Source organism: Sesamum indicum, linkage group LG5, assembly GCF_026168435.1.
Source record: "Sesamum indicum cultivar Baizhima isolate 11 linkage group LG5, ASM2616843v1, whole genome shotgun sequence".
NCBI classification, from domain to species: domain Eukaryota; kingdom Viridiplantae; phylum Streptophyta; class Magnoliopsida; order Lamiales; family Pedaliaceae; genus Sesamum; species Sesamum indicum.
In genome coordinates this window covers 96878-168966 of record NC_142661.1, presented here as the reverse complement: position 1 = coordinate 168966, position 72089 = coordinate 96878, and the positions used below count along the sequence as shown (strand labels likewise).

General features: G+C 36.2%; 3 protein-coding genes and 2 pseudogenes across 4 annotated transcripts; 3 read left to right on the top strand and 2 right to left on the bottom strand.

Annotated features, from left to right (window-relative positions):
* The first annotated feature begins 3967 nt into the window (after positions 1-3967).
* Positions 3968-9876, top strand: LOC105162941 (uncharacterized). Its single transcript, XM_011081122.3, has 9 exons — positions 3968-5310; positions 5407-5460; positions 5556-5658; positions 5768-5842; positions 6405-6555; positions 6729-6798; positions 7418-7483; positions 8295-8417; positions 9614-9876. Exons 1-9 carry the CDS (start codon positions 4359-4361, stop codon positions 9751-9753), a joined length of 1734 nt encoding a protein of 577 aa, XP_011079424.2. The 5' UTR covers positions 3968-4358; the 3' UTR covers positions 9754-9876.
* A 2642-nt stretch (positions 9877-12518) lies between these two features.
* CPL4 (C-terminal domain phosphatase-like 4) lies at positions 12519-22750 on the top strand. Of its 2 annotated transcripts, none has more exons than XM_011081123.3 (9): positions 12519-12853; positions 13683-13858; positions 14335-14420; positions 15162-15277; positions 15800-15977; positions 19517-19806; positions 21134-21322; positions 21412-21450; positions 22122-22750. In XM_011081123.3, exons 2-9 carry the CDS (start codon positions 13683-13685, stop codon positions 22431-22433), a joined length of 1386 nt encoding a protein of 461 aa, XP_011079425.1. In that variant the 5' UTR covers positions 12519-12853; the 3' UTR covers positions 22434-22750. The 2 variants fall into 2 exon arrangements, with proteins under 2 accessions (XP_011079425.1, XP_011079426.1); XM_011081124.3 differs by having other exon boundaries at positions 13658-13858.
* A 9486-nt stretch (positions 22751-32236) lies between these two features.
* On the top strand, positions 32237-32966 carry LOC148787977 (uncharacterized). Its single transcript, XM_088880693.1, has 2 exons — positions 32237-32432; positions 32524-32966. The coding sequence occupies exons 1-2, from the start codon at positions 32237-32239 to the stop codon at positions 32964-32966; spliced, it is 639 nt and encodes a 212-aa protein (XP_088736819.1).
* An 8930-nt stretch (positions 32967-41896) lies between these two features.
* On the bottom strand, positions 41897-43170 carry LOC105162971 (protein MIZU-KUSSEI 1 pseudogene; annotated as a pseudogene).
* Positions 43171-52570: 9400 nt separating this feature from the next.
* LOC105162943 (CENP-B homolog protein 2-like) lies at positions 52571-54134 on the bottom strand (annotated as a pseudogene).
* Between the last annotated feature and the right edge of the window lie 17955 nt (positions 54135-72089).

The following is a 72089-nucleotide window of genomic DNA, read 5'->3' as shown; positions in this document are numbered from 1 at the left end:
GTTTCTATCTAACAAATAGATCTATTCAATGACGAAATATTAGCAAAATACTGAATGAAAATTTATAGTTATCTCGATTGACATATCACTCACTTATTGCATGTCAAACAAATCATTTCTGACCAAAATACACTAATAAGGATGAAGGTATACATTATCACATGCATTATCGCGGGAAGAGGTATAAGGGTATTCTGGATCGAAAAGATTTATTTGACCTACAATAAATCAGTCGTAAGTCAATAGAAGGCAAATATGACTTTTCATTTAACTTTTTTACTAATATCATCAAATTGAATAAATATTGACTCACGGGGAATCTACTTATTATATTAAAAAAAAGGGTTAATTAAATTTTTCCATCCGAATTATGACAATTTTTGCACTTTGGCATCTATTTTTTTTGTTTTTTTTTTTATTGTCAAGTTACCATCTCAATTTTATGAAATTTTGCACTTTGCATTTATAACTATTTTTTAACCAATTTTTTTTTGTAAAAGAAAATCACATGTAATGTACATGTAATATTAAGGGTTATGTGATGTTATATTTTTCACATATGCACAACATGCGGTATTTTTTCAGCAGAAAAATCAATTAAAGAAATGCTCATATATGACAAAATGCAAATTTCGTAAAATTGAAATGGTAAGTTAACACAAAATAAAAAATAAAAAATTGATGGCAAAATGCAAAAACAGTCATACTTCGAATAACAAAATGTAATTTACCCTAAAAAAGACATCATGGGTACTGGATGTTATTTTTCAAACTACAGATGTCTACGTGTAATTACACCATACCTCATGTGAGGGCAATATAATTATTCTTTTATTAAATAGACTAATACATCAATTCAAAAAATATATCAATACAACTAGTAACGATAAAATTCATTATAATTAACTCACATAAAATGAAACAAATACCTATACATATAATAGGGAAAAGTATCATTTTAGTCCGCTAAGTATGCCTAATTTTAATTTGAGTCCGATAACTACGCCCATATTTGTTTAGGTCCAGTAACTTATGAAATTGCTTACTTTTAGTCCTTTGGCAGATTTTCGGACAATTTTACCCCTATGCAACTTTTGAAAGGCAGCTTTAGTTCATATGTACTCATAGGGGTAAAATTGTCCGAAAATCTGCCAGAGGACTAAAAGTAAGCAATTTCATAAATTACTGGACCTAAACAAAAATAGACATAATTATTAGACTAAAATTAAAATTAAGCATACTTAATGGACTAAAATAATACTTTTTCCCATATAATAAGACTCAAACTTGTTTATATAATCTCAATTTTAACCCTAAGTTTTATGATATCATTGATCCCACTTTTTCCTTGCTTCCCATATTTCCAATTATTTTTTGAACGGCTGATATTAGTTAGATTTTGACTTAATAGCACATTTTTCTTTTCGTGTTGAGGTAAAATTACATAATGATACAATTTATTTATATCTTAAGATAAAGAAATGAACAACTTTTTCTTTTTATAATCACAAATTATTATTAAATAACTATAAAGTTTGTAATTATTTGAAATTGCCAATTTACAAACATATTATTATGTGCTGAATCATTGTCCAAACAATATAAACAAGAATGAAGTTGTCAAATCATATAGTGGTGTTGTATAAATTAAATACAACAATTATATAGATGAAAAATTTTAGGTCGGATCAGATTATTTAAATTTGAATATATTGTGTATATAATAAATGTATCATATTTTTGACGTGCTTTTTACATAATTTATGAAAAGTAATTAATTGTGGGATAAATATAGGGTGAATAGCAATTTACCGCCCTGTGATATTGAAAATGAGCACATCACCCCCTATGAAAATAATATAATAATTTATTCTCCTATACTTTTTAAAATGAAGATTTACCTCCTTATATAGGGAGGTAAATTGCGCCATTTTAAAAAACATAGGAAGGTAAACTGTTGTAGTTTAAAAAATACAAGGAGGTAAAATCGCTATTTATTTTTTCATAAGGAGTAATTTGCTGATTTGCAATATCACAATGGGGTTACCTACATTTTTCTCCATAAATATATTTACGTTTATCATATAATTAATTCGATTTAATCAAATTTAATCTGAATAAGAAGTTTCATCACACTCTGATTTTTTTAATTAAGTTTCGGTGTTGTAATTGAGCATGCATTTCACGTGCAAATGCAATTTTTTTATGCTTCTTAACCTTTTTTTTAGGGTTTGACGATGCCATCTAGGTGAATTTGTACCTATATAAATTATCAATTATTAAATCAAATTATCTGTTATATCTATTGAATAATTTGTTAAATTCTTTATTTACATTAAAACTAACGTTAGTTTTGAAATTTAACTATAATTCGCATTTTGGTAATTATTTATAAAATTATAAATCTAAATATCATTATTATTTTATTAACTCAATTATTTTAGAATTAATTCATCTTATAATAATTTACATTTATAAAATTATAAATGTGAATATCTTAATTACTTTTATAAATTCAATTATTTTAAAATTATTCTTTTATAATCAATTATATATCTTATAATTAAGGGATAATTACACCCTTTTTCGAAGTTTGATGTAATTACACATAAATTTCTTGTGATTTGAAAAATTATATCTAGCACCCCTGAAATTTACCTCAGCCTAACATAAACTTCACTCATTAGTCAAAATTCATTGAATTTACTGACATTAACAAAAAAAATTTGAAAGAAAATTGATATTTGCCCTTGATTGACTTAAAACTAACTAATTTCAGGTCAAATTTTTTTTTTTTGGAACTATACTATCTTTATAACGATGATAATATACCTCATCACATACATTAACACATGAATAATTTGATCATGCAAGGATTAATATGACTAGGTATATGGCAGTAATATATCAATGAGGGACAAATATAGATTTTTTTTAATATTAGCAAATTTGGTGAATTTTTATTAATAGAGGAACTTATTTGTTAGATAGAAGCAAACCTCATGAGTGGTAGATATAATTTTTCAAATTATAAATTTTTTTGTATGATTACATAAAATCTTTGGAGATGAGAGTGTAATTACCCCTACAGTTAACTATCAATCTATCTATAATCAACAAATTTTAAAACCACCCAAAATCGCCCGAATCAAATCGAAATCGAATCATTTTTCATGATTTATTTTTCAAACCACAATTCTAAATTTAGAGTAAAATTGCACTGCATTATTGATTTGATTATAATTTAGAACTTAAAAAAATCGCAAAAAATCGAACCACACCACTAAATATATAATTAATTTTTTAAATTATATGAATAATGATTCGAGAAAATAATTAATTCTTTTACAAGAATTTCATATTCGAATTATATAATCTTAAAATTCATATATTATCAAAGAGTAGATTACAAAGCTCATCTTTGTAAAATTTATATTTGGACTCAACGTTAAATTTTTTAAGTGCATTCAAGTTTTAAACCCATCTAATGATTGTCACAGTTTTTCATCATTTTTTATCCCCTTTTCCGCTTCTCTCATTTCTTTTTTACCACTTTTGTTCTGTCGTTCTGTCTTTTTTATCTCTGTTCTTTTTAAAATCGACTATTGATTTTTGTTGGATTAAGTGTTTCCTTGTTGGATTAATATATATGATCTTATATTTTAATCTATTTAAAGTTGTGAAAAGTGTTGATGGTTTGTGGTGCATAATGTTAGTTTTTCTTTCTTGCTATATACAAACATTTGTTTCATTTATTAATTATTATTAATCTTAATATTTTATTTTTGTTATAAGTATTAAAATCACCAACAATCCCGCAGTCGCACAAAACCGCGCACCTTTAATTTTAATATTAATAGTGAGTATTTAAAAATTTTGTAAAATCTTCAATTACAATTGGATTTAAAAAAATGGAGACCACCGTCAACCCACCAGCTATAGAGTTATTCAATACCAACACAATCCTCTTTCAATTTTCAAGACAAAAACAATAAATAAAAGAGGAATGCAAAAGAGGGAAAGAGCACAAGAAATCCATCCCACCCCTTCTCTCTCTCTCTCTCTCACACACACTCTCTCTCACACAGTGTATGTATCTGTGTCTCTCTCTCTTCCAGTCTCTCTCACATGGTGTATGTATCTGTGTCTCTCTCTCACACAGAGTGTATGTGTGTGTGAAGGGATCCCAATGTTACATGATTTTCATAATACCAGACCTGCTATCTATACCTTGAGCTCAAAGCCACAATCCCCATACATAACCATTAATAGCCCATTGTGAAATTTGGGTCCCCAGTTGTACTCATTGCAGTTTAAAGGATAAAACACACAGACTGTGAGAAGATATCATCGTCATCATGAGTACTAAAGAAGCAGTGGATTTGGGTGGCAGTAGGAGAAGAGGCAGTGCCCCAAAAGCAGGCTCTGTTTGGGAAAGCAGAATGAAGCTTGATGAGGTCAAGGGTGGCATCAAAGTCTTCATTGCCACTCATGAAAATCCACAAGAAGAAGATGCAGTGGAGAACATGGCAGAGGTTGAGAAGAAGGAGAGTAATAGTCTGAGACCCAAACAGAGCCCTATTGGAATTGGGGTGAGTGGGAAGAGGAAAACCTGGAAATCCGAGGGTTCTGAGGGGAGCCCAGTTCAGATTGCACGGCAGAGATCGGAAGTGAGCAAGAGTTTGGATGAACAGAGTAAGGAATTGAGTGTTTCTGGTGATGGGATCAAGAGAAGCCCTCTTTCAATCAAGAAAACAAGATCTGTATCATCGGCCCAGATCAATGATGGGGTGAGGAAAGTGAAATCTGATTCTACTGAGGTTAAAAATGAAGGTAATTCTGAGTTGAGGAAGGTGAAATCTGAGGCACTGCATTTGGCGAAACCAAAAACAGTGGTGGATTATGTGGATGAAAAAGTTGTTGATGATGAGCCAAACAGGGAAGAGAGCTCCGCTGGGAAAGTTGACAAGAGCTCTGTTGATGTTCCCAAATCAAGATCTGATGTGGAGTGTGTGTGTGAAGAGAAGAAGGCCATCACAAGCACCTGTTTGGATGATAATTTTGTTGATGTTGATGGCGATGAAGAAGAACAAGAAGATAAGGAAATTGAGGTTGAGAACAAGAGTCTTGACATTAAAGCAATCACAGAGCAAATTCAGAAACCAAAGAGAATTTTGGTTGAGGAGAAGAAACTGCTCAAGAACAGTGAAAAAAAGTCGGTGCCATTTTCACCTGTTGTCAGGAAAAAAACTCCTCCTGCTGTAAATCATGTCAGATTTCACCCAACCCCAACAAAAACCAATAATCCAAGTAAATGCTGCTACAATGATATATAGTTCTTGAAATGATTCAATCCCTTCTTTGTTCTAATTTTTACTGTGTTTTTTTTTATTACCCATTTTCCAGCTTCAGATCATTCCCATGGAATCCCAAGAACCAGAAGCAAACTGCAAAGCTTTGGTGAGTAAAAATCATCCACTTTCTTGAACTTTCTCTCTATTTTTTGGGTCATATTCAGCTCTGATTCCCTGTTTTGGTTGGTTGATTGCTATCAGTTGACTTAGTAATGTGGAGAGATGTATCAAAATCAGCCTTTGTTTTTGGGATTGGTACATTTGCTATTATCTCATCTTCATACACAAAGGACCTCAACGTCAGGTACATTTGGATAGATGGATTTGAAAATCAAGAAATGATTACAGACACAAAATTTGAAATCCATCCATTCAAATTTATAATTCTGGAAGATTTTCTCCCATTTTTGCAGCTTTATTTCTGTGGTTTCCTACTTAGGCCTTGTCTACCTTGCTGCAATATTTCTTTTCAGATCCCTCATCAGCAGGTAATTTTTTTACAGTAAATTCAGGTTTTTAACAACAGTAAATAGTTTTTAGAAAAAGTGATTTTGTACACTTAGACCCCCTTACATTTTCACCCAAAAAAGTTTCAAAATTAAATTTATACCCTTTCGAAAATTCTTGGTTTGTATACCTGATGCCCTACTATTAGAGTTTGGAAGGATAATGTTGACATCAACAAAAAAAATTACATAAAATATTTAATTTTACCCTTATTTAACGTTTATATGTATATTTTTGTACTTATAAATATGTGAAGGGAGGTTAATATTACTAACTTTTTTTCCTTACAAAATTATTACTCGAGAGTGTTAAATGAGGTGTAAAATAAAAAAATTATGTAATATTTTCGTTGTCGTCAGTGTATTTCGTCCAAACTAATAAAGAAAGGGGGTTAGGTATAAACGGTGAATTTTTTGAGGGATTAAGTATAATTTTAGAATTTTTTAAAAAAAGTGTAATTTTATATTTTTAAAGAGGGTCTACCAGTAATTACCACAAATAAATAAATAAATATTTCACCTTTGTTGATTTGGGATTTGACAGAGGGGCAATGGAGATGGATAGTGGAAATGAAGAATATGTTGTTGGAGAGGAAGAAGCAATTTGGGTGATGAAATTACTTGTGCCTTATGTGAATGAGTTCCTGCTGAAACTGAGAGCTCTTTTTTCAGGGGACCCTGCCACCACTATGAAGGTCAATTTTTCTCTACTCAATTTTTTACTATATTTTGTGTTGTATTTATAAATATATATATATTATATGTGTACAAAAAAAAGTTAATCAGTAAGTTTTCAGTTTGAGGTTAATTTTTGAGAATTATTATGATGTGAAATTGAGTGGAAAATGACAAATTCTGCCTCTGGCAGTTGGCAGTGCTGCTGTTTATTTTGGCAAGGTGTGGAAGCTCCATAACTATCTGGAAGATGGCCAAATTAGGTCGGTTTGATCTCCCCCCCACCCCACCCTACCCATTTTTTCTTATGAATAAATAAATAAAGGGTAAATGATAGTGGACTTTTTCACATAATTACAAGTATTCTTACATTGTTTAAAAAATTACAATGATCCTTTTGAAATTGAAGGTTATCTAACAAATATCCCCTACAGTGGGCCATCACAAGAAGTATTTGTTAGACGATTAAGTTCAGAAGGGGAGAGTATTTCTAATTTTTGAAAAAAACGAAGGGTATATGTTATTATGATAAATCTCAAATAAAACCCGTTGTAAGTTACTCATAAATAATCCATTGGGAAAATGTGGGTTCACACCCCCTCCCCCTCTTTCTTTTGGGGTGGGGGTGGGGTTATTAGGAAAAAATAAAGGGTAAATTACAAAAGGAATACTTTTGGAATTAACGACTTTCTAATATATACTCCTGACAATAATCTGTCACAAAAAAGTATTTATTAGATAGTCATTAATTTTAAAAATTATTTATAATTTTTTAAATGATAAAAAATATTTATAATTATAATTAATTACAAAAAAAGCTCGTGGTAAAAATAAATCCATATGTTCTCTTTCACTAAATATGTGTGCTGACATTTGGGACAGGCTTTATTGGAGTATTTACGGTGCCAAAATTCTGCTCATCCTACTCCTCACAGTTAACTGCATACGGTAAGAATAATCATCATACACATCTGAATTCTATGCAATTATTTGTGCTACACACTCCAATACTGGAGCCTTTTTTTTTTTTTTTATTTATCTCAATTGACTTATTATAAATTATATAAAAATATTTTAATTAAATTATTCGTATACATCTTCTATATACTAATGTATGTAAGAAGTCATATTTTCACCCTTATAATGGTATGTAGTTTGGTTAGAAATAAATTATTTAATCTATAATAAGTCAATAATATTTAATCAGGGCTAATTTTTTAACTTTTTATTAATATTAAAAAATTCAGTAAATTTTAATTAACGGAAGAGATTTATTTGTTAGACGAAAATAGATATTGTGTATTTAGATATAATTTTTAAAAAAATAAGGAGTTTACGTGTAATTATATCAAATTCCAGATATAGGCAGTATAATTGTCTTTATAATGTATTTCATATTCATAGGCCTTTTTTAATAGGAAAAAATATTTCCCTATCTCAAATAATGAATTTAATTTTACTTGATAAAGATTTATACAATAGTAAGAATATATATATATATATATATATTTAAATATATAAGCTTTTTGTAGAATTATTGTTTGCAATTGTAGGGCGTGACTATATGATTCAGCTACTATGATAAATATGAAAAATACAAGCTGAAATATAATTTTACAATTAAAATATTTTAGTAGTTGTTTAATAAGTTATTTAGTTTTCTTTTTCTTTTTACATTTAATTAAATAAGTACATTTAAAATTTGATTGTTCGCACATATTGAGTATGCTTTGAAAACTCGCTGGCACAACAAATGAAGGTACATTTTGGATACGACGATTTCGCGATGCTTGGGGGTCATGTTCTCACAAGAAAGCCGTAGGGTTCGCCGTCTTCGCTCTCGTTTGGAATTTGTCCTCAGTCGTTGCCCGAATTTGGGCAGGTACGTAAATCTCGCTTTGTTCTTTCTAAATATTTTATAACACATTATATACATAGAAAATGGGAAAAATATAAGCAATTCTCTTGTGATATTGCAAATGAGCAAATTACCCTCTTATGAAACAATAAATAGCGATTTACCTCCCTGTATTTTTTTAAATACAACAATTTACCCCCTATGATTTTTAAAAATGAAGCAATTTACCTCCTTGATATTAAAAATAAGCACATTACCCCCTTATGAAAAAAATATAGCAATTTATCCGCCTGTACTTTTTTAAAATGAAGCAATTAAGGAGGTAAATTGCTTCATTTTAAAAAGTACAAGAGGGTAAATTGCTATATTTTTTGTATAAGGGGGTAATGTGCTTATTTTCAATATCACAGGAGGATAAATTGCTATTCACCCCATAAAAAAAGTAATATCGTCAAAAAATATTAAGAAAATTGTCAACAATGTCTGAATTCATTAGTAAGGTTGATCCCCCGAGATTCTCTATTTTTCAAATTGTATTAGTTGAATTCTACTTATATGTGGACAAGCGTTTATTTTTAAGGTAAATTAAAATATCATTTCTGAGATTAAATTTAATTACACAATCATTCTATATCATTTAAAAATTACAAGTACATCCCCTGAGATTGTAATTATTTAAATCGGTACCCTCTCAGAGGTAGATAAATTAAGTTGAAACCATCTTAGGGGTATATTTAATTTTGAAAAAGGCACGAGTATTTATGTTATTAGACTTAATCTTAAAGGGTGTCAATGCACTGTACCTAGATTCCTATTATAGTTTTTGGTTGTTGTCTATTTGTGGTCTTTCAGTACACGCTTTTGAAGTTATTAATTTACTTAATTAATTTTTAGGATAAATTGCAAAGAGCTCCTCTAAAGTTTGTCATATTCACTATTACACCCTTGTTGTTTGAAAAAAATATAAATACCCCTTTAGAATTAATGGATACTTAACAAAATACCCCATCGTGACAGTCCATTGTAGGGAAATATTTATTAGACGATCGTTAATTTCAGATGAGTATTTGTAATTTTTTAAACAACTAAAAAATATTTATAATTATGATAAATTTCAGTGGAACCAAGTGTAATTTACCCAGTATAAATAACATTGAAAGATCTATTGTTTTTGTACATATAATTGAATTAGTAATTTACATGAAACATTTATGATGCAGTGTTCATGTTGTTTGTGGGGTTCAAGTACTATCAGCAGTCATTGGTGAGAGATGCAGATGAAGGAGCCACAAATAGTACTGGAAATCATTCTTGGCAAGGAAGAAATAATGTTGGCAGCAAGCAAAAGAAAGTGTGTTGACACATTGCTGTATTTGTGTGTGTGTGGATGGGTTATCTATAGGTAGAAATAATTAATGAGAATTAGATTTGTTTTTTTTATTGAATAAACAAAAAGAAAAAATAAATAGAAAATTATATATTAGTATTGTGTTTTTAATTATTGAGCTTGTACAATGTTTCTATTTACTGTAAATTACGTTGATACTTTGTGAGGTTAGATTTAAATACATAAAAATCTGTTGCTCTTTGCAAATATTACAAGTACGACACTTGATGATACAATTGTAATTATAAGTATATTTTTATTCAATTAAAAATTCTACACAAAATTTTCATGAGGTATTTTACACTAATTGATGAGGGTGCATTTTATGTCATTTTCGATTGATATTTTGTCAACTTTTTGCTACTAAAATGCATCTAATCAAATGTTATATTGCAACATTAATTTATTAAGGAAGGATTGGATGAAAAACTATGAAAGGGGTCAAAAACAAAAAAATGGACAGATTAGAAGAAAAAATTATGCGTGCCCACGCCTAACAATTGTGGCTGGAAAAGGAAGGCTCAATGACTCGAATTTGGCAAGAAATTGAAGCTGTTTGGGATATCTTTTTGATGAAAGGAAATCACTTTTGTTGAAGGAATGTCTTTAAGTGAAGGAAAAATTACATAATATCCCCCTGTGTGATGCTAAAATTGCACAAAACTTATTTGTGTTAAATAAATAGCCAGAAAAGACCCTGTGAATTCTGAAACCCTGTTAAAAGGACACCATCCGTCCAAAACTGATGGAAGGTGTTGTACACACGGTGGAAATGAGAGTAGGGGCTTTTTTTACTCTATTTCAGCTTTTTTGGTAGTTTAATGGCCAAAATACCATTCTCCTCCACTAAATAGTAAATATACAACTTAACATCCTCCCACAAATATACTACACAAAAATAAGGTTTTAAGTGGGCAAATGTCCAATTTGCCCCTTTTGTTTGAATATAAATAAAAATCACTTATAATATTATATATTATTAATTAAATTAAATTAAATTATTATTTAATTTAAATATATTTAAATATTTATTTATAAAATATACTAAATCAATATAACAATACCTAAAAATTATATCAATTTTTTTAAATTTTATAAAATGTTATATTAAAATTATTAATATATATTTAAATTAAACATTAATATTTTTTTATTATTTTTAAATTTTATTAAATTGAATAATTTTGTTAGAATATAAATCAAAATCACTTACAATATTAGATATTAGTAATTAAATTAAATTAGTATTTAATTTAAATATATTTTAATATTTATTTATAAAATTTACTAAATAAATATAAAAATACTTAAAATTTATATCAATTCTTTGACTTATATAAAATATTATATTTAAATTAAACATTTAATATTTTAGTCTTTGGTAGGAAACTATCATTTTAGTACTAGTAAAATTAGGTAATTTGTAGTATATATATATATATATATATATGTATGTGTGTGTGTGATGTAATTCAATATGAAGATTTTTTTTTACTCTTGGGATTTTGACTCTTGGATTTTCAGCTTCCTCTTCAATTATTTTCTATGTTTTTATGATAATTCTAACTTCCCTATTCATGCGTTCTTTGATGAGCATGTCTAGCTAAATTCTCTCATTCTGGTTAAGGATTTGGCGAATGTTTAATTTCTATGCCTCGTGAGATCTAATTATGCTTTCTACTCTCGTTCATATTGATATTGTGTTGTTTTTTGTGCTTTTATACAAATAGTTTGATTTATGAATGATAAAGCTCATTCATTGTGAAAAATATTTGCCTAACCAATTGAATTGCAAATCCGTAATTGCTTGTTTAATTCAATGATTAGTGGTAACACAACATAATTGATTATAAATAAGTTTTCGATTATGTTGTGGAGAATGCACAATCTAACTTAAGTAAATTCTCATAGGAATTTATTGGTTAGAATTGGGCTTTTCTAGTTCTTAATGTTGTCGGTAAATTAAATCTTTAAGGACGTTCCCAAGGTTCTTTTTTTTTTTCCCCAAAAATCACCTAGAGGTGGGAGAGTTTTTCGGAATCCCCAGTCCTTCTATATTAAAATGCACAAAGAAGTTACAGTGGGGAGAGCTACCTCCATAGAATTTCTAGCAAAGCCATAAACAGGAGTACTACTACTCCCTAACAAATAGAGCAACATTAAACATGGAGTACTGCTCCCTTACAACAAAAGACACAAACAGGTGTACTAAAAATAAAATTATGGTGAGTCAAAAAGTACAACCACATCAATAAGCCTTTCGACATTTTCGAGATAAATCTTACTTTCTTCATCTATGTCTAATGACTTATACTCCTATATAGCACCCTGTTGACCCGGCTCGTTAATCTAAAACCAGGACTATCGACCACCTTGTACTTGGGGCATTAAGATTGGTCCATTTGGACTCATACAAGTACAAACATTTGACTCTATAAATACCTCACAAGCCAAACTATTTCGAATCATAGTATGCCATTATTAATTTCATCAAACAATTTTTCATGTCTATTCCCCTCATATAACTGGAATAGACCTTTTCTTTCTTTATACTTTTTATTTTTCTTCATTAATGTTAGTGCTCCAAAACTATTTGATCTTAAACTAGTCTTAGGTTCATTGTTTAAAATTAGATAATCCAAAAATTAGTTTAGGGGTGAATACTAATTAAATAATAGTTGAGGGGGTGAAATGTATTTATATAAAAAATGCTAAGATCTCCTTTTATTAGTTAATTATTATCTTCTTTCCCCGTTTTCGCCCCCATTCTGCCTCCTCACTGTGTTATCTTCCTTCCCAATTTCCGATCACTGCCGCCCCTCTCTCGTATCAACGCCACCTTCGCCCGTTACGCCGCCGCCGAAACGTAGGCCGTCCAAAGCACCAGAATCACCCGCCGTCTTCATCCCTCTCTAGCCCCACTCCATCCGGCAGCGCGACGCCTTTGTAGCCTATGGTGGGCTTAAATTAGCTATACGACGAGCCGAGGGAAGAGATAAAGAGCTTACAGATTTATCTAAAAACACGACGCCGAGTCGACGCCGGCGCGCCTCCTCCGGCTATCGTGACTGCGGTAATTCTCCTTTACTCTCCGCCGCCGAATCTCCCTCCGCTTGTTGCATTTCATGGAAACTGACATTGCACCTGGCTGATTTGTCTAGTTCCTTTCAGTTGCCTTGCGGTCACTCATACGAGGACACTCCAAATATTGTTTTTTAGATAATCCGGCGACACACGAAATCCTGACTTTAGGATTTTCCACTGAGAAATTGTTGTTCTGTGGTTTCTCAGGCCCTAGGTTTCTGATTTAAAGGTGAAATTATTATGTGATTACTGTTAAGGTAGAGAAAAAGATGATAAAGTTGACAACTTCACTTGAAATCACGGAAGATAAGCACTTTGGTTGCTTTTCCTATTCTGTTTTTTCAGGTTGCATTATTGTGAATTTCCATTTGCTTTCTGCTTTGCAGTATCGCAATTTACATTCAAGGGAAACTCACAGGATTAGATAGATCATTGTTGGGAGGCTGTTTACCTGGCTGTCCTCTAGGAGGGGTTGCGAGACAACCATCATAGTATATTCATCTGCATGCAGAGGATTATGGACTAAACAAATACTCACAGTAAATTATTGAGAACAAAAGATGAATATCATGGGATGGGGTTGTTAAAATGAATTTCGACTTTTCTTGGGTTAAATCTAACAATGGCCCTTGGGCCTTGATAGAGCTGGACATAAGAGAGGCTCCATCAAGACTGACCTTGATAATTGAAATGGCTACATTCATGTGGATTGTGTTAAGCATTGAATTTGTATCTCTATTGATGTTGCATGTAAGTAATGTTGCTTCAAATCTTCATTTAGTCTATGCTGTAGTTGTTTTTTATGTATGGCATGACAGATGAGTTTAGCAGCGGACTCTCCAGTACACTCGTCAAGCAGTGAAGACTTAGCAGCATTTCTTGATGTAGAGTTGGATACTGTTTCTGATGCATCAGCAGATCCTGAAGAAGTTGCGGAAGAAGAAGAGGAGAGTGATGATGGTGACGGGGGCAACTATGACATGGATCTTAAGAGGTATACTTAAGCTGATGAAGCCACTTACCGTTATGCAGCATGTTTCAGTCATAAGCTGAGTCTAGCTTTTCAGGTCTAGGGTATGTGATAATACAATATTATTACTCTAGAACAAACCCCTCTTTCTTCACCATGGTGCTTGGAAGATTTATATAATGGAGCAACGCAGTAACAACTTGGTATCCTGTCTATCTAATATATTCATACTCTATTACGCAGTTGATTGCATATTCGCTTAAAAGATTCAGACTTCCCTTGTGAATTGCTTGGTGAAAGTGGATGTTTTCGTTTGTGCTTTCATTGTTGGTTGAATCTTGTCTAGGAAGTAAAATTCAGCAAATGATTAATTCGAGTTGCAACAACTTGAACACACCAGCACCATTTCCTTTGCTCTTGAAATCTTTAGATGAATCACATTTTGGGCAATTGTTCGTATTTCCTTTTATGATGCATCTCAAACTTATTCGTTATTGTAGAGTTAAAAGGCGCAAGGTGGAATTGTCCGAAGGCATAAATCCACAGAGTTCCTCTTCCCAAGGAGAACCAGCAAAAGTTGTTGGTGGTACGCCCAATTAGTTGAATTTCTTATTTTTTCTTTCAGTGACTTAGTGTGTGACTGTGTGTGTAAATAACTAAATATTCTGTTCAGGCCTGATAGCTTCAAGGATTGATGGACACAAGTTGGCCTTTCTCTAAACAAAGAAACCAGAAAGAGAAAAAAAGTAGAAAACTACTGTAGATAGGTGCTTAATCCTGTGTACCTTTGTTCTTGAATCTTGATTCACGACCCAAGTACTGGATGGATAACTTCCTTTCACCAACTCACCTTTCAACAATGCTCGGCGACTACTGAGTGCTTTTTATTTCTCTTACTGGTTAATTCTTTTTCATTTTCTGTTTGAACTCATATCACATAGTTGTAAATGCTATTTTATCTTGTGCACCGTGGGCGGCATATAATAATTGATAAACATTTGTACAAGATGTTTGTGACTTGTTCCCTTTTGCCTTTAGTACAACACTAGTGTAATTGTGCTTTAAAGCTTACATGATTGACATTCGAGAGCATGGTGGGGCAACTCTGTTTCAAATGCTTCAAGAGTCACTTCTATTGTATGGTCGAATCTGTTACAGGTCTCTTGTGTATTGCACCTTGCCGTCCTCCCTTTTGCTTCTCATATTGCATTTAACTTGTATTTTTCAAACTGCTTTTTTGTTGCTTCTTTCTGCTTGTAGCATATCATCGTCTTGAAAATTTTAGGCATTGACTCATTTTGCCCTCTACTCATGTGTTCTTGTGCAGGCTTGTTGCCCAAGAAGAATATGTGTCCACATCCTGGTGTTTATGCAGGAATGTGCATGCGGTGTGGGCAAAAGATGGATGATGAGTCTGGTGTTGCATTTGGGTACATACATAAGGTTACTTTCTGAGAATATGAATTTGAGTTCCGTAATATTTTCTTTCCATTGTTTTCCTCTAAATCATGCAAATATTATCCAAATCTGATAGATGATGTCAGAGTTATCATATGCTTAATAACTCTACTTAAGTTGAAGAGATAAACTAAAAGTACGGAGTAAAAATACGGATTAGTGGCCAATTAATTCATTAAAGCGCATGCCTAATATTTGGTTGTGCTAATAGCTCCGAGTGTTCACTTGTTGGAAGGAAGCAAAACAATATACCTAGTAAGGATGGAGAATAAAAGACACATTAGGATCAAGATTAAAGAAATGGGATGTGTTTTTTTATTCTCATGTACTCGTTATGCTAGAGTTTTGCTAGTTTTTTTTTCTTCCTATTCGTGTAGCATCAAATGAATTTAGGAACAACGCGAATGTAGGGCAAGATACTTCATATTGAGCTTTCCCTGCTGTCTTGCAGTTGTAAACATGAGAAAGTATTTCATTTATTTATGAAGTAAAGTTTCCTGCATGCAGAATTTGAGGCTTGCTAATGATGAGATAGCCCGATTACGTGACAAAGACTTGAAGAACTTGCTACGTCATAAGAAACTGTGTTTGGTTCTTGATTTAGATCATACGCTGCTCAATTCAGCTCGGCTTCCTGATATTACAGTGGAAGAAGGATACTTAAGCCAAAGAGATGCTTTGCCAGGTATCTTTTGTGGTCCTTAGTTTGACAATCCTTTTGTTGCATTTGAAAATTTGCATTTTCTGATGTTTATCTGCATGTTTTACTGTAGATCTTTTGATCTTGCCCTTTAATTAACGCATATTGGTGTGAAGTGTCTGTGCCTGTCAAAAATGGAAGTCTATCAAGCACAATTTGACTTCCTATAACTTAATACCAGGGGCAGACTTAACCGTCCTTCCTACTGGACAATTGGGGAAAATAAATATTAAAAAGGTTCGTATAAGTTTCATGAGAAAGCAAAGAAAAGCATGAGATACATATATCTTTTCTTTGCAAAATATTTCTCCAATGAGAAATTAGTTCCACCTTCATCGATCATCATATTATATACATTAAGGCAGTTGCTGACTAATGTAATGGAAGTGCGAGCAAAAATTTTCGAAGGTCTTGGTTATACAAGATTGTTTTGCTTTGTGCATTGAGTTTACTTTGTAATCTTGTATTAATGAGTATTGAATCATGCTTGGATCATTGTTTTGATGTAGCTTTGTTCTGTTTTTGGTTTTGAACAGATATAGGTTAGGGTACATAATGCTAGAATTTATTTATAATCTGAGTAATTCATCTTATTTAACTTTTTTGTATTTGTGTTATCCGGTTCAGACTCCTTGGTCTTATAAACTTGTTTGGATTGGTTTTAGTTTCGCATGATCCAATATTTTTATACTTCGACTTTTCTTTGTGTGTGTGTACGTGTATCTGTATTATTAACAATACCATAAGGCATCCTTTAATTTTTTGGATGGGATTAAAAGGGGTTAGATAATTTCATGATTAATGTTGGGATATTTGGTAAGATGATAATTTAATAGCTTATTTACTTTGCATGAATCATTAGATGACTATTGTGTGATTAATTTATATTGTATTAATTTTTGTAGTTGTTATAAGGTAAAATTTTGTTATTGCCCCGTAATAGGACAAAAACATCAATGTCACATATTCACATCACAAAATGTAAAACATTTAAAAATACTTTAAATATATATATATATATCTAATATCTATATCATTTTTCCCATCACCACTATATTCATCTTCATAAAAATCATATTTTATTAATATATATTATTACAATAATATCAAAATTATATCTAACTTATACGAATTATTATAAATTCTTAACATCAGAAGAAATTTTTATTTTTAAAATTTCTATTTATTATTTGTTATCCTATAATTTAATTTTATAAAAATACTTATTAAAATTACTAAAGTGAAATTTAAAATAATTTTAATTTATAAGTATTACAAAATTATAATTAATTAGTTATTAAATTACTATAAGTAGTTACATAAAGAAAACCCCACTAAATGTCGTCGTCTTCACTAAGGCCTAAATCTCCTGCGCCTCGCTGCCAACTTCCTTGCCCACTGCCCTCGCCCCTCTCTGCCTGCCGATGACGGCTAAAGCCCGACTCTTTCCACTGCACCAGCGCCAGCACCCTCATCTCCCTTGTCTCCCTCCACGATCCCGCCCTCATTTACCGACAATGAGATGCCAGTCCCTACCTCATCCCCCTTCCCTGCCAGCCCAACACCACCCCTTCTGCCCCCAACATTGCCCTCCACAACTCCCCTCAGAAAATGACCAACAAGCATATGGATCTCAAATTAAAGAGTTGTATCTGTTAATTTTACCAATGGTAATGGAGGGAATGCTGAGAAGTAAAGGATGCCTGAAGCTCTTCAACTAAACAAGGAAGAAAGAAGAAGGAACTTGTGAATGAGCGTCGTTTTGTCAAAAAAGCATCTGACATGTCTGAAAAGTTTCTGTGATATGTTATGAAGTTTTACACGAAATAAGGGGCCAATATGAGAGGAAACACAATTTCACGAGGACAATTTTGGGAAAAAAAAATTAATCATACTCAGTTGGGCTTGTCAACATAGATAATAATCATGGGCTGGATGGTTATCAAGCCACCATCACAATCGATATCGGGCCACCTCCACTTATCATTGGCTTGGCCTAACCTAAGTAAACAAGATACTGGTTGATTGTTTGTTGGGATATCAGACCCAGTACTGCCAAGTGAAGGTGCCCTAAAGGTTTATTCTGCCCGTGGATGTCTGAAGAGGATATGATTATTTATTACCATAAACGGATTTGTGTTCTAAATTTCGTAATAACCTTTTATGAAATTTCGATGAATCAACTTAACGTGCTTCCACCTGCTCCTTGCTTGGGGTGTTCATAGATTGGTAAGCTTACTGAACTACACCGAAACTGAAATTTTGGTACATACTGAATACCGAACCCAATCATTTCTTTTATATAATGTGTATTATATTAGATTATCTTCTGTTATACTATATATATATATATTATATTGTATATAATATGTACTACTTCTGTTATACTATATATATATATTATATTGTATATAATATGTACTATAGATATTGGAATATGAATTTTCATTTTTTTTCTTTTTTTAAAAGCAAATTTGGTATATTACCGAAAACTCGCTTCAGCATTCGCTACTCAAGCTTGGCATACTGAATTTTCGGTGTGTTTTGATTTGGTTGGATTTATTGGATGCACACCCCTACTCCCTGCCCCACCTTCCACCCCTCTCACAAAAACAAAAGGGTTCTGCCAAGTAGATCCTTGATCTCCCCTGCTTTATAAAGTCCAGCTCTTTTAGATTTTAGATTTTGTAGGTAACTTGCTAATCATGCAGTTTATATTATATGCGTACATATATGCAGATTTCAAGAGTATGTTGGTGCTCTGTGTGTTATGCCACTGAATACTGAGTGATGAAAGATCAAGTATGTTAAGGAAGCTTTCAACAGCTGTGTCAATGAAGGATTTTGCAAATTTGGGGTGCTCATACTTGAGAAAAGAAAAGGGTTTAATCATCTCCCCAGACTTAGCACTAGCCAAAAAAGATTTAAGAACAAGCTGATTGAAAATATTATTAGGGGCGTGTATATCATGGTTTGGCGGCCTTGGTAGGATGAAATTTGATATGCCTTCACGCAAAAGGGTTTTGTTATAGTAGATATTAGTTACCTCTGCCTGGCAGGTGAAGCATCTAGATTTGACATGCATCTCATGGAATTAATTATATTGTGATGTCAAACTTGCATCCTTGCATGATGCTTTTATCGTTCATAACACAATTTCTTTTGTCATATGCTAAGTTCTCCATGAGTGAGCATCCACAGTTACTATCGCAGTTATGAACATCTTTGTTTATTCTCTACCATGACTATCCACTCTTTAAATCTGATAAGTGCTCCATGTAATAGTATGATTGTTTATGCTTTGATTAAGACCCTTTAACATTCCAATTTGCTAGTTAACTTTAGATTATTATTGTTCTTTGCCTTCAACCAGGAAATAAGTCTTTTACCTTTCAGTTCTTTTCTAGAGAGTTCATTGCTGCTTCAATTTCTTCATTCTTGTGGCAAAACCAACTTAGTTTCCAGTCGTTCTGAGTTTTATCCCACGTGTAATTTTTGTGACATGCATTTTGCATTATGACCAGATGCCTTAAAGAGCAGCTTATTCAGACTGGACCGGATGCAGATGATGACCAAGTTGAGGCCATTTGTGCACGCATTCCTTAAAGAAGCTAGTAATTTGTTTGAGATGTACATATACACCATGGGTGAACGTCCATACGCTTTAGAAATGGCAAAGCTGCTTGATCCTGGAGATGTTTACTTTAATTCCAGAATAATTGCGCAAGGAGATTGTACGCAGAGGTATCAGAAGGGTCTTGATGTTGTTTTGGGACAAGAAAGCGCAGTCCTCATACTTGATGATACAGAAGCGGTAATGACTGACCTCAATTATAGAACTGATTGAAGTGGATTCCTTTCTTTTAGGCTAGTTATTGTGATCCTTGGCTAATTTTTTTTTAATGTATTATCTGATGAATGATGTTGGATTAGATGAGCTTTGCCCCTAAGCGCACTTTTTTTTATTTCTCGAATCACATTCACGAGTATTAGCTGTCCTTAAGCTTTCTTATATTACAATTATTAGTGCACAATTATTTGTGGTTTGGAAAATATAAACCAAAGAAAGCTTTGGAGACTTAAATTTAGCATTCTATCTTTTGTTTGGTGATGTTGATGGTTTACTTGTGGTGTTAAGCATGCTTAGATCAATTATGTGAGTGCGGAGAATTGCTCGTTTCGCTTGACTGTGTGATATGTGCTGGGCTAGGAGGTGCTGCATTTATTCCGTTGTTAGATGCTAGGACAGCTCGTTCTTCACCATATTTGTTTATTTTTAGTTTTGGTCTACTCTAGAGAATCCTTTTGTGGCAGGCCTAGTGATTTGAGGGCTGCTGTTTGGTGTGAATCCGTTTGTGGAAATCCTAGTGATTTGTGGTTCTTTTGTAAAACTACTTAAAAATAATAGGAATTTACTTGGCAGTTGAAAATTTCTGAACTGCATAAAGTGAATATCTTACAAGTACAAGGATGTATGTTGAACTGTCAAAACTTTGGGAAAGATTACTGTGAAAAGAGTTTGCTAATCTGTCAAAATATCAACATAAGTTGCTATTGCTCCTAATGACTGAAATATTTTAGTAATCCAAGTCATTTGCTGAATTAATTCGTCGTGCGTGCTTGCATGAGACCATTTGTGCTTGTCGGCTTGACTCCTATGCCTTGGCATCCATGCTATGCAGTTTCATCCCAACTTTCTGATAGTAGAAAAGAACTGATTCGGCTTATAAATAAGCATGACGTGCCGTCATTTATTGATATTGCCACACTTGAGATATATGCTTAGGTTTCCAATTATGAAATTAATTTATCTGGTTGTTTATGTGTTATAAACATTGTTATTATAAGTAAATAGTGAACAATGTGATTGGAAACTAAGAGAATCAGAGAGGGAAAAAGGAAATGTGAGAGGAGATAAGTGAAAAAAGCAAAACCAACTTGTTACTAGAACCACCTTAATACTTATAAACTTTCTATTGGTTCTTAAGACGACAGCCCAAAAATGCCATACAGACAAGTTACTTTAACAACTCTCGCTTAATAAAAGTACAGGTTTAATTTTTGGCAACATATATTTTGTTTCCTTTTATTCATCAAGATGTTATAGCTAGCAGTAATAGATTGGGCGTCATTTATTATAGGTGTGGGGAAAGCATAAGGAGAACTTAATATTAATGGAAAGATATCACTTCTTTGCTTCAAGTTGCAAGCACTTTGGTTTCAATTGTAAATCACTTTCTGAACTAAGAAGTGATGAAAGTGAGACTGATGGAGCACTGGCTACTGTTCTCAAAGTTCTTCAGCGTGTCCACAGTTTGTTCTTTGACCCGGTATTGCCTCTTCACTCCCTCAATAATAAACAAATAAATTCATAATTAACTGCTTTTCGAGTTCATTTAGTTGAGGTGTATTGTTTCAGGGACACAAGGATCGTCTAGAGGACCGAGACGTGAGACAGGTAAATCTGGATCGGAGGTCCGAGTATACTCTCCTTTCTATTTGTTGGTGCTTGGTGTTGTGTCTTGTCTGGTTCACTGCTGGAGCAAAGGAATTGATAATACCTTTACTTTGGGCAGAGTTTTTTTGATTTTCGCAGCCAAGCTATGGTGTAAATATATTTTCTCTTTTCTTCGCGGTTTTGGGGGAAGGCACTGCAGATGAAATATATGAAAGCTTGATTGCTCTATGTTGTTAGCATACTGCAATAAAATGATCAAGTTCAAGTCTAAATCTTTTTTAATTAGTGGATGGAATATTTTTGGGGGTATCAATTCATAAAGCTAGAGTCTTTTCTTCTCGTAAATGTAATTATTATGTATCTATGGTAATGGGATAAAAACAACAGTTAGCATGTGAGGTGATTTATATGAGCTGGATGTGAGCTAATATATGTAGCAATAATCTAATAAGTTGTTTGTTCATTGTGTTTGACTAGGTTTGGTACTGTCAATTACTGGATTATCTTGAATAATTAACTAGTAATCCTAAAATCTGCTTTCGTTTCGCCAAGTTTGTCTCCTTAATGGTTGTATAATCACTAGTGATAACGCAGAAGTAGCTTATTCTGAATTTATGGTGACTTAACGAAGTTTTCATGCTCTAATCATCATCTCTCCAATCAAATGTCAGGTGCTAAAAACAGTTCGTAAGGAAATTTTAGAGGGCTGCAAAGTTGTCTTCAGCCGTGTCTTTCCAACCAATTTCCCCGCTGAGGAGCACCACTTGTGGAAAATGGCGGAGCAACTGGGAGCAACATGCTCATTAGAACTTGATCCATCTGTTACACATGTGGTCTCTATGGATGCAGGAACAGATAAATCCCGTTGGGCAGTGCAGGAAAAGAAATTTCTGGTCCATCCTAGGTGGATTGAGGCTTCGAACTACATGTGGCAAAAGCAGCCGGAAGACAGCTTCCCGGTTAGCCAAGCAAAGAATAAATGATCCGTTTGTCCTCTGCATCTAACCTCCGTTGACAAATTTACTTGCACTCATTTTTCAGCTGTTTCCATTAGGTGTACTGTCCAACCTGGCTAGTTACAGCAGTTGTTGTTTGTATTGCCTTAACTAAACCTTCTCTTTCAGCCTACTTTAGTAAAGATTTTGATGAAGGTGTCTGCCAAAGTGAACCTTCCATCAGATCCAAGATTTTGTAAACCTTGATAGCTAGTTGAGAAGTTCATCCCGGTTTTTGTACATAACAACCAGTTTAGGAACGCAATTTATCTTCTTTAAGTTAACGTAATCTGCAGTTTACACCATGGGGTTACTGTACGGTTAGCCCAAGACATCAGATTTGGAATTTATGTTCGACTCCGGGGTCCTGAATGTTGTGGAATTCATTTCTTTTTCCGTAATGGAAAATTTCATAAATGTGCAATAATGTACAATTGTACAATACAATCAAGATCTAGAGGCCTCATTAGTGTTTAACGTCCTAGGCCAAGGTACCTTAAACTATCTATAAGTGCAATTGTGCGTTGAATGATAATTCTGCATTAATAATTTTCAGCTTAATCTCCTTGATTACAATTCGGGTTAAGGTAAAGGGTGGTCGATCCTGCTACTAAAATCTCCTCTTATTGCGTTCTTGTCATATAAGATAAACCAGCTAAGCGAGTAGTGCTCGGTAAGCCGCATTAACAACGTGCTTTTCTCTCCATTTTTTCGATATCCAACTAATATCTACATTCCAATCACAGTTATGCCAAAATGATCACAACTGTTGGCAAATGAAATCAATACATTGGCAAGAAAATCGACAATGGAAGAATAGATGATAGTGGGTCTCTTGTCCACCAATGCAAAGCACACAGGCCCCATCAAGGCGACGAAGCTATGGTTACCCAGTGTTGACAATTGTTTCAAGTTAGCAAGCCATATGGTGAAGGAATTATGAGGCCAAAAGTAGTGAAGACCAACCTACTTTAGAACACTTTGGATGGAATAGATTATATACAGCTGCATTCGTGAATGTCTCTCCATCCGTTTTCCAGATGATCCTATAACTCTCCCCATAAAGAGTGGGTAAAGAGTGTAAGATCTCTAACCACTCCAAGTCAGTAATAAGTGGCCAGTTCCATTCACCTGCTTTAATGACGATGTTGAGCTTGTCATCCAAAGACATATCCGTAAGCTGTGGGCCACGTGGAAATCAATGTATAAGTGGACCAAGTAAGTGCCATGGATCCTACCATAAGTAAAACGATTAACCATTTACCAATCTGATAATCAACATGTGCTAGGAGTAATGTTCGCGAACGAAGCAATTTGCGACATTCCCAAGACCTCGTTTGAACGCTTGCTGTCAACACTAATTTATCCCGAGATCGAAACTGATGGATCCGAGCCACCCAAATTGAAGATTAACAACCTTGGATAACATCCCACAAGTGTCTACTCATGAGTGCATAATTAAGTGTCTTTACATCATGAATTCCTTGGCTCCCTTCATTATGCGGTAAACAAACCTGCTGCCACACCACTTTATAATAACCACTTTCTATTGCCCCTTTTCAAAACGAAAAAGATCGCATTTTCTTCTCAACTTCATGAATGACCCCTTTAGGCAAAATGAAGGCCATTGCACGTTAAATGTTCAACGCTGTGAGAATAGATTTGATAAGCTGGACACGTGCAGCAAAGGATATTGAGGTCCCTCCCATCCCTTAATACGTTGGTCAATCTTCATAAATAAGGGCTTGCAATCTGCTATGGAAAGCCGGGAGGATAAGAGCAGCAAACCAAGATACTAAACCAGGAGGAGCCCTTATTGGAATCCCAATATACTAAGGAGACAATCCCAATCTCCTTGAGCCGATTTCGAAAGTATAATTGATTGTTTTCGAATTGGCATGTAAGCCAGACAAGGAAGTGGACATCTGAAGGCCTTTCTGAAATAAACGGATAGAGGCCTCCTCCGCTTTGCAAACAAGTAAGAGATCATCAGCAAATCACAACTTAAATAACCCTAGTTCACGACATCTCCAAAGGTAGGTAAACTTTGAATCCTGCTTAATTAATTGTTGAAAAATCATGTATAGTACCTCCATCACAAGTACAATTAAGTAAGGGGATATAAGGTCCCCTTGCCGAAGACCACGACCTCTCATGAAAAAACCATGTGCACTACCATTCAGTCAAATAAAAAATATAGTTGTTGAAATACATTCCTCAATCCAATGAATAAAGATGACAGAAAAGCCAAAAAGCTACAAGGAAGCAATCAAGAAATCCCACTTAACCATATTATATGCTTTGCGAAGGTCCACTTTCAAGGTGCACCTCGGGGGAAGGCGCTGCTGATTGTAACTGGTAAAAAGTTCTTGTGCTAGCAAAATATTGTCTCTATTTAATCTCCACGGAACAAATGCATCTTGAGAGAGGCTAATAATTGATTCAATATTTTATTGAGTCGCTGCACTAAAATATTTGTAATAGCCTTATAAAGGACATTACAGCATGCAGGTCTAAAATAAACAACAGTAGAGGGGGCTTGTACCTTAGGAATAAGAGCGAGGAGTGTAGTATTCACTTGTTTCAAAAGTCGTCCAGTGGTAAAAAACTCCAGCACTGCCCGAGTTACCTCCTCCCCAATGACTGACCATGTTGCTTTATAAAACCCTGCAGAGTAGGTATTCGGTCCTGATACTTTGTCCTCTGCAAAATCAAATAATGCAAGCTTGACCTCCTCTATTGTCACCGACCTTATGAGTACCCAAGCTTCTTCTTCGGTAACAATACGACTCGCCCATGGTCGCAAGTATCTCAAATCAATGAACCTATTCCGCTTCTCACCTCTCAATAATCTTTGGAAATACCAAAAAAGTTCCTCAATAATATCTGCCTGCTCCGTATGAGTCCGACCAATCCCATTAGTAATTTGGAAGACCCTCTTGGAAGCTTGTCTAGTTGCCACCTTTTGAAAGAAAATCAACGAGCATTGATTCCCCCCCCCCCTTAACCATTCAATTTTAGCCTGTTGTTGTAACATATTCTACTCCAATTTGGAAGCTTTGATATAAATAATCCAAAAATAGTGTTCTAATTGAAGTAGGAGAAAGTTGTAATGATCTGATTGTAAAAGTGTTCGGGAAATAGCTAAGAATTCCTCAGCAAGCTTGACATTTGTTGATAAGTCACCTTATTTCTCTATTGTCTATGAAAACCTGTTTGAGTGCTTTCAACTTCCTTATAACATTGTACATGGTAATACCAACAATAGGATGCTTTCATACATTCTGCACAGATAGAAGAAAATCCGTTGATGAAGCAAGGTAATTGTCAAAGCGGAACATAGTCGTTGATTGCTAGAATTCCCCCCATAAGGTCAACAGTGAGTGGTCGAAAGTTCGAGACTTAAGGCTAAGATAATGAGCATCTGGCCATTGAGCCAACCATTGATCATTGGCAAGAATATGATCTAACTGCTTCCACAGAATCCGATTATTGTCACTATAATTGTGCCATGTAAACAGTTCGCCTTGCATGGGAAGTGTGATGAGTCCCGTATCAAGAATACAATTTTGAAACTCCTCCGTGGCAACATGTATATCCCCTAAGGCTCCACACACTTCACTCATGTCCAGCACCGTATAAAAGTCTCCAAGGACTAGCCATGTCTCATCCGAGATGGAGCTCACAAGTTGGTCCAATGATAGCCAAAGATCTCGTATAGTTCCCAAATCATTTTCCCCATACACAATAGAAACAAGGGGCGTCAAATGCATACACCGAATAAGCACACGACAATGAATTAATTGCACATTAACATTCAAATCTCAACTCCAATCTCATCATCATCCCATGCAACGATTGCTCAATCCGAATAATCCAAAAATAGTTCCAACGAGGTAACAAAGTTGAGTGAAGCTGTGAAATATTATTAATAGCTACTCTAGTTTCTAATAAACCAATAAACTGTAACCTGAATCCAGAGACCAAATCACCATCCACCACCTGATGGTCTCGCCGATTCAGCCCCCTCACATTCCAGACACCCGTTTGCATCACCTCCTAAGGGGCTGCATTGTTTTAGGACACCTAGTTGAACACTTTGCAATCTCATCGTCAAGAGTAAGCACATCAAAACGATTATAAAGAACAATCTCCTTACCTTTTCCCTCGTTTTCATTCACATGTCTCGGAGGAACCTCATTTGGTCTACTAATTCATCCTCTAACCCTGTATTTAAGCTTAGAATATGATCAATAGGGTTGTACTCTTGTGGCTTATTGCTCTCTGCTGAAGGACGGACATACACAGCCACTGGTGGTTTATTGACTTGCTTTGCTGACGGGCATGTAGCTTGATCGCCTAAACTAGTAGATTTAAGGCATTTCGGTGGTACCCATTCGTACTCCACGTCAACCCAACACGGCAACTCGGCCCATTTGAATGAAATATGCAGCATAACACCCACACAAGAGCAAAATCTAATCTCGTGCATGCTTTCGTGATTGCATTAGGATACAATGGCCTCCCAATCCCACTAGCCATTGTACTAAGGTCCTCATTTGTCCAAAACTCGATCGGAAGGTGGCGCAATTTAATCCAAATAGGCACTTGCGTGTGTTTGTGCTTGTGTAATGCCATACCCAGTCCCATCGTTGGAGGACAATCGGTTGACCCTAAAACAACCAAGGGCCACCTTCGATCACCTCTTTCATTGCTGCCTCTGTCTTGAATAGAAAGAAATAAAATCCATTCGTTATCGCAATAACCTCTTTAACTATTAGCCATACTAAACTAACAAAAGCATTCAATTGATGGAAGTATGATTTTCGGCCAAGAAAATCTCCAACCACTGTTGTGGCCTACCATCATGATCCCTCACGAACCATCTCCAACGTAGGGCGAACAATAATCTTATAGTTTTGTGTTGAGGGTGCAATGTTTGTCAATGTTCGTCGAGTAGAATTATTGAATCCTACTGCAATTTTATCATTTGATAAATTATGCAGAACATGAGCATGAAGGGAACCATACCAATAAACAAGCTCGTCACCAGCGGAGGTATGGGATCCAAGGGCTCTTTTGGAGGCAAATCATCATGGGCGCTGACACATCATGAAGCAGTGGAGTTGAAGAAACCCTAGAAAAATTTTTCATGTTAAGCAGTGAAACCCTAGGTGTATTCTTCATAGATGGCGGTGAAACCCTAGGTTGTGAAATTCATTGTGCCAACCTTGGTCCCGACGTACAATGTAAATCCCTTAACGAGGATCTAAAAATGGAAAAAATCTCTCTATTTTTCGCACGCACACACATAGTGCATTAATTGCTTCCGTTGCAGCGCCGCCGACCGGCCGCCGAAATTTTTCTTTCGGCCGACACCTTGCTCGCCGTCAGAAGACCGTCGCCACTGCGCTGCGTGTGTGGCTGCCGGAGAATCGACGCGCCCTAGATTTGTGAACGACGCACTATTTTTTGCTGGGAGCTTCTCAAGTCGATTCCGCCTCCGTTCTGACGAATTTCTGGCTGCCACTTATATCAATCGATTCCTCATCACATGGGGAACATTTCCCATCCTTCAATTTGAATTTTCATTGAAGATTGAGACTGGGCTGAAGAGTTAAGTGTTGCGTGTTTTCTGCGATTTCTGCGCAGGCTGGGAAGAATTATTTCTGTGATTTTTTCTCTGAATTTCGTGGGATATTTGCTGAGTTTGGTTTGGTAGTTTATTGATTTTGATTTGGAGGATTGTGGTTTGCCCATTCGTCGGATTCTCTGCGAATTTAGTCGGATTTTTCGCTGTTTCTGCATATTGCTCGTTCTTGCTGAATCTCGCTGGTTCTGCTGATTCTATTGATGAATTTCGCTGCTATTGCTGTTGAATTTTTGTGGCTAGATCTTTTGTTGATCCCCGTTGATTATTCCGTCGGTTTTTCTACAAATTTCGTTGGAAATTCTGGGTTTCTTCATCGGATTTTTCACTACTTTCTTGCTGTGAAGTGTTGCTGTTTTTTTGCTGCTGAAGATTGCTGTGAATTGCTGCTGTCATTTACTGCTGAATTTTTTCGGATTTCAACTGCTGTTGCTGTAATTTTGTTGTGAATTGCTGTTCACTGCTGCTGCAAATTCTGCTGCGCTGGTTCATCGTCGGATTTCTGCAGTTGCTGTAGTTTTTTGGCTGCGAATTGCTGTGGCTGTTTTTGCTGCTGCTGTGAATTCTGCTGCGTTCTGCAATTTTTTAGCTGTTGTTCGTTCGTCGTTTATGCGAATTTTCTGCTGCTTTCTGCTGTGCTTTGGCTGATTTTAGCTGTTGTTCGTTCGTCGTTTCTGGTTGTTAGTTCGCCGGATTTCTAGGAATTTTCTGTTGCATTCTTGTTGTTTTGCTGCGAGTTGCTCTTTGTTGCTGCCGCGAATTCTGCTGTGCTGCTCTGCGAATTCTGCTGCGTTGTTATGCAAATTTCTGGTGCTGTTTTGCTGCAAATTGCTCGTCACTGCTGCTGCGAATTCTACTGCACTGCTCTGTGAATTCTGCTGCGTTGTTCTGCAATTTCTGGTGCTGTTTTTACTGCGAATTGCTCTTCACTGTCTTCGTCGGATTTCGCAGATTTCTTGCTGCGGTTGATTGTTGTGAATTGCTACTGTTATTCCTTGCTGAATTTCGTCGGGTTTCTGTGATTTTCTGTTGCGCTGTTCACAGATTTCTTGCTGATTCGCAGAGTTTGGATTGTTGCCGGAGCATCACGGGAGGTCTGATTGGGCAGTTGTTTGCTAGTTGTATGCCACAGCAGGGGGCTAATCGCCCCCGGTGTGGTCTTATCGCGATGCGGTTGCTGGTGCAGCTGTGCATCCTCTGCCGCCATCGGTATCTTTTGAGACATCTTCATTTCGCTCGATGGGTGTTTTGTCTCGGGATTAGGGAATGAAGGTGCTGAGATTTTTTCGTCTGAGGAAATATCTCGATTCTCCCTATCGTTTTGTTATGATTTGGTAGGGAAATTTTCGCATGGCTATCCATCCATGCAAAATCTTCGACGCTGGATGCTGGCTCAGGGATTTCGTGGGGATTCTTCTGTAGGGGCCATTAATGTTCGAGATGTCTTCATAAAATTTGCACTAGATGAGGTTTATACTAAGCTTTGGATCAAATCTATCTGGTTTGTGGAAGGATTTCCCATGCGTGTCTTTAAATGGACACCAACGTTTAATCCAAGGGAAGAATCGCCTATTGTTCCATTATGGGTTCGTTTGCCGGAGTCGCCGATCCAGTTCTTTGATCGGGAGGCATTGTTTAGCATTGCCCGTCTGTTGGGGACGCCTCTTAGGACGGATGTTTCTACAGCGACTTTGGTGCGGCCTAGTGTGGCGCGGGTCTGTGTGGAGATTAACTTACTAGAGCCGCTACAAACAGAAATCGGGCTTGGGATTGGGACAGAAGTGATCATCCAGCCTGTAATTTACGAGCGTCTTCCTAAGTATTGTGGGGCTTGCAAGCACTTAGGACATGATGAAGATGAGTGCTATGAGAAGCACAGATCAAAGGCCCCACCAGTTAGGCCTGCAAATAGGGATGATCCTCCGTCGCCTATTCCTGATTAGGAGGATCTTCCGGTGAAACTGGATGCGCAGCGGGCGCAAAAGAACTTGAGAGATCGCCATAAAGAAAAACATGTGGTTTTTTATGATGGTGCAACCCGATCTCGCCTTGGGGCTAGTGCTAAGGGGGCGGAGGGTGAATCGCAGGAAGTTGCATCACATAAAGATGTGTCCAAAACAGTGGTGGAAGAAGTGGTGCACTTGCCGGAAGATTAGGATGACGGAAAAGCGAAATCGGGTCATGTCAAAGAATCAGTCGATGAACACCATTACAGGAATGAGAAGGAGACAGCGGTTCCCAGGTACATCCGATGGTTCCTGAGTTGGGAGATCTGGTGGTCCATCTGACATGAGAACTGAAGATGAGCAGGTAGAAACATGTGTTGTGCCAGCATCCCAGACAACGAGGTGTGAGCTGACAGGATGTGTGGTTAATACAGCGAATCAGGAGTTGCCTAACTGTGCTGCAGTTATCAATGATGAGGTTTTGGGACCGACGGGGAGGACGTACATCAGGTGGATGAGGAGGATGTCTCTAGGAGGTTGGCGCGCCATCGGCGAGGTCGGTCCATGGGAGACGCATCTAAGGACCATTCTGCTTCGCTAGATCGGCGAAAGGTAGTCTCCCCACCCCGTAGGATTGTCACGAGGAGTACTATCATACTTGCTGGGATCTCGTCCCAGAGGATGTTTTTTGTGCAGTATCTGAGTGTTTTTGTGGCATAGCGATGCCGAAGAGTTTCACAGCTACTACCATCTCTCTTATACCAAAGATCGCCAGCCGAGCTTTTTGGAGTGAGTACCGGCCGATAAGTTTGTGTAATGTTACAAATAAGATCTGCACGAAGTTGATGTCCATCAGACTTGGGCATGTCCTACCGAAGGTAATATCTCCATCCCAGAGTGGGTTTGTCCCGGGATGATTGTTGAGTGATAATGTTCTTTTGGCGCAAGAATTAGTTCACTCATTGGAGTCTCACCGGTCGGAGGCGAATGTTATCTTTAAGCTTGATATGGCCACAGCTTATGATCGAGTTAACTGGGAGTTCCTCTTTCAAGTCTTGCGGCTAAAGGGCTTCCCGTAACGCTGGATTGACTTGGTGGTTAATGCTGTCTCTAATTGTTGGTTCTCGGTCCTAGTGAATGGTATCACAGTGTCAGTTTGGCATGATAATTGGTTCGGTGAGAAGCCTTTAGCCCAGCTAGTTCACGGGGCCCCCGACACTATGGAGTCGGTGTGCTATTATTCGCATGAGGGAGAATGGAATGTCCCCAAAATCTTCAGGATAGTCCCGCCCCAAATTGCACATGTTATCTGCCTATTGCATCCCAGACAACAAGGTGTGAGCTGACAGGATGTGTGGTTAATACAGCGAATCAGGAGTTGCCTAACTGTGCTGCAGTTACCGATGATGAGGTTTTGGGACCGACGGGGAGGACGTACATCAGGTGGATGAGGAGGATGTCTCTAGGAGGTTGGCGTGCCATCGGCGAGGTCGGTCCATGGGAGACGCATCTAAGGACCATTCTGCTTCGCCAGATCGGCGAAAGGTAGTCTCCCCACCCCGTAGGATTGTCACGAGGAGTACTATACGATCTACTCTCCGATATGATTTTTCTGGGGTCCGGAGGTACGGTGTCAGGTTTTATTAGATCATGAGCAGTTTCTGCACCTCCGTTTGGAATCTAATAAGTGGCTGAAACCATTGTTTGTTACAACGGTATATACTAAATGCGATGTGGTGGAGCGATGGGATCTTTGGGATGACCTTCGATTGATTTCGGTCTGCTCTTCACCTTTGATTGTGGGAGGGAATTTTAATACTGTCCTCTGTCCAGAGGAACAGTCGGGGGGCGCTGTCCCGAATGATATCGCAATGTCGGATTTTCATGACACTATTGCGAACTGTGCCCTTACAGACGCTGGTTATAGTGGGAGCCCTTACACCTAGTACAATCGTCGGTTGTGACAATGCCTAGATCGGGTCCTGGTGATTGATAGCTGGATGGACGTATTCCCGAAAACATAAGTTACTCATCTAAAGCTCACCAAGTCGGATCATCGTGGATTATTGGTTGTTGCAGAGACTATTGTGACGCAAAAGGCGTCATCTTTTCGGTTTCAACACATGTGGATCACACACCCGGGATTTCTTGAGGTTGTTCGTCGGAATTGGCAATACCCGACGATCGGGAGTGGTATGACTCGCCTTCAGCAAAAACTGACTCGTTTGAAGCACTGTCTGAAGGAATGGAACAAAACAGTCTTTGGGAATGTGTTTGCTAGGGTTGCAGCGGCGGAGCGAGATCTCAAGGAGGCTGATCAGGCATATAATCTTGAACCATGTGATCGCACGCTTGTGGAGCGGAATCGATGCTCGGCAGTGTTGGTTCAGTGTTGACCCAAGAGAAGACCTTCTGGAAACAAAAGGCCGGAATCAAATAGGCTAAAGATGGGGACGAAACACGAGATATTTCAACTCTTTAGCCAAGAAGAGGAGGTTTCGTGGTACGACCTTTGAGATACAACATGAGGGGGAGGTTTTAACTGATCCAATAGCAATTAAGAGATCGGCGGCTTCTTTCTTTGAGAAGCTCTTATCTGCAGAGCCGGTGTTTCCCAATGAGTTGGATCGGGATTGCCTAGAGGATGGCCTGACAGATGAGGATAGGTGTTTCTTGTGCGCCATGACAACGATGACAGAGGTTCGGGAGGCTATTTTCTATATTGAGCCGGAGAGTGTTGCAAGACCAGATGGATTTGGGGCGATTTTCTATCATAACTGCTGGGATCTCGTTTTAGAGGATGTTTTTTGTGCACTATTTGAGTTTTTCCGTGGCATAGTGATGCTAAAGAGTTTCACAGCTACTACCATCTCTCTTATACCAAAGACCGCCAGCCCAACTTCTTGGAGTGAGTACTGGCGATAAGTTTGTGTAATGTTACGAATAAGATCTATACGAAGTTGATGTCCATCAGACTTGGGCATGTCCTATCGAAGGTAATATTTCCATCCCAGAGTGGGCCCGGGACGATTGTTGAGTGATAATGTTCTTTTGGCGCAAGAATTAGTTCACTTATTGGAGGCTCACAGGCCGAAGGCAAATGTAATCTTTAAGCTTGATATGGAGTTCCTCTTTCAAGTCTTGCGGCTAAAGGGCTTCCCGCAGCGCTGGATTGACTTGGTGGTTAATGTTGTCTCTAATTGTTGGTTCTCGGTCCTAGTGAATGGAGAGCATGCTGGATTCTTTCATTCGACACGCGGCTTGCGGCAGGGGGATTCGCTATCCCCAGCGTTATTCGTGCTTGCTGCTGATTACTTATCTTAGGGACTGGATCGAATTTTTACGGCGCACCCAATGATGTATTACCAATCACCGGGTCGGGTTCGGGTATCCCACCTAGCATATGATAATGATATAATGATCTTTACTAACATCTGCAGACAGCATCTGGCATTGCTCCGTGATTTTCTCCACGCATATGAACGAGTGTCGGGACAACGGATAAATAGAGGAAAGAGTTCTTTTATTCTGAGCCGGCAGGTGCTGTCGTCACAGTTGCAAGAGGTACAACACGTTACGGGTTACCAGTTGAAATATTCCCAGTCACATACTTGGGAGTCCGTCTGTACAAGGGCAATCGGAAGGTATGTCTGTTTGATTCGCTCATCTCTAATATTCTGGACTTTGGGCCAGGATGCAGTGTCTTTTTGGCATGATAATTGGTTCGGTGAGAAGCCTCTAGCCTAGCTAGTTCGCGAGGCCACCGATACTATGGACCCAGTATGCTATTATTGGCATAAGGGAGAATGGAATGTCCCCAGAATCTTCAGGATAGTCCCGCCACATATTGCACATGTTATCTGCCAAATTCCTATTACAACGGGAGAGCGTGACAAAATTGTGTGGATCGCGGCGAGTAATTGGACGTTTTCCACAATATCGGCATGGGAGGCCATTCGAGTGGTGTCTCCTTGGCGGCAACTTTTTATAGATATATGGCACCGTTCTTTGCGGCCAACGGTGTCTGTCTTCTTATGGCGGCTTTTTCAGGATTGGATCCCTATGGATGAACGCATGAAGCGAAAGGGATTTAGTTTCCCATCAAAATGCCAATATTGTGATGCAGAGGAGAGCATCTCTCATCTGGATGTTGAAGGGGCAGTAGTTCGAGATGTGTGGCTGCACTTTGCTAACGTCTTTGGACTTCAGCTTTGTGAAATGGGGAACCTGCGTCTTATGGTGCACTTTTTGGCTATACTCCATCCCGTTTCGCTCAGATTTGCACGTTCGCACTTTGGTACCATTTCTGATTCTATGGTCTACTTAGACACAACGAAATGCTGCAAAATATCAGGGGGTAATTTTACGACCACGGGAATCGTATTAGAGGTTCAGCGCCAGCTTCGCACACTATATGCCGCACGGGTCATGACGAGCATACAGTGGAAAGGGGACTTGCACGGGTTGTTGGCTATGAGTTTCTGCTTCAGGTCGATGGTGCCTCGGGCACCCAGAGTGGTGCGTTGGAGTACCCCCACTCCGGCGTGGGTTAAGCTGAATTTGGATGGGTCCTCGCTCGGGAACCCCGGGCTGGTAGCAGCGGCAGGCATTATTCGGGTTGAAATTGGACAGGTACATCTAGCATACCAGTTTGCTTTGGGTACGGCCACTAGTGTGGTCTCAGAGCTTACTGCTGTTTGGCGTGGTCTAGAGCTAGCTCGAGCACACAGTTTAGCACCTACAGTTGTTGAGGTGGATGCTACTGTAGTTCTCCAGCTCTTACAGTCACGAGTATCTGGGATGTGGGAGGTGCAGCATTTGATCATGCGCATTGTGCAGCTCCAACAGGAATTAGGATTGGACGTACGACATGTTTTTCGAGAGGTTAATGGAGCGGCTGATTATCTTGCGAAGGACGCTGCGTCTCGACAATTGACTCGGGTTATGTATCAGGAGGACATTACGGGAGTACTGCGAGACATTATCAGATTGGATAAATTGGGTACTCGTTACCTTCGCCAGTGAGCTTGAGTGATGCTATGAGATTGATTTTTGGTCGAGCGTTGGCGAAGAGATTGGCGGGAGCATTACGCAGCAAGTCAGAATTGGATAGATGTTTTATCATCATTGATTTTGCACATAGTTAGAATTTCTTTGATTGTAATGGGAGTAAGTACTCCTCATCTACTGTTTTTAAATTGTACACTTTATAATTTTTCTAAGGTAATAAACAGGTAGGGGTTCGCCAAACCCCCCGCCTAGGCACAGACAGCTTTTGAAAAAAAAAAAAAACTTGGTCCCGATAGAAGGGGACAATAAGGAGTCAATTGGTGAGAGGAAACTGGTTTCAACGTGTCAATCATTGATCTAACGACCGATTAACATTGCCATCACCAAATTTGGCCGCCCATCTTGCTTTCAAATCATTGAGTGCCACCATGAAAGCCTCATCACCATCATTAATAACTCGAATTGCAAGAGACAAGAATTTTGAGAAATTGATACGTGTTGCCTTATCATCTTCGGCCGGCTCTTCAGACCTGCCATCATCTGCGGTGTCATCGCCGCCGCCATCAAGGCCTGCCGCTGCCTTCAAACCAACATTAGGGTTTGTATGAGGACTAGTGCGTGAAATGTGTGAGAGATCAAAGAGAGAATTTGAAGACAGAACTTTTTTTACTGATTCATTTCTTGCTCTTGGTTGATGACAACTGAATTTTATTTGATAGCACGGCGAATAGGGTAGCGAGTTGCACTATAGAGCCGAGCTATGAAAGCCAAATTTCTAATGCTCGTGGTCTATGTTTAGGTTTTGGTATGTGATTCATGGCATGGCGGAAAAGATACGGCCATATGAAAAATGTAATGAAATTAAGACATGACACGATTATATGTAATATGTATTTTTATTATATATATTTTTTAATTTCTCCATAAAATTAAAAATTTCAAGACAAAATATAAAATAAGCATGTTCTTACATCTATAACTTTAACCAAATATGGTTTTAAAAATATACATTATTAGATCACTTTAAAAAGTACGCAATGAAAAGTTTCTAATAGTTCAAATTAGTTAAATCATCTAGATTTATTTTTTGAAATTTTAATAGTTTCATCCCAAAACTTTAAGTTTGAGAGGAGTGAATTAATTTTTTTTATTAGGCCTAAAATTTTCTTTTTTTAAAGACAATCCAAATTCTTTTGAAATTATTAGAAAAGATTATCGAACACTCTAACAGGCGTGTCTAATGCAATATTCTTTTTTATTTTATTTTATATTTTTAAATATGTGAATATCATGTTCGATACGTATCCAGCACTGCATCACATAATTTTTCAAAATATACGTTTATTGTAGGTTTTGGTTGATATCTTTTCATCAATGTTCTTGAAAATCAAAATTCCTTTTTGAAGAGAGTCTGAATAACTTGATTTTTCCTATTTGGAACTGACATATCTAATCGATGATAATCATCTTATCAAATTTTTGTTCTGGGATTCGCGTGAAGTGCATTGAATTCAGGGTGCGTGCAGATACCATTCACTGAATTCACGAATAGACCTGTTTGACTTCACCATTGATCTCTAAGTAATTTGAATTATTAATACATTGAATTAGTTTTTAAATTAGAAAGATGCAATGAGTCTCATATTAATGTTTTTTTTTTCTAAGAACAATGGATGAATGTTTTTCTAAGTTATCGGTTTATTTATTTTCTTTTTATTAATATCAGTAAAATTACTAATTTATTACATGTTAAATAATTTTTTTCGATCTTTACAGTAGTGAGCATATACCTCTTCAAATGCATTGATGTGTGAAGATGAAGAGGGTAATTTGGTTTTAAAAAAATTTACTTAACATTCAATAAGTCAATAATAAGTATCATGGTAAATATTAATTTTCATTCAATTTTTTTGTTAAATCAACAAGTTCGGTGAATTTTGACCAACAGAGGAACTTATTTGTTAAACGGAAGGAAACCTCATGAGTTCTAGATGTAATTTCTCAAATCAAAAGGGGTCTACGAGTAATTTCACCAAATCTTAGGGGAGGGGTGTGTAATTATCCCTTTTACGTATTTATTAAAATTTTCTGAAATTTTTTTATGGACCAAGTGTATAATTGTTATAATTCATCCAACTTGTCCAATTTTTTTTAATCTTTCAATTGATTTTGAAAAAAGAAAAAAAGTACAAACCAAGAAAAAGATGACAATTTCAATCCCATCAAAAGAATACATAGTTTTATTAAATATCAGGATGTATTTATAACTTTTCAAATAATGATGGAGCATTGATAATTATGTCAAATTTCATAGGAGTTTGTTGTAATTTGTCCTAATTATTAATATATTAAAATTTATAATGTATTTATCGTGGATTTAATTAAATAAAAAAATGCATTTAATTCCAAAATGGAAAAAGAATATTTTGGTTTTGTCATGGACGCAATTATTCCTTTATAAATCCTAATTTGCTAGGCGATAAATGATATATATATATATATATCTTCTACAAGAAATAAGTAATTAATAAATGATTAGACACTAGTTAAAAAAATATAAAATAATAATAATTGGACGGTACACGATCATTTTTGCAACTTAAAATGCATGACATGAACATCAATTGACAGAATAACTTACACGAACAATATCTGTCGCAATTCTATTGGTTACTATGCATCACTTATGAATTTGTTGAATTCTAATTATTCGTAAAAAATAAAAAAATTAAAATCAATTATTAGGAGATGCTGAATATTAAATCAAAATAATTATTTATATGATATCTATACTATTGTAAAACAAAAAATTTATCGTAGCAATTTTTAAATATCCAAATTTATCCTTTAATTTATTCATTTTCTTAAAAAATGTGTCCAAAATATTCATTTTATATTTTCAATAATTTCACAATTATAATTTATTTTTTTCTCTGACGTCTAGGTTCATTTTTTTTTTCTTCTCACATACTTCTTTATTTCTTTTCACGAGGATTTTTTTCCCTCTTTTTTATGTATTTATGAGATCGCGTGCAACGATGATTAGTGTGATAAATAGCAAGGGGTATGGTACTACCGAAAAATGCATTAGGGGGTAGGAAAATCATTGAACGTGGTTTATTGTCCTCACAAATTCTTATAAAAATTAGTTGATTTGTTGTGTCAAACAAATAAGGCTTCGTACATTTAATTATACTATCAAAATATGCTAATTAAGATATATTATTTTTATTATTTTTGGGGTTATAAATGATATTACTCGTGTTCTGATAATATGAATGAAAAAATAGTTTCGCAGTTGAAAAATACTAATGTATAACTTAATATATCAGATTATATATTTGATTGTTCCTATTAAAAATAGAAAATGATCTCACACATAGAAGAGAGGTTGTATTCTATTGATTCATTGCAAAATATAAAAGATTATGCAAAATATAAAAAATTAATATCTCGTCCAAATTCTATTACATTATTCTGTTTCATTAAATATATACTTGCTATGTGTACGTATATTACATGACGGTATATTTTTTATAGAAGGAAATATTTTGTATGTATGACATTTGTATATTATATAAAATCAATAAATACTTTGATTAATCTTTTTAAAAAGAATAAGAAATATTACAGTATATATTTTAAAAATTGAAACACCATACCGAACGTGCCAATAATGATGATAATTATAATCGCCAAGGTGATAAAATCTAAATAAAACGAATTCATATTGAGAAACCATATAAAAAGAGCTATGGACAGTTTTGAGTAGAAAACAGTGGTGGCAATTGGATTCGGGCTTGGATCTGGAAAACCCCGACTTCGACCAGTCCTGAATGGGGCGGACGAGGATGGATAATAGGTCCTAAAAATTTGGATCTGTTTGGAGTCAGGTGGGTCTCTCGGGTCCATGAGAACCCGTTCTGAGACCTGCCCCGTTTGAATATTAATATAAATTTTATCTTCTTAATGTTTTTCTACCTTTCTCTTCGACGTGCCCTAATTTTCTTTTCATGTCTATGATTATTATTTGGCCCATGACCCATCTCTGGTAGGCCCAAGTTCAATAAAAGGCCTGCACTCATTTTTTCAATTTGGATGGATCTCAACCTTGTTGGCCTATTACCCGACCCACTACCTGGCCCGTGGCCCGACCCAAATTCAAAAATATATCTAATATCCCTAACCCTAATTTTCCTCATTCTCTCGCCTGCTTCGTTCTCTCACTGACTGCGCTCTCTCTCTCTCTCTCTCTCTCTCTCTCTCTCGCCTGGTTTCTCTCGCCTTCCTATTTCGATGGTTTTGGAACCATCCATCCGCCTCCTCTTCTTCTTCGCCTAGGCGGAGGATTTTTGGGTACGGAGAAAGAAGCCAAAGGTGAAGCGATTCCTGTAGCACAAGCCATAGCCAGCACGACTTGGTGTAAAATAAAATGGCCCTAACCAAAGTGGCCTGGGCTTAAGAAATTCATTTGGACGGCTAGTTATTCACAAGGCTCAATCCCTTAATTAGGCCACCTAACCCGATTACCCGACGCATCAGGTTTGCCCCGGTTGCTGACCCATTTAAATATTGATCTCTCTCTCTCATCCCTCATAACCGTAACCCTAACCTCCAGCGTTGTCTGCTTCTCTCTCTCATTCTCTCTGTGACCCTTTGGGTTCCCCCCTTTCCTCTCTGGTTTTCCCCTCCCATCGTTTTTTTCTCCGATGTTTGTTATCGGTCATTTAATGGCCAGCCTCTTTAAATGGCTTGTGCAGAAATGGTTTAGGGGATAACGAACACAAAACATTATCTTCTTCTTTCTCTACCCATTTTTGATTTAACCTGTTCTTCATGTTCAAAACCTGAAGGCACTAGGTTAATCTAATAGCGTTTGTGGCCTTGCCTTTATGGCATTGTGATAACAGCCTTTGTGGCATTTCTTGGTCGTTCTGAGAAATTAAAGCCTGTGTGGCTTGCCTTGGTGGCTCTGTGAAATTAGCAACCGTGATATTTCTAAGGTTGTTGGCCTTTGACCTTTGTGGCCTCTGGATCTAGCCTAACTGAGCCTTGTAAGGATTCTGCAGTTTTTAGGATTAAGTTTAGTTTTAGTCTTTATCTTTGTAAGGCTTGTAATAAATCTGTATAAGGGTTTTTTCAACCCATAAGGCCTGTAATAATTTTTATTTTATCTGTAATATCTCCTATGAACCTACAGTTTCGACGGGCATTTATACAGAAAAAGCTTGAGGATTGAGACCTAGTGGAATAGGTAATAGAAAGTAGTATTCACGGCCTCCTCTTTAGAATTATTAGAAGGGAGGAGGAGCTTGGCTCAACATTTAAGTTTGAGCTACTAGAAGAATCACCAGACACAACAAAAAGTAGAGGGAATAAGAAGAGGTAAATAGGACGAAAGGGGTCACGCTTGATGCTATGAAACAACGACCAAACGAGATATGTTGCAATGGACGTGAGGTCGGAGCACTTAGGAGGAAAATGAATGAGTAAGTTGGAAATGTAAAGCCCACTCACCTTTTATAGGAAGACCAAGTCAGAATGGCAGTGTATTAGACTGTGGACAACAGAGTAGCTGAAGAGACGCAAGAGGATCGATGACCCAGATTCAATCCAATATATTCAAATTTTTGGTAATTGCCGTCAAAACAGAATAACTAGATTGGGGGAGTAAATAATGTGGGCACTTATGTATTGAATTTTTTAGGATAGTAGTTAGGAGTCAGCCCAACAAAGTTAAGGTTAAGAGGGTTGCCCCAAAGGTAGACCCACCATTAAAGGCTTATTTTGTCCAATTGGATTCACAACTTTTAGGGGATTAGTAACACGTGTCGGCATTATGGTTGGGTATAAATACCTCCATTTATGAAGATTCTAATATTTGATTCCATTATTAATTACTCTTAATATCCCGACCTCAAGAATATTTTACCTACATTATTTGCTAATTTGAGCGTCGAAGTACTTACGTTAGGAACAAGCCCGACACCTCTATTCTGTGCAGGTCCTCTACTTATTTTCTCGAATCTCTCCAGAACCATCCAAGGTCTTTATTATACCGATCCCATTAGGCAAGTTTTAATTTTTGTTTTTTTATCACCCTTAGGTTTTATAGTTGACTATTTGAATCTAATTTTAAGTGATATCAATGTAATTTATCCTAACTTATAATATGAGGTAGCTAAATACAATATTGAAATGTATATTCATAAATTCTTACATCTATGTACCGTATAAATATTAAATAAAGTGGACCAAACTCATATCACAGCAATATAAATAAATTTCAATTAATTCACATTCAATCTAGCTATAAAAGTTTCTCCAAATCAATTTTAAATTTTAAATACAACGAATTCAAGGAGTAATTCAAAATTCAAATTCGAGTGCTGTAACATTATGAAACTTAATTGTACTTTGATAAAATCCCAAATTTAATTCTTAAACGATAAAATTGAACAGAAAAAGAACTAAAAGAAAATGGAAAAGCAATTTCCTTGAATCTCAAAAACTACACATAAAAAACATTAAATATCCTTACACAAGTTGCCACCTGCATTTGCTGATTAAATTTTCTATTGCTATTACTATTGCATTTATGTTCTGTTTTATATATATGGAAAATTATTATTCAAATTAAATTGACAAAATTAAACTAATTCAAAGTAAATGTAATACTTGTTGTATAATTGACCACTTTTCTTGAACTATACATCAATTTTACACGATAAATATATATAATTAAACTTTTTATATAGTTAGTTCAAATTTGACAAACCTAATCTACGTCTTCCCGGTCCCATATATACATATTAGGTGTATATATATTTTTTTTCGTTAATAAAGTTAATGGCATAATTTTTATTGTACACATAGTGTGTATATAAAATAACATACAACAAAAATTGTAACAAAAAATCCAATCCACATATATATGGAAATTGCATTAAATGCTTGCTCATAGCAAAGGAAATTTTGAGGGGAAAAATATCAAACTCTAACAAAGAAGACGCTGAGTTCAGGTCCACTATTCCCATCCGGATTCATCATGTAATAAGTTTCCGAGTCCTTTGACCCCACTACCCTCTCAAAGTGAGCCCGCATATACGTTAGCTCTCCCTCCGCCGCCGCTTCTCCGACGGCGCTGCTTTCTCCGGGCAACACTCCCGCCCCCATCGACACTGCATGCAGCGTTTGCATGACTTTCAAATCATCGTCGGTCGGCTCCCTCTTCACAGCATACCCTACTTTCCTCCCATTGCAGTACATAGTCCAAATGGGCTCGTCGATGAGTTTTATCTTTTCCGATGGGTTCTTTTCGCATTCAAGAGCAATTCTCACGAGCCCCAGACCCATGTCCTGGAGAAGTTTACCCGTTTGGATTGAGAGTTCGAGAACCAGCATGGGCAAACACCTGGGGTTCTCTTGGATAGCTAGGTTTACGCGTGATTTCCGATGGCCAAAGAGGGTTCCCGTCATCTGTTTGCCGCCGTGGATGTGGCCCTCGTGCATGCGGTTCGTGTGGATGGAAACCGGCATCTTGCATGGCGGGTTGATAACTGGAAATGACCGGAAAACGGACTTGACCCGCCTGAAAAGTTTTGTGGATTTCGATGGTGTCTTCTTGTGGGAGGGTTGTTGGAGGGAGAGTTGGGGCCTTGGGGGGGATTGGTCGGGCGCCACCGCGTTGGCGGACGGAGGAGGAGGCGGAGGTGGGCGTTTGGGGGTGGGGGGTTTGTGTTTAGGTGTTGGCATTTTTGGTGCCGATGGTAATAGGGTATTGTGGGTGCGGGGTATTTTATGTGGATTGTTGAAGGTGGCCATTGTGATGGCTGTGGAGGAAGTGTATATGAAGAGAACATGTTATGGGAAGCACGTTTTTGGCTAATTTTGTTTTTTTTTTTTCTTAATTTAGGAATTTTGTCTTTGGTTAATTAAATAAAATTAGGTACTGCTCTCTTCAGTTGACTAAATGTTGTTGTTGTTGTTGTTGTTGTACGTAGGTAGTTGTTTTACTTGGTGAAGTAAGAGTTTAAAAAATTGTAGTAGTTGACCTTTCATCTAGACTTGCACCTCTACTTTTTGTCCAGGTCTGAGGGTGTGATTCTTGTACTCGTTGGCAGGATATTATTATATAATTGGTTTTTTTCAGAAGAAATATTTATATAATATTGTTGTTAGGGTAAATTGCAAAGACTGACCCGTAACTAAAGGAGGGTAGCATTTTAAGGACTGCAATTTAGACCCTGACAAAATATGCCCCCTAGCTTTAAAAAATGAGGCAATTCTTGCCCTCCTTCCAAATCTGAACAAAATTTAGATAATTTTACCCCTCAACAACTTTAAAATGAGCAGTTTAGTTATTTAATTATTTTGCATTCTAATGCATATTTTGAGCATGCTCCCCTAGAAGGGCAAGTTGGTCATAATTTGGCCAAAGGATATAAATCGTGCACAATTTGATAGATATAGGGCATAAATTGTGATCGTGTTTATAGGGTCCTTGTTTCGCCATTACCCTATAGATACGGGGCAGTATTTGCATTTAAGCCATTGTTGTTATGAAGTTTCAGAACATTTTAGGATAAATTAGGCTAAATTGTATTTACTGCCCCGTATATTGGGGGGTAGCATTTCAGGGACTGTAGTTAAGGGTGTAGCAAATAGAATCCCAAAATTATTATTTTTTTTCTATTGAAAACCAGATTTTGCAAATTTGCCGGAAATTGCCTACCTCGACATAAATTAGAGTTCTAATTTGGGGCTTTTGCTGATGTGGCAGGGAGGTAAAAAATTATTGCCAACTAAGCTAAAAAACACAAAAGAATAAAGAAAACAATAATTAAAACCCAAAATAAAAGAAGAAGACTCTTCCCTCTCAAATCGACCGAAGCATTCTCTAAGAAAAAAATCCCTAAGCCCCAACACTTCCCATCCCATCCCTGAAGTTGAAGAAGACGACCGACCCCAACCCGCCACCATTTTCCCCTGCTCCGAGCCTGATTGCTGAGATGTCTTCCATGCCCAGTTGGACACAATGTTATTGTGGTAAGCTAACTTACATTCGCATATCTTGAACTGACCAAAACCCAAGTAGACGATTCCATTCATGCCATGACTACAAGGTATGTAGAGAGCAGTTCGTTCAGTTCATTTTTTCTTTCCTTTTTTTTGTTTTCGTACACTCTGATTCTTTTTTTTTTTTGGTGAAAAATGTAGAATAATGGGTGTAGATTCTTTCAGTGGGAAGATCCTCTAATGTGCTCAAGAGCAAGGTCTGTAATTCCTGGGTTGGTGAGGAAGATGAATCAGCTAGAAATGGAGAAGACAAAGATGGAAAAGAAGATGAAATTTTACTTCAAGTTGCTTGTCTTTTCATGATTTTTTTTTATTTTTATTTGGATGCTAGGAAGTCGTGCATAAATGGAGTAATTTGTGTAAGGAAGTGGATTTCTGTGTTGATGGTGTGTTTTAGTAAGTACTATGAATTTGTAATATGGATTAGTTTGTTTCTTTATGTTTATATGTTTAAATTGTCTTAAGTTATAACCGTAACCTGTGAATATAATAAGCTATAAACATTAAGTAATAGGTTATATTAAAAACAACAGTAAAAAAGTAGTAATAGATTATTATATTAACATGATAACCTCAAAACATGATGTTTGAATAAGTTTGTCAAACAATGGCAATCTAAAGGGCTTACAAAAACTACAAAACCCAGCCATTGTTGTTGCAAAATGCCAAATAAGTTAAAATGCCATAGTTGTGGCCAAAATGCCAAACAAATGAGCCAAAGTGACAATGTAGTCAAAAGTACAAATCCTCCCTATTTTTCTACAGAGTTGTTGCTACTGCTTCCTGGAGACCCTTTTGAGCTTAATCTCTGTAAGTTTGACAATGTGATTAATTTTCTTTCCACCTTGCATGATAACTGGAAAATGTTCTTGGACTGGATGTTGTGTGACAATGTATTGACTACCAAGCATAGGAGGTGGGGCTCTAATAAACCCTTGATGTTGCACTCCTGGGATGTCCAACACTGTGCAGTTGAGAGTACATTGAAGGTCCCTTAGTGTACTGGGAAGAGTTGGAAACTGGATTGGGCGCTTGGAGTGTAGTAAATATCTCATTTTCTGCAAATTGTGAGGTGACAAGGCTCTGCATGAACAAGGAAAAGTGTCAAATAAATTGTGAAAGAAAGCTACAAAAAGATGTAAAGTAATACTTACAGTAATTGGGGGTAGAATACTTTCTGCCTCATTGTCCACTTGCATCATTTCTGCCTCATTTGTCACCTTTCTTTTTCCATTGTCTTTCCCCTAAGAAACATCACAACAAACTATGACAAGACAACTAGGAAAAATACAAAATCTTAACAAAAAGACAACTAGGAAAAATACAAAATCTTAACAAAAAGACAACTAGAAAAAATACTTATAGTAATTGGGGCTGAAATAATTTCAGCCTCATTATTGACCTTCTTTTTTCCTTTGTCTTTCCCCTAAGGAAAATCACAACAAACTATTACAAGACAACTATAAAAAATACAAACTCTTAACTAAAACACAACTAGAAAAGGTACTTACAGTAGTTGGGGCTGAAATAATTGGAGCCTCATCTGTTACCTTCTTTTTTTCTTTGTCTGCCACCTGCCAATAATATCACAAGAAGCTACCAGAACATGCAAAATAAAACAGAAGCAAAAAAAGAAAATTTCATAAAAATGGGAACAAACCACTTTATTTTGAGATTGTTGTGTTGAAATCCTCCCTCTCTTCCTTACATTGAGCTTTGTTGGTAAAGCTTCATCAGCTCCAAATACATCAAAAGCTGTTTCTTCAATTGTCAAGTCTGTAATTTCTTCATTCCACTGAGTTTGATCTTTATTTGGGCATGTCCTTGCATTATGCTTTTTCCTGGCCACAGTTAGAGCATTTGACTGTTGTCTGTTGTCTTTTTAGCTTCATTCCATTCAACCTTTTCCCTCTTTTCTTCTTTGTTATAGCCTCATTTGGATCTCTTCTTCTTGCACTGGAAGTCTACCACTCCTTCTTCCTAACCTTGGTGGCAATGGAGGTATGAAACATGTCTCATTCCACTGATTTTCACCACTTATTGGCATTATTGCACTTGCATATATCCTCTTGTAAACAATTACAGAATAACAGTCATCAATGTAATCCTCAGGATCATCCTTTTGATTGAAAATTGCTGAGATGGCATGCTTACAGGGAATCCCACTAAGTTCCCACTTCCTACAACTGCAAGTATGGTTTGACAAGTCCACTGCATATTGACCACCATCAAAGCATGATATCTGATAATGAAAATTATCAGCTTTGATGGGAATACAGTCACCAACTTTTTCTATATGTTTGTCAAGTATTTTTCTTATTCTTGTGCAGATTCTTCCTTTCCATTTTGCTTTAGCCATGTTCCTATTTTCCTGCAATCTCTTCATAAAAAATTCCCTTATCCACTCTAGCATAGTCAGTATTGGCTTCTCCCTAGCATCCAATATCATCATATTGAAGGTCTCACAATAGTTGTTCAGCAACATATCACACTTTACATTTGGACTAAAGTGTGACCTACTCCACTGTTCAGAAGGTTTATCAGAAAACCAATCAAAAGCAATTTGCTCAAGAACTTGGATATCCCTCATTCTAGCCTTAAACTCCCCTTTGGTACATGCCTTTGCAGCTCTCCATAAGGCATGCTTGAATACCAACCCTCTAAAACCTGCATTTTTTAAATTACTGTGCATATGCCTTACACAGAACCTATGAGGTGCAGCAAGTAACACTTCTTGAAATGCTTGAATTAATCTCTTTTGTTTGTCAGACATAAAGACATATTCACTCTGATTTTCAATAGCCAAATCAATTTTCAACAAAATCAGAAACCACTCCCAAGTTTTCCTTGATTCTGTGTTTACAACAGCATATGCAATTGCGTAAAGATTCTTGTTTGGGTCCACCCCTACTACAGTTAAAAGAATTCCCCCATGAGGCCCCTTTAAGTGGCACCTATCAACACCAATTATCTTCCTACAACCCTCTTTGAAACCATTTTTCATTGCTGAAAAACAAACATAAAACCTACTGAATCTGGTTTCCCCTTCCACATCTTTAGTCCCCACAATGACAGTGCTACCTGGATTGGTTCTTCTAATGTCATCTGCATAATCCGAAAGTCGTGTGTATTGATACTCAGGACGTCCCTCAAGTTTTTTCAATGCTTTCCTTTTGGCCCTATAAGCTTGATGTTTAGAGATATGACATCTAATCTCTTTTATAGCATCCACTCTAAAACCTTTCACAGACCTCTTGGGATCATATTTGAATTTGTCAAGATATTTATCACAGAGCCAACTAGACTTTACATTTTTAAGATTGAAAATCTTGGCACACTTGTGTTTAGGGTTGTAATCCCTAATTTGAAAAGTGCATTCATCTTTTACTTTACGAGCATGTAACCTCCAATCACAATCTGTATCACCACATTTAGCATAGTATCTGTTTGGGTCACTTTTTGTGCAAATTATATGTCTTCTTGTCTTAATTGCATGAGACTGAATAGCCTTTCTAAGCTCACACATTGTGCTAAACATCATCCCCAATGTAAATGTTGGATCAAAGTTTTCAACAGGATTAAAAATAGGGTAGCTAGATTCACTTTTCTCATCATCACTGACTTTATTTTCAATTAGATCAATTTCATCACCTATAATATCTGTTTCACCATCATCACTAGACCAACTTAGACCTTTGGAGTTGTTTTCATCATCAATGGGTAAATCTGATGTTGTTTTATCATCCACATAATCATCAAATAATATGTCATCATCATCTATCTCTGTTGATAAATCATAATCAGAATCAAACAAGTCTTCATCCTCATCCACATCATTAACATCATCTCTTCTACCCCTCTCCTTATCTACATGAACAGCCTCCTCCCGTCTAACCCTCTCACTATCCTCATCTACATCAGCACCCATCAACACCAAGTCACCAAACATCTCAACATATACAAGAACATCCCTAGCATGCTTGTACTCCCTCCCCAACTCTAAACACTGTGAATCTGTAATTAGGAGCTGAAAACCAGTTTTTACTTTCTTATAGTATCTCTTATCACCAACCAACCCTAATTTTTCATAGAACAAATTGAGGTTTGCAAAACATAGGTGAGTTGACTCTACATAGTCAAACTTAGCAATCTCACCACCAATATAATAAGGTACAATACAATTACTTGGGCTAAATTTCCCCCCATAATAATATGTGACAGTAGTTGAACTACTGTCCGGATCTGTAAATAAAAAAGAAAAAAAAATAATACTAAATCAGAAATATATCAACATCACCAACAATAAAAAATATCACTATCACACAAGTGGCTAAACCATAACAATATAAAAATGAATAGCATTCACAACTACACATACTAAAAATAGAAAAAACAAAAAAAAATTAATTTCTTCATGCCCCACATACTGATACAGAAATATTATATGTGCATAACATGCTCCCATATGTTTTCCTCGATCAATTAAAATGCGCACACAGTAGGAGACCAAATGGAGCCACAAAATGCGTATTATATTTAGGAGGGGGAAAGTGAAAATGGGGGGCCACAGACAAGAAGCGGAAAACTTACGGTATAAAGGCGGTGGGAGGTTTAGGTGTCGTTTACTCCGTATAACCACCATTTTCTCGCTTTCCGTACTCTCTATTCGTCGTTTTGTTGCTTAATCTTCTTCTTCAGGTGCTGTGATCAAAGATTAGGGCTGGGGATTGTTGGGGATTAGGGTTCTTTTGGTCTATCGTTTTGGGAGAGAAAGTGACAATACGTACGCGTTTCATTCTTTGCCTTTTTCTTTTGTTTTTGTTTATTTTTTCTTTTTGTTTTATGTTATTTTCTACATCATCGAGTAACTTGGCTTAAATATCCTACACCATAGCCACGTCAGCAGCTTAGTTGGCAATAATTTTTTACCCCCGCGCCACATCAGCAAAAACCCCCAATTGGAACCCTAATTTATGTTACTGAATTTGCTGATATTAACAATAAAACTGAATGAAATGGTATTTACCTTCGATTGACATATTACTAACTTTTTACAGGTCAAATATTTTTTTTATTCAACGACCCTTATAACGGTGAAAATATACCTTCTCACATGCATTTATGTGTGAAGACGTATGAGGGTAATTTAGTGATAAGAAGATTTATTTAATCTGAAATAAATTAGTAATAAGTCAATTTTGGGTAAATATAGATTTTTATTCAATTTTTTCATATTATCAACACATCGATGGATTTTGATTAATGGAGGAACTTATTTATTAGAAGAAAGCTAACTTCGGGAGTGATAGATGTAATTTTTCAAACCACATGGGGTATACGTGTAATTACACCAAATCTCAGGAGAGAGGAGTGTAATTATCCTTAATTGTATATTGATGCCCCCTAAACTTATTGTGTGAAGCCACAAACTAGGCATACTAACTCAACCAACTAAGAGCCCAGCAGGCTCACCGGTAAGACGGATAAAGTCCATGGGCCATAACTATTTAATTGAACTGGCAGGCCTAGGAAATAGGTCTATTACAGTCGAACACATCATCATGCAGTTGAGAGTACATGCCATATAGACTGCCAAAACCCTTGTAAACATCATCCTGAAATACCTTCAGGTGGTTGTAGGTAAATTAGTGATAAATAAACTGGAAATCTATGAATAACTAATTCTCGAGATTGTAGGCAGATTTGGCAGGATGTAATCCAGCTCACGTATCTCAGTCAATATTTATCCAAATCATCAACGGTTTGTTGCGAATGACAACCAGCTCAAAGAACTTTCTAATAACATACGAAACTCATTAATTGACCTGTATTCAACTCTATACAAGCCTATAAATAGAGATCTTGTGCAAGCTTCCAGTAATTCTCAAACTCTTGCTTTCACTCATTATTTCTCTTGATTTTTAAGCTATTCCAAGCTTATAATTTGCACTCCACGCGAATATTTATCACTCTAATATCATATTTCACCATTATTCTCACTTTATTTCAAGTTTCTCTTGTATTTCTTCATAAACCGTTACTAACTTAAGCAACGGAGTGCTAACTTCTATTTTACAGGCTAGTCCTCAGATAATCTTACGTTTTTCTTAAAAATCCTTCGACCATTATGGTGTGGCCAAATTTTTGGTACGCATCATTGGCATCCTCTGTGGGAGCACTTTCCAACGATGGAGGTGACGATAGAGCCTATGAAGGAGACTCTTCCCTCCCTGCTACGTCTGGACCTACTATTCCTTTGGGAGATGCTAATGTTCCTAGACCAGACCCGGCACTAGGAGCTAACGGTCCCGTCCCAGCTCTAGCTCTTGAGCAAGCAGCTGGACCTGCCATTCTAAACCCGCTCCTTTGCGAGCAGCCTTGTCAGTTCATCATGGAGACTATCAATCAACCCTCCACGGTTCTCAGGCCAGGGAGCAGGACCCTCTTCCGAGCAGGAGAGAGGAGGAATACCAGGAAGTCAAGGTATTGACGAACAAGTCTAGCAAGATTGACCACCCCTGCTGATTTTGTAGGCAAGGAAGCAGTTGAACATCAGACCCCCTAGCATTTGGCGATCACTAAAGAAGGAAAAGGTGGAACTTCGCCAGCAGGTAAAGAAAGAAATCGTGCCCGCTGAATGTGGCGTTCCTTTCAGCGAGCATATCATGATGGAAGAACTTCCTGCTCACTTCCCAGCACCTTCACACCTACCTGCTTATGACCGGTACCACTGATCCACATATCCATGAGGATAAAAATGCAGCCTTGCTGCATAAGTATACTAATGGTATCAAATGTCGTATTTTTCTTACTACACTAATTCGTCCAACAATGGTTCAACCAGCTTCCTGCTTGATCAATTAGATCTTTTGCAAAATTCAGTTCCCTCTTCCAACACCAATTCACTAGCAGCAAGATATATAGGAAATCAACCACTAGCCTTCTTTGAATCAAGCAGGAGGAGAAGGAAGCCTTGAGGGCCTATGTCTAACGTTTTAAAACAGCTATCTAGAAATCCTTACAGCCCACCAGGAGGTGTTGGTCAGCACATTTACTTAAGTGCTCCATGAAGGGCCTTTGTTTGAATCTTTGGCTAAGAGGTCGGCTATAGATTTTTTTGATGTACTAGCACGAGCTGAAAAATATATGAATTTAGAGGATGCCTGACTGGTAAAGAAGAATGGACGAGACAGGACGAAAGAAGTGAGCTACAGTCTACCCACTGACCTCGAGGGGAAGCACAAGACCGTTTCAATCCCTTTGACCTATGAATGATTGCTACACACCTCTCATAACTAGCCCAGCTAGGATGCTTATGGCAATTGATCGACTCCCTGCCCTGCCATGGCCTAAGGGCTCCAAGGAGGTCCTCAACTTCCAAAATCTAAATATTTCTGTAGGTACCATAAAGAATATGGAAATGACACCAATTGTAGCCGCCAACTAAGACAAGAAATACAAAGATTCAACCATGTCGGCTATCTTAATGACTATGTAGATAAAGAGAAAAAGTGTGAATAAAAAGAAGAATGTTCCCATCATCACAGCTATCGCATGATTAAGCAACAAGACAAGGATTCCCGCAAATGGAAACATAAAAGGAAGGAGGCTTCAGATCGAGAAACAAGCCCGAAGAATGTTTTCGCTATAGGGATAATCCATATGATAGCAGGAGGACCCACGAATGGGGACTCAGGACCAGCTAGCTGCAAGAACGGTCATGGAGATAGACAACAAGGCACCAGCAAGAGGGCCAATGATTCATATCGGTCCTACTAACGCCCAGGGAGTACATTTACCTCATAATGATGCACTTATTATTTCTGCCATAGTGGCTAATTATACAGCAACTTATCTTTGTGGATTCAGGTAGTTCCACAGATGTACTATTCTACAAAGTATATCAACAAATGGAGTTGGGGATATCCCACTAGAACTTGTGGACACTTTGTTATACGATTTTGCAGGAGAGGTCGTATACCTGTTGAGACAAATTTGGCTTCTCTTTCTTAAGGCACGGAGCCCACAAAAGGACCAGGATGGTTCGCTTTCTAGCTGTGGATATGTCATCAGCATATAATATGATCTTAATATTATTTATACTAAATAATATAATTTAAAAATTTTGATATATTTTTTTTAATATTTTGATACTTAATTAGTATGTTTTATAAATAAATATAATTTATTCAATTATATTTAAGTTAAATAATAAATTAATTTAGTAATACATGAATAGGCCATTAAAACTACAGTAAAACCTCTATAAATTAATAAACTCTCTAAAATAATAAAATCTTTCGGTCCCCACTTGGGCTTTTGTAAAAAATTATCAAATTCGATAAGATAATAAGATAATAATTTTTCAGATAATTCCTTTATAAATATTAGGTCCCATTAAGCTCTAAATTAATAATTCATAAATATTACAATTATAAATATTATGATAATTTGCTAAAATATGAATCTATTGTTACTTGATTTTTCTTAAAATTTAAATCTAATTGGATTTTATCCCTAACTTTTTTAGTTGCAGCCAAGTGTTCCAGTGTCGAGTTCTCTAGCTGCAACAAGAAATTGTGAAGAGTTGTTGTCGCGGTCAAAGCCTCCTTTCTCGTGACTGGTTCCAACAGTAATGAATCATCTTCAGCTTCATTATTAGTTGGATATTCAATAATATCAGCAACAATTTCCTCTAAACTTTGAACCATTGAACATTCATTTTCACCCGGATAGTCCACCAATTTATTGACGTTCATTTCATTGCGATAACCAACATCCTTGACCATATTCTCAAGCTCATGTAGGCTTTTTTCAAAGTTTATCTCACTTGAGTCGCTTGAGATTTCTTCATCTGAATGGATTTTGCAGTGCCGAAAGCAATTTGCTATGACAGTTAAGAAACATTGGTTGTCCAAGCGGAGACTGCAAAAAAAATGATGGCATCTAAAATATTAATCTTTTCAAGATTTGGTATCCGCAACTCATGACCTTCCAGTAGATTTTTGTAGAATCTCCTATGATAGTGCATTTTGAAAGCTCTAATTATTCCTACATCACATGGTTGGGTCTTTGATGTCATGTTAGGTGGCAAAAAAACAACTCAACATTCTGTAACCCTTCAATATTTTTTGGATGAGATGGACAATTGTCAACCATCAACAAAATTCTTCTGCCATTCATTTTGTGATCAAACCAGCGAACATATTCATCAAAAAGCACACTAGTCATCCATGCTCTCTTGTTGGGACGATAATGACAATTGATGCTGCTCATGTTGATATTTTTGAAGCAACGTGGCTTTGCATGTTTTCCAATAATCCATAAAGGAATATTTTCTAAACCATCCTTGTTGTAACAAATAACAACTGTAAGCCTCTCTTTATCTTGCTTTCTTCCCTCAAGTTGCTTGGTTGTAAGAGAGTGATCAGCTTGTAAACTATAAAACAGACCTATTTCATCCAAATTAAAAACATCCTTCATGGAAAATTGGTTTATTTTCTCCCTTATAGCCTCCAGTTTCATTTTCATGTCCTGCATGTTAACCGAACTACTTTCTCCAAAATGATGGAATGATTTAATACCATGCCTTACCTTGAACTTTTCAAGCCAACCTTGAGAAATTTGATGTTCAGGAGGGTGTTGAGGATACAAAAGCTTCATTATATCCTTTGCTTTCTCCAAAATAAGCTCTCCGGTCATATTGACTCGATCTTGGTACTGAATAAACCATTCATAATGAACCTTCTCCATATCTGGATATTTCGCTGATTTGTGTCGCTTAATATCCACACCGTTCTCAAAGTTGACTAAAAGGTACTCCGATAATCTCTTGAGAGTGTTTGATATTGTACCTTGACTAAATTTCAAACGATATTTTTCATCAACCCACGCTTCTAAATCTGTTTTAATGCATGTGGGATGGTCTCTCTTATACTCACATAATCCTTTACGCATTTGATCATTCATGGATGATTTTGTGATGCCTTTTAGATGAGAAGACATGGTTGGGTGTTATGAATTATTTTATTTCCATATTAAGATTTATATAGTATATGTTTCATTCATCATGCATGAATATATTTAATTGGCTATAATAGTTATTTAAGTGCAACGAATTAATGTAAACATGTATAGTTAAGTAATTCCAATGAATTAATACATACGTTCATGAATATAATAGTTAATTGTATACAATGAATTGATATTATTCATTAATATATTTAATTAGTTACAAAAAATTGTTTGATGCATGAATATAATCAATCAAACATATATGAATTCATTTATTATCAATACATATGTACTAAATTTGTTAAATTTAAAAAGTTTCTCTTTTAATTAATAAAATATTAATTTATCGATATATTAATATATCTGTAAATTAATAAAATTTCATGATCCCAAATTAATAATTTATGGAGGTTTTACTGTAATTCAATACCCAAATACCTAATTGATTACATGTTCAGCAATACTGATATGGTTTGTAATTTCTTGTAATTGCAAACCTAATTGTAATTAATATAAATGTAATTATATTTAAATTACAGGTATTGCTCAACCTGATCTTGTCCACACTTTAAACACAACACAGATACAACATCTGAAAACACCAACAAAAGTGACCAAAAATTTCTCTCATTTTTCTGCTCAGTTTTCTTCTCAAATTTGAGATTGTTCTTGAGCTTTTGTGGTGGAGTGACTATTTTTCGAGGATTTTCAGTATAGTGCAATATTAATAATAAAATCATCTCAGAAAGAAGTTTTGTAGTACTTGGTACACGATTATATAGGATGTATAATTTCTTTAAAGTAAAAAAAAATATTTTGTAATTCTGTTAGTATCGAGACATAGAGTTGTTATGATACATATCTTTAGAAAATATTTCTATTTAAATTTCTGTTAAATAGTATATCTAACTTTTTGATAGTCTGATTTGTTCCAACGTATTTATTTTGTGAATTTGTTTTCAAAACTTTTAATATTATTATTTAATTGTTTCCAAAATATATTACGATTGCTTGTATTTTGCAGCAAGTGCTATGCATTTTACCCTATTAAAATCCTCAAAATTTTAAATTCGCAAAGTATGTATGAATATTTACATTAAATACAGTACATTTCTGCGAACCATTCTTTTTTTTTAAAAAAAAAATGATAATTACATTATTGCATGAATATTTCAATGAACTGAGCAATACATTAATATTCGACCAATTCATCATTATAACTAAAAACAAAGAAAAAATTACAGTAAATCCACGTACAGAAAGACAAAATACACATAACATCTTATAGGATTCAAACCACGTATCAAATTTATCATGGAACTTTACATTTTAACCATTAGATCAATACAGTGCAGAGGACCATTCGTCCTCCCACAATTGTCTCAAAATAAGAGCACAACTTCCAAGGACCACTCAAAATTCAGATTTTCTTTTCTACGGTACAACGCTTGAGGCATTGTGTACAACTAAACAATAGTTAGTATTTAAATGCAGTAGGGCCATGGATCAGTTGGCATGGCACAAGTTGGAGATCGGAGTGTAAGAACCACAAAATCAGTGATGAGAGGATCAAGAAAGTGATCAAAATGGACAAACTTGTCTGGCCTGAATTTCATTCAGAATCTCACGAGGTGGTCTCTACATATAAAAGCTCTTGTTCTTGATGCACTATTTCAATATATGATGAAGACAAAAAACAAAAAAAAAAAAAAAAAACATCCAATCAGGACATGAAGAATGGCTCCACTTAAAAAAAAAAATATTACTTTTAGGGCACCTTCAAGAATTGCAGATCTGTAATTGAACAGTTTGATTTCGTATTTCGAGTACGTATGCAATTTTTTGTGTTGTTTGGTACATTTTTTAGCGACCACTTTTGCAATTAAATTCCATCAAAAGCGCGTTTTGATAAAAATTATAATTTTTAGGAAGAAAAATTATTCTTGGCTATAATTTTCTTAGGGGTGAATAGCAATTTACCCCTTAAAAATTATTGTCGTAGGGAGGTAAATTGTTGTATTTAAAAAATATAGAGTAGGAAATCGCTATTTATTTTTTCATAAGGGATTAATTTGCTCATTTGCGATAGCACTTGGGAGTTGCTTGGATTTTTTCCAAACTATGGATTAAGATCGTGATAAATAATTATTATTAACTATGATTATACAAAAATCGATACGAAAATTTAGATTATCCACCATGGAAACCTTTTATGCCAAGAACTTTGGCCATGACAAATATTTTAGCTATGTTCATTAAATTTACAATCAATAACTATTACTATTTATTTATAATGATAATTAAATATACTTAAAATATTAAATTTCTTCAGACATAATATAGTTACTCATGTCAATTACAACAACTACTGCAAATAATAGACAAATAAAGAAACATCGAAAGACAAACGAGATTGATACTCAACAACTACTTCTAATCCGAATTGACCGTTTGTTTTGTTATCTTTTGAAATGATCATAAGTTTTCAGAGGTGGCGTGCATGGAATTAAACACGGTTTGGATTTTTTTTATTTTAAATTCTATTATATTTTTTATTTTATTTAATATATACGCGCTATGCTACGTGTAGAAAGATAGTATTTTATGTGTTGTGGAATTTTAGAATTAAAAAAAATAGATTTTTTAGAATTTTCAAACTTATTAAATAGATAGAAATTAGATTAATACAATAATACCAATATTTTGGACATCTTATTAATTTATATGCAAGTCTCAATTTTTAATTACCTGCCATTTTTTTATTAATTATGTTAGGCACTAATTTTATTTTACTATTGAATTTTGTGTGAGAAATAAAAATATATTTGAATTAATTTATTTTTTGATAATTTTTTACAAAAAGATATAATAAAATAATTTTTTTTTAAATTAGTGGTATTTTATAATAATTTTTTGTAATAGAAAAATATGATAGAATGAACAAATATTTGGATTATGATGATTTGTAAAAACTAATAATGTTCAAGATAAGAGAAATTAATATTTAATATCTTGTAACAGCTCTTACATAATCCTTTTTTATTACATTTAATATTAAACTTTTGTTTCAAATTATTCTTCTAATTCTATAAATTCATGACGGAACATTGACAATATATAATATATTTTGGGATTATTACATTTTCCTCCCCTGAAAATTAGTATAATCACACGTAGACCTCATGAACTTTTGAAAATTAAATCTACTACTCTTGAAATATACTTTCATCTAACAAATAAGTTCCTGTGGTCAAACATTGAATTTGTTTATATTAACACAAAAAAAATATCGGTTAAAAAAAGTTTATATTAACAAATTTCGATGAAAGCAAACTTCAAGATACTAGATGTAATTTTTCAAATCACAAAGGGTCTATATATAATTAAATCAAACCTTAGGGGGGAAAAGTATAATTATTCCTATATCTTATGCTATAGATTGATGGATTAGATTTCATGTAAGATTTGAAGGAATAATTCCAAATGAGTACACCATATTAGAAGTATTGAAACATATCAATATTCGATAAAATATAATTCAAATTTAAAATTGAAGAACTTCAAAATTCTTTAAATTTAAAATTGCGTCTCAACAAATCCAAAAAACTTAATACTAAAAATTTAAGGGAAAAGTATTATTTTAGTTCGCTAAGTATGCCTAATTTTAATTTTAGTCTGATAATTATGTCCATTTTTGTTTAGGTCCAGTAACTTATGAAATTGCTTACTTTTAGTCATCTGGCAGATTTTCGGACAATTTTACCCCTATGCAGCTTTTAAAAGGCAGTTTTAGTCCATATGCACTCATAGTGATAAAATTGTCCGAAAATCGATGCACTCATATGCACTCATATGCACTCATAGTGATAAAACTCGATCATTTCTGAACTGATCATTAATTTCATGAGTGTATAAACTTGGACAAATATTCCTCATTTTATGTGTAGGACGACACCTTGTTATCGTGCGATATGGCCCGTGACAATGTTGACATTTAATATCGACAATGGACAAGTTCATTGTATGAACGATTTTCATCGGAGTTGTGATAAGTTGAAAGCTACTCTCACCAACATTGTCGGAATTTGACAAGTGGAATATGTATGTATATGTTAAGACAGGGAAAATCGCATTTTTAGTTTCATATGTTAAGATCTTTTTCATTTAATTTTATTTTTTATGATTTCACATACTACATTGTATAATCTTTTTCTTTTCTTAATTTTAGTTCTCAAGTGCATTTTTTTGTCTAATAATAGTAATAAATGTGAATAGGGCCTCATTTGGTTCAAGTGATAGAAAAGGAGGAGGGGGAGTGAAAAGCGATGGAGAGGGGAAGAATAATAGTTTTTTTTTTTAAGTTATTTGATATAATTGAAATGGGAATGAATCTCATACACTTGTTCTTATTTGGTACGCGGAGAATAGATTGAGAAGAAAATACCATTTTTTATAATTTACCGATTAACTCTTTCTCTTTATTTGGTATTAGAAAATAAACAAGTTAATATTATACTAAAATAATTTATAGTATATAAGAAATTTAAAAATATTCATCAAACAAGAATAAGAATTTTTTTTATTAATAAAAATATTCATCAAAATTAGTATTATTCAATTATTCTATAAAATTCAATTTAAATAATAAAAATTACTACAAATGCCATCATATAAAGAAATTAAATTTAAACATTAGCACTTTTGTTGGTGATTAAGTTATTTTTTTTCAAAAATTATGTACCACTATTATAAGAAGGATGAGAAAAGAATTGGAAGGTAAAATTGTGTTTTGGTACTATTAGAAAATGTCAGTTTTTTTTTTTTTTTTTTGTAACACAAATTTTGCAAGTAAGGGTTTTGGTACCATTAAACCAAAAAATAAGCATTTTGCTACCATCTTAACGGCAGAGCCCATATACCGTGCACATGGGCCTTAATGGCCGTCAAATCCCGTTAAATCACGTTGCAATGGTTGTTGACCTCTAAAGACCAAAAAAATGGGCAAAACTGCTGAACCCCCTTTTCACACTTCCAATGAAGAAATTTCCCCCTTTTGAAAATCCTAACCTTAAAATAGAAGCTAAATTAAAAAATTAAACTAAATGTGTGATCGAAAATCTGAATCCGAGAGCGGTGAAACTAGTTTCCATGGTTGATTTGAAGAATGACGTTGATGCCCATCCTTCGACCCGCTTCATTGGTGTCAGATGGCGTGCCCGATTATAGTGAGTTTTTTTTTCTAAACTTTTGTAAGTTGTTGTATTTTGTTGTTGCACGAGTTGCTGGTACATTGCGCTCTTTAATGAATTTGTAAGTTGCCTACCTTTTGGACGATGCTACTTGTGTTTTACTTTTCTTTTGTCAACAAGATGGAAGGAAGAGAATATAAACATTGGTGCAAGTAGTTGCTATCTCGGAATTTGTCACAAAAAAGATACAGGACTTGTACTGAGTGAAGGAAGTTTTGTATCTTAAATTGTTATAGGCATTTCTTCCAGAGAATTTTTGGATTTTGCGATCTAATTTAACACCTTGACACAAAATTCAAAATTATAATCTTGAATTCTGGAATTTTGCGAGTATTCAAGTAATTATATTATAAATTACAAATTTCTAAAATATTATAGAACTGTTAGATATATAAAAAATATATTATTATAATTTGATTGTATATTTATAAAATTTGTTGGACCAAGTTTTCTACAAGATCATTGTTTTTTAGGTTAGTGTGAAGTGAAGTATTGTAAGACTCGAACGAAGCAATTGAAAGTAGAATTGTATAAAATAAGACAAGACTCAAAGTATTGAGATGTAAAATTGGAATCTATCCAACTGTGTTTCTTGCCAGAACACAAACTTGAATTCTGTTATGATGTATATAAATACCAAATATATTAATTTTTTAGAGAAAGCACTATTAATTGATAGTGACCATTTTTTCTGGCAAAAAGACCTCATTCGACAATCGTGTTCACGTGGTGTATAAATTGTGTCGTGGGTAAAAATTTCAATTTTATCCATTTGTAAAAACCCCGACCACATCATTGGCACCATCTATGGGAAAGTTTACCTCGACATTGAGTATGCAAACCAGATCTGAAGCCTGTGACGTCCACGATCTGGACGTGATCCGCGAAGCCCAAGTGAACGGGGTGGAATAGTCAATACCCTAGGAGGCAACCCCCCTGACACATAAGCAAGCACCCCTCAATGGGGAAATTCCCCCACAACATTGACAATCTCTACTCGCGCCTCCCGGGAGAGCACTCCCCCCAAAAGCTCCATCCCAAGAATCGATGATCCAACTGACGCAAGAAGCTTTGCTCGCCCTGATACACGACGCATCTACTCGAGCGATGGTACAAGCAATAGCCCAATTTGTAGCGTGACAACCTACGAGCCCGCCCCCTCCTTCCCCTCGCAGAAGTTGAGAATTATCCTCAGTTCCTGAGGGAGAGGAGCAGAGGCGGGAGGAAATGAACAGCAAGATCTCTAGGCCTGAAGTTGCACAGACTCAGGGTTATAATCTATGCAATCGAGAATCTTCTGCTCCCCTACCACCAAAGGGAGTCGAGGATTCCTACTTGTCATTGGCCATAGCTCCTCCAAGACGTAGCCCTTTTTCCCCGAACATTCTAGTCTAAGCGCTCCCAGCACGCCTCAAGGTCTCGAATCTATCGGAATATGATTAAACGGGAGACCCACAAGAACACTTAGACAAATTTTACGCCAAGATTGATTGGTACGATTTGAGTGACGTTGCTTACTGCAAGGTCTTTAACACTACGCTCTCGGAACGTGCATTAGCCTAGTTCAACCAACTGCTCAATGTAACTATTTCTAGTCTCGAGCAGTTGGTTCAGCGCTTCCTGCATCACTTCTCCATGAACAAAAAAGTTCCAAAAACGGTTGCATCTCTATTCACCATTCGCCAAAGGGAGGGCAAAACTTTGAGAGACTACATCCAAAGATTTGTGGACACAGTGCATGAAGTTTCCCATGTTAATCATGAGTTGTTGGCTAGTATTATCCAACAGAACCTGCTACGTGGAAGATTCAAGGAGTCTATAGCCGGCAAGTCTCCTAGCGTTATGGAAGATTTACTCGTGCGTTCCCAGAAATACATCCGGATTGAGGAGTCTAATGCTTTTGATCTTTCCCTTAGCGGCAAAAGGAAGGGTCGTGAAGAGGAAAATGAACTAAAAAAGAAAGAGGAACGCAAGCATGTACCTCCGGCAGGGTTCACTCACTATACCCCCTTGAACACTCCCAGGGGAGAGATATTGATGGTGGCAGAATAAAAAGGGCTAATCAGTCAATGGCAGAATAAAAATGTTGGATGCGGAAAATTTTGGCCCCCCTTCTGAAGTTGGTAAAAACCTGACTTTGGGGCTTGAGCAAAAACATCCCTTGAGGTAACAACTGACGAATCTAAGTCATAAAAGAACAAAACAAAAACTTATTAAGTGCAGTGACTACATTTATGAATATAGAATACTATGGAGTTACCTATCAAAATTTTCAACTGTATGGATGGTGAAAAATCACCCCAAGAGGCAACGTCCTGAAAAAAAAATGCGTCACTTCACCTTCTCCAAGGTCTTGTGGGGATCCGTCACCAAATGTAAAAATTATTTACGGGGAATCTCATCTCTTGAAGATGACGTCGAATTCCTCAAAACAAATGAAAGAATTCGGCGCAAAAGATGAATAAACTCTGAATAACCTCTACTAATAGAAAATGAGAATAATTATTATCAAGAAAATACTTGATGGTGTACTAGTAGGAGTCTCCACTTTCCACCCTTTTGGCCTAGGTTCAAAACCTATGGGACGCAAGAATATACGCCTCCTTCCAACACTTGAAGACTCAAGCTGAGCTCAAGGTGGGCTCGAGCTGCACCACGTCCAGCTCGAGGCAATGCCTCGAGCCTGAGTGCGCCTCCCAGTGGACCAGCTCGAGGCCTGGGGGTGGTGCACCAGCTTGAGGCAATGCCTCGAGCCCGAGTGTATTGCCCCAGTGCGCCTCCCAGCGCACCAGCTCAAGGCTGCCTTTAGCCACCCAGCACACCAGATCGAGGCACTGCCTCGAGCCCGAGGTCCACCCCACGACAGAGCTGCACTCCTCCTAGTGCATCCCGTCCAACTCATGCCTCAAGCCCAGGGGTGGTGCACCAGCTCGAACAATGCCTCGAGCCCGAGTGTGTTGCCCGAGTGTGTTGCCCGAGTGTGCCTCCTAACTCGAGGCACTGCATATTACATGGGCTAGTGCATATTCCATCCAAGAGTAAAAAATATTAATCTATAAGGGTAAAAAAGTAATTTAACATATGTGGCACACATTAAACAAATTCAACCCACCACACCATATAACTCCCAACACTATAAATACCAAAATATATTAAATTTTTAGAGAAAGCACTATTCATTGATAGTGACCATTTTTCTGGCAAAAAGACCTCATTCAACGATCGTGTTCACCTGGTGTATAATTGTGCCGTGGGTAAAAATTTCATTTCTATCCCTTTGTAAAAACCCCGACCACCTCATGTTCTAATCATCCCCCCCTTTTTTTAATTTATTTATTTGTGACTGTTGCTATTATTTATATTTGCCGGTGGAAATAAATTTCTTATCAGCTTACGAATTTATCATGGGAGTAAATTAATATTCCATCTTGAAGCTGAGTATAGAGGGGTATGGAAAGTGTGTTTGACTTTGTTGATAAGGACACTTTTTCAATACAAGTACTTGACAAGTTTTGTGAATAATTGGGTTATTTGGGTAGGAAAAAGTACTTTAGAATTGATATGTCAATATAATACATAGATAGCAGTATGCAATGTATAGTGAAGTGTATTAGAAAAGTTGTTTCGACCCTTTATGGTTATACAGAACTAACATGCCAGACTATTATAATTACAAGAAAAAAAATACAATTGCACCATCAAAAAATCTAGAAGTTTTCCTTTAGAAGAGAGATCAAATAAATTGAATTACATTTTTAAAAGTCATGAACTTATAAAGGACAAATAATTCATCTGATCCGTTTGGGAAAAATAGGACCTCGAGTAACGACCTCGACTATCTTGAGTTCTTCAAACGGATCAATGAAATCTGAGAATCACAGAAGATAATTAGGCTAGTCGGGTTCGTACTCGACGATGATCCTCCGATGCCCAAGTTAGTTCTAAGTCTTTTTTAGATGGAACAATAACAGGCGACTATATTTAAGTGTATAGAATGACGTTACCTTTTTATGAATCAGATCCTGTATTTATAAGATGACTTTCAACATATATGGTATGTAATCGTGTCATGATCTAGTGATCCATCTTTACATCGGATGGCTCTGCGCTGATCATGCTTCCGGATCGCGCGGCTGAGGATCATCCTATATCTTGGCCGTAGATCTTGCCCGAGAATCATTACTTTCTGCAGAATAATAGCTTGCTTCACTCAAAATACTTATTTTGCCCTTAATGGAGGGTATTTTTGTCTTTTAGTAATTCTCCCTTATCATTATTCCTCCACTTTTGTATGTGTAATTTATTACATATGCAGAAGTCGAAACGTCTCCTTTCCTCTATGGATAATTGCCTCGGTTCGAGACCGCCAAGCGTCGATCATTTGTGGTTACCTCGGGCCTTGTACTGCCACGCGTCATCTAACGAGTGGTTCTTTCTAGCAGTGCAGATCCGCCCCTTGCCTATATATATAGAGGTTCCATTCAAAAAAAATTTACCGACTTCATGAACTGCTAAATATCACTGCCTCCCTACTCTCGATCTCGATTTCCGTTGTTCGACCTCGATCTCGACATTCAAGGTACCATGTCTTCCTCAAAATCTAATTATGATTTGAATTCTGCTTCTGCTACCTTCCCCCATAGAGCTGCATCCCCTGCTCCCCGTGAGGGTCCATCTAGGGTTAGGTCGCATCGTGGTAATCATGTAGAAAAGTCTAACTCAGAAGATTCTCCCACTTATGTGAAATTTCAAGCTATGGAACTGATTCCTCATCAATTGTCAGTTCATTTGGATGGAGAGAAGTTGATTCCAGACTGGAAAATTTTACCTAACAACATTGTTCTCGGTACTCAATCAGGACAGGATTCTTGGGAGTTATACGATACGAGTTGCCTTCCTCACGATCAAGCAGCCCTTATGCGAACTTCATTCACTCGTCTCGAAGAACATTGTGCCTACTCCTTAATCTAGGTTTGATTCTTATCGCATTTGCTCGAATTTGATCTTCTTGTCCTTTATTTGACTACCCTTTTCAGGCTACCAATTTCGTTCGAGGTCTCTCCTTGAAATGTTCGGGATTTTCGTAGAAATCAAATCATTTCCGAACACAGAAACCACGAACTACGAAGCAAGATTTCTAAGACTTCAGCACGGGAGCAGCATCTCGAGAATCAGTGAGCAACTTCGGAAGCTCGCAATAAAGAGCTGGAGGAGAAGCTAGCTTCTAAAGTAGCCAAAGCGATGGATTCGAGGAAAGAGATCAGGTTTTTTGCTGGGCATGCTGCCGGGAAGATTGCTAGTGCTATAGAACGTCGCAAGGATTTCTTAAAGTCAGAAGACTTTGCCCCTCGCATTTGAGAAGCTCGTATCCAAGGCGCTCATGATTTTATGAGGGCCCCCGCGTTCGAGACCGCTTTAGAGATCAAGGCTGCAAATCACTTAATGCAAGGGTTTGATATAGGTAAACACCAAGTGTCTACTTTGAATGGGTTCGCGCCTGATTTTGATATGTCGCGATTAGATCCTGGTCTTGATGGCAAGTTTCAGCCTTTTGCCGATGAAGCAGTTCCTCTAGGGAGCGAAGATGAGTTCACAATTCTTCTTGATGAAATCGAGGATAATTGATGTCCCTCGTAATCGTTTTGTACCCTGACTTTTTGAACTTTGTGGTTGTAACTTTTAACAATATGTTCGATCTTTGATCACTACTATTGCAATGAATTGGTTGTGATCTTTTTCAGATCATACAATTTTGAATCTTTCTTAGATAAGCCTTTCTCTGATAAACTTTTTTCAGGTAAAAAGGATCTTTTTCAGATTCGTATGAAAATTTGAGTCTCTCCGCAAATAAACCTTTTTCAGGTAAAAAAGGATCATTTTCAGATCTTTTACATTATTCGACCTTTCTCAGGAGAACTCATAATCCCCTATACTCGATCTTTTTCAAATCGCTAACATACTTGATCTTTTACAGATCGCTTTTATTGGGTCTTTTTCAAGCGCATATTTATACATAAAAATTTTCTAAGGTTCTGGATATTCCAATGTCGGGGGAGATCTCGTCCATTGGCATGTTGGAGTCTATAAGTTCCTCTTCTCTTTATCTTGACCACTTTGTATGGTCCTTCCCATCCTGCTACATGTATGGAAACTTTGACTCTTTTTAAGACGAGATCGCCTATCTGCAATTCTCTTGGTCGCAACCTTCTGTTGTAGTTCTTTAGGATCAAGCCTTTGTGGTGGAGTATTTTCGCATATGCCACATCCCTCCTTTCTTCCACCATTGTGAGATCGAAGGCTCTTTCTTCCTCGTTAGTCGCTGGATCATAGCTTGCTATTTTTTGAGTCTCTTCACCAATTTCTGCAGGAATTATAGCTTCAGAATCATAAATCAAACAAAAAGGAGTTTCACTTGTAGTGGATCATGGGGTCGTTTGGTAGGTCCATAGTACTCCTGGTAGCTCCTCCTCCCATGACCCCCTTGATTTTATCCTAGATTTTAAGTGCTGGATAATGGTCCTGTTTGTTACTTCGATGTGTCTGTTCACTTGATGATGACCAACAACTGTGAAGTTTTGCTGAATTTTCAATTGTTGTAGCAGGCCATGATTTACTTTCCTTGGAATTGCTTACCATTATCCGATGTTAGGATTCTTGGTATTCCAAACCTGCAGATTATATTTTTTCAGATGAAATTGATTATCTCTTTTTTCATTATCTTGTCAATGGCTTCCGCCTCTACCCATTTTGAAAAAATATTCAACTGCGACCACGATGAACTTGTTTTGAGCTTAAATTGGGGGAAAATGGCCCAATATGTCAATCCCCCATTGGTCGAATGGACATGCGATCTGAATTGGTTCCATTGGGGTTGCGAGTGTATGTATCAGTGAAGCATACTTTTGGCAGCTCTCACACATTTGCACGAGCTTTTTGTCATCTTTCATCATAGTGGGCCAGAAATATCCTTGCCTTGCTATTTTCTGCGCCAACGACCTCGCGCCCAAATAGTTACCACAGCTTCTTTCGTGAATTTCTCTTATTACGTATTTCGCCCGATCATCATTTAGACACTTTAGTAATGGTCCCCTATGGACCTCTTGTACAGGTCCGATCCAATTATGGTAAATCTGGTAACCCTAATTTTCAGTCTCCTAGCTTGTGTGGGGTTATCAGGTAGAATTCCTTCTTTGAGATAGTTCATGATCTCATCTTTCCACGGACAAGGTGGCTCGATGGTACTGACTTCCAAACCTTCAGAGATTGCTGGTCGATCCTTCACCACGACCGTGATTTTCCGATTTTTAATTCCCGATAAAAGGGCTCCAAACTTTGACAGCAAATCTGCACTATCGTTTTCACACCTTGGGATTTGCTAAACTGAACACTTATCAAATTGTTGCATCAAAGATTTGGCCTTTGTACGATACATCGTCATGGATTTTTCTTTAGTTTCATAACTTCCTTTAATTTGCATTGCTACGAGTTGTGAGTCTATATATACCTCCAAGATGTTTGCTCCGGCTTCGTAGGCTAACTCTAATCATAGGATCAAAGCCTCATATTCAGCGTCATTGTTGGTTGTGGAGAAAGACAGCTTGGCAGCGACCTCTATCCTCAATTCCTTTTGGTCCTTGGATCAGGATTCCGGCTCCCCCACTGTTGGCATTTGATGACCTGTCTACATGTAACATCCAAGTATCGAGTTCTTAGGTTGGTTCACCTACTAACTCCATCACAAAATCTGCTAGGATTTGTCCCTTCTCAACCGTCCTAGCCTGGTAATCAATATCATACTCGCCAAGCTCGACAGTCCATTTCACCAATCTCCCGAAAGCTTCGGGTCACGACAATATGCTTTTCAGTGGTTGATTAGTTAACACTATAACCTTGTGGGATTGGAAATAAGGTCGCAGCTTTTGAGCCATCACCACTAAGGCCAAGACAAATTTTTCGACAAAAGTGTATCACTTTTCTGCTCCTTGCAGCATCTTACTGACGTAATATACCGGATTCTGGATTTTTTTGTATTCTCTTACTAGCACAGAACAGACCGCATTTTTTGATACTGCTAAATACAGATACAATATATCTCCAGCCTTTGGGTTTGACAACAATGATGGCGATCTCAGATAATCTTTAAGTTTCTGGAATGCTTGTTCGCACTCATCCGTCCAATTAAATTCTTTTTTTTCTCAAAATTTTAAAGAAATGCCAATTTCTATCTGCGGATCTAGAAATAAATCAAGTAAGTGATGCAATCTTACCAGTTAATCTCTGGACTTCTCTTACTGAGGTGGGTGCTTCAGCTGTGGGATCGCTTCGATTTTCTTTGGCTTAGCCTCTATTCCGCAGCTACTAACCATGTACCCCAAAAAATTACCTCCACTAATGCCAAACGTGCATTTACTTGGGTTGAGTTTCATCCCGTATTTTCTCATGATGGTGAAGGTCGCTTCTAAGTGTGACAAGTGATGTTCTGGTCGTTGGCTCTTGACGAGCATGTCATCCACATAGACCTTCATCGTCTTTCCTATCTGTCTTTTAAACATGTTCACCAATCTTTGATATGTAGCACCTGTATTTTTTAATCTAAATGGCATTACGTTATAGCAATAAATACCTTGCTCTGTTACGAAGATTGTTTTGCTTAGATCTTCTGTTGCCATAAAGATTTGATGATATCCCTGATATGCATCCATCATTGAAAAAAATTCATATATGTTGTTGAATCCACTAATAGGTCGATTCTTGGTAGTGGATATGGATCTTTGGGGCATGCTTTGTTTAGGTCAATAGTCGGTGCGCATTCTCCATGTTCCAGATGACTTTGGTACCACCACCACATTTGACAACCAATCTATATACTGAACCTCTGAGATGTATCCCGCGTTTAATAATTTGTTGACCTCGTCCTTAATAATGCGGTTCTTTTCTACTCTAAATGTCCTTTTCTTCTGTTGAACAGGTCGCATGGTAGGATCAACATTCAGTTGATGAACTATCACTTCCAGGCTTATTCCTTTGAAATCCAAGGGGTTCCACGCGAACATATCCACATTGTTGCGAAGGAATGCTATTATTAATGTCTCTAAACCACCCAACCTTGACCCTATTTTTGTCGTTTTAATTGCATCTCCTTGCACCAATTCTATTTCCTTGTGTTCACAATAGGCTCTATTCTTTCAGCTCTTCTATTTTTCCATTCGTTCTTGCTTGATTTAGTTAATTTTCTCTTCTTTTCGATTGTCTCTCCCTTTTTCAAGGACAAGTTGTAGCATCTTTTAGCTTCAATTTGGTCGCACATTACTTCGCCCACTCCTTTTGGAGTTGAAAATTTCATTTTTAAATGGTAGGTAGAGACTATTGCCTCGAAAGAGTTAAGCCCAAGCCTACCCAATATAACATTATAAGCAAATGGAGTATCAACAACAAGGAACTTTACCATTAGGGTCTTCCTCTTTGGTTCTTCGCTGATGGATACTGGCAAATCAATTGTTCCTAAGGATTCGACCTCACTTCCTCCAAACCCGTCCAGCGGCGTCTTCACAGGTGCCAATTCGGTATTATCTAATCCCTTTTTTATAGTACTTCCATAAGGATAATGTCAGCAGAATTGCCATTTTCCATCAGCACTTTGTGGACGGTAAAGTTTGCAATGTCCATTTTGATGACAATGGGGTCGTTGTCTACCCATACCTTTTCTCTCACATCCTACGCTCCGAAAGTAATTTCTAGTTCTGGGATTATGTTCATAATTTGTCTGTCCTTTGTCGACCAGCTTTTCCTTTTGAACTTTTTCCTTGATCTGTTTGAGTATCCTGCTTCTGCGCCTCCTGCTGTAGTGTGTATTATGCCTTTCACAGGCCATTTTCCCTTGTCCCTGGGTTTCTCATCTCCTCATTTCCTCTCCCTTTTCTTCCTTGGCTCCTGGATCGGCTTCGACAACTTCCTCTGTGGTAATTCTTTGATACCTAGTTTTTGAAGTAACCTTGTCGTACGATTCGCTCGATCTCATCCTTGAGTTGATAGTAGTCTTCCGTGTCATGACCTTTCTCTCGATGGAATCGGCAATACTTGTTGGAGTGTTTCTTTGCCCGGGTAAATCTGGTGTGTCGCGGCCATTTCAAGACATCATCCTTCTCTACCATCATTAAGGCTTTCGCACACGTCATATTTAGTAGAGTATACTTGTGATATTTCGGTTGGTATGGGGGTTCTTTGACTCTATACTGCCGAGTGGCAGGTTGGTGAACCACTCCTCGGCTTTACTTGTCTAACTAGTAACAAAAAGTTTTGCATTAATGGGGCCTGATTGCCCGTAAATATTCATTACTAGGTCAAATGCTGCCAAGTGCTCTAATGGGTCTTTGGTTCCATCGTATTTGGGCAAATCTAGTGATCCATCTTTACATCGGATGGCTCTGTGCTGATCATGCTTCCGGACCGCGTGGCTGAGGATCGTCCTATATCTTGGCTGTAGATCTTGCACGAGAATCATTACTTTCTGCAGAATATTTGTCATAATGGCATGCTTCACTCAAAATACTTATTTTGCCCTTAATGGAGGGTATTTTTATCTTTTAGTAATTCCCTCTTATCAACATCATTCATAATCAAGGAATTAAATAAGAATTTTTCATAATTAAAGAAGTTGCAGCTATTACTTAGTAACATTATAGCTTTAGTCACAAATTAATTGAAACATTTTACTTATTTATTTATTTGGAATTTTTGAGATATGGTCACATGCATAGTTTGAATATTGTTATCGAACTATTAAGAATTATACCATTCTAGTATTAGCCTGTTATGGAAAATATCGATATCAGTTGATATGTGTTGGAACATATGAACAAAATAATGGTCTTTTAAACATATCTTGTACGTAAAGGTTGATTTATTTATAAATCGCTCAATATTTAGGATAAATTACAGATATTTTTTTTAAGTTTAGCATAATTATAAATATCTTATTCTTATTTATAAAAATTACAAATACCCTTTTTATTTTAATGTTCATCTAATAAAGAGCTCATTGTGTTAGTCTCAAATAGGTTTCCACCTAATTTTTATGGTGAACTAACTAAAATGCCTTTCTGGATTATGTATTGTAATTTTATATTATTGTTAAAAAGTCTCTAAAATATTTTTATAGACTAATATGCTCTATGGACTATTTATTTCATCAACCCTCAAATTTTTTTATATTTTCTCAATATTTGTTTAATTTATTCATTAACGGTAAAGTAGTAATTTTCACCTCACAGTCTCGGGTACTCATAGAAATATGTATTCGATAGGAAAAAATGGGAACAATCTCAAGTTAATCCTCTGATTCTTCTCTTTAAGAATGTATTTGATAAAATTCAAAGATAAAATCTTCTTGTAGATCTCCCTTTGACTTGGTTTGAATTTCTATAACGTTTACGCTAGCAATCCCCGAATTTAACACTATAGTGTTGACTTTTTTAAAGTGAATTTGACACTTGGATCTTCTTGAGACTATATTGAAATATTTATAACGTTAGTTGAAAGGCTTAACACCTATAATCTCGAATTAAATGCTATAATCCATGGCGCACCTTCAACGGATGACTCACTCTCCGTCTTAAGTGCTTTGAGTATTCTTGAACTTGATGAACTTTGTAGAGAGAATTATTTAGGCTTCTTCTCTTGCTTCATTCTTGGCTTTCGATGTTTGTGTGTCTTGAATGAGTTCCATGGACCCCTTTATATAGGTGTCACAGAGGTAGAGTTGTGATGCACTTCAACACTTTTTATATTATCTCTTTATAATTAATTTAAAATAATAAATATGTTATATATTTGGAATGCAATGATTGATCAACTTGACATTATCTCTTTAATATTCACATTTTTTAAAGAGATAAATATCATAAATATTTATCTTAACTCGATTGGAGCGTACAAGCAGTTGCTCCACGTTGTTTTGTCTGATTGGCTAGAATATTTAACTGAAAAATTTAATTTGATTGGCCGAAATACTTTATTTTGACACTTGTCAGCCATTGATTTTATGACAAAATATCAATTACATTGACTATTTATATTTAAAATTAATTTAGTAAATTTTAAAATAAAAATAAAAAGAAATATAATTGATAATTAATATATTATTTTATACTTGTCAGACATGAAATAATCACATATTCAAAATTAGCATTTGCATGTTGATGCATGGAATTTATTAATTTTTGGAAGATTAGAAATCCACATGATCTTTTTTTGGTAGTAAGATTTTTCCACAAAATTGGCAATATTTGTTGACAAGGAAGTAGCTAGAACATATATATATATACATGTATGTATGTATTGGTTTGATATATATTTATATATTGGTTTGATTTGATAATAACATGAGAGTGAAAGTGAAAGTTTTACATTATCAGAAGCATATATCTAGTTACGTGCAACGTATGAATAAGTCCCCTAGAACCAACTATTGGAAGACAAAACATGTGGTACAAAATCCACCGAAAATATATATTAAAAAAAATAGTTGTAATAAATCACCATAGATATATATAGGAAAAAATACAAGCAACCCCCTTGTGATATCACAAATAAGCAAATTACCTCCTTATGAAAAAATAAATAACGATTTACCTCATATTTTTTAAAATAGAATAATTTACCCTCCTATAATTTTTAAAATGAAGCAATTTACCTCCAT

Bases quoted from the DNA above. Each gene is read 5' to 3' on its own strand.
- LOC148787977 (XM_088880693.1), top strand. From the start codon at position 32,237: ATGACTCGCCTTCAGCAAAAACTGACTCGTTTGAAGCACTGTCTGAAG. The intron at 32,433-32,523 runs GTTGACCCAAGA...TCAACTCTTTAG, and splicing joins CTCGGCAGTGTTGGTTCAGT to CCAAGAAGAGGAGGTTTCGT.
- LOC105162941 (XM_011081122.3), top strand. From the start codon at position 4,359: ATGAGTACTAAAGAAGCAGTGGATTTGGGTGGCAGTAGGAGAAGAGGC. The intron at 7,484-8,294 runs GTAAGAATAATC...CAACAAATGAAG, and splicing joins CTCACAGTTAACTGCATACG to GTACATTTTGGATACGACGA. The intron at 8,418-9,613 runs GTACGTAAATCT...TTTATGATGCAG, and splicing joins CGTTGCCCGAATTTGGGCAG to TGTTCATGTTGTTTGTGGGG.
- CPL4 (XM_011081123.3), top strand. From the start codon at position 13,683: ATGAGTTTAGCAGCGGACTCTCCAGTACACTCGTCAAGCAGTGAAGAC. The intron at 14,421-15,161 runs GTACGCCCAATT...GTTCTTGTGCAG, and splicing joins ACCAGCAAAAGTTGTTGGTG to GCTTGTTGCCCAAGAAGAAT. The intron at 19,807-21,133 runs GTAATGACTGAC...CATTTATTATAG, and splicing joins TACTTGATGATACAGAAGCG to GTGTGGGGAAAGCATAAGGA.